We start from the raw sequence: 72,089 nt of genomic DNA, 5'->3' as shown, positions 1-72,089 counted from the left end.
TTTTTAGAATGGATTTATGTACAAAAACTTATAATTCAGACCACGTTCTACTATTTCGAAGTATAAGTAAAATCCTAGTTCAATGCTATAACTTCCCACTCAATTCTTAACTTCCAAGGGTAATTGTAGAGGATAAGGTTGAACATTCTAACTTCTATAGCAGTTGTAAAAGTTAAGTCTAAACCTTCTAATTTTTACACACGTTGAGGAAGTTACCAAACAAGTAACCACTCCAAAGCTCACTATATAAGGACTCATCCACATCAAATGAAGGTAAGTTTCCACTACTCCTAAAATTGGAATTCTTGAGTTCTAGAGAAAAAACTAACTTAAGCATCGAAGGGTTCTTGGCTGGTTCACCCCGGTCACCTTTGATCTTGTTTTTCTTTCTTTTCAGGCCTTCCAAGAAATCACTAGCCCATTGAAGCCCGGAGCATTCAGCCAACTGATTTTCTTTGCATCGTCATTAATAATTTCAGTAACAAGTACAAATTATAACTGGTAACAATCTACCCATTCAAATTTGTTAAATGTACATCACTTGAAAGAGTTTCTCTGACACTAAGGAAGCTGGCTTCCACCAAACTTCCCTTAGGCTGTAGAATTATCACACCTTCTTGATAAGGTTTTTTTAGTTCCTCAAATAACACAGTTATCTGTAGGGCTTGTGGGGTATTTCTTTTGGGGGTTTGTGGGAAACAAAGAGTGTTCTTACTACCTTGTGGTGTTTACATAGTGTAGCTCAATTCTTGTTATGTAATGGAGAGTTTGAAAAAGCATTGGAGTACTCTTTCCCTTAATGACCATGAAGGGGGTAGGGTACATCTGAATAAGGAGAAAAGTAGTTTAGATTTTGTCATTGTTGTGAAGTTTTTGACAAAGCGTGCCTTAAACACTAAGGTGATTGTGAAGACCTTTAGTTTGATATGGAAGTCAGTCAATGGTTTTAAAGTTCGTAATGTGGGAGATCACATTATTTTCTTTACTTTTGATAATGAGCAGGAAGTGGAAAAGATCCTTGATGGTGAGCCATGGAGTTTCGTTAAGCATCTGGTTATGCTACAACGATACGATAAGAGCATGTTGCTGGCATAACGAGCAGTAATGGGTGCGCCTTTTGGGGAGTACGCCTTGGCTGAGTGGACCGGGGTGAACAAAAGGAGTTGCCACCTAGCTTTATGGTCTAGGAAACATTAATATAGCACTCTTACATGGAATGACTAATCTTACTACCAGAGTATGGGTTCAAAGTTTAGGTATGATTTTGGGAAGGTGTTAGGCACCCAAAACCACTCGACCCGTGAGTCGGCTGTCACTCATTGTATGTTACATCTTAATCTCATCAACTGCACATTCAATATTTCTATACTCACATACACGCTAGCATACATCTAAGCACACAACATGGCATTTCATCCCAAACCCTATTATACATCTATCATGCTTCTCATACTATCACAAACTCAATCATACATCTATCATGGTAATCATCTCATCCAAGGCAGCAAACAAATCAAGGCAGAAATGTAGGCATGGCAACAAGGTATCAATCATCAAATATATCCTAAACATCTAGACATAAAATCAAGCATCAAACAAACATACTCATCATTAAAATGCATGTTCATGTGAATGCATGACTTACCTCACTGCATTACAGCACCCATGGCATCAATGCATGATCATGTTATATGCATGTTCATGGTAAAACAAAGAAAACATAATAGAAAAACCTAATCTAGCATTTTAAAGGCAAACAAGTATTTAAACAGAGGAACAAAGACTCAAAAATATACAAGAAGGTCAAAATAGAGGCATATTTTGTAAAAGAAATAAAGAAACAGAAGTAGAAAATTCAAATTAAAGTTTCTGGGCACGAGAATGCATACGCATACATAAGCTTGCATACACAGGCTAGTTGTATGTGTACGCATAGTACGAGCCTGCGTACGCATGCAGGAAGCAGGCACACGTAGACACGCCCTGAAGAACCCTAACCCAGAAAACAAGAACACAGAACAGAGCAGAACTTTAAAACTACAAATCTAACAACCTAACATGCTTTAAAATAGAAAACAACATAACCTAAACTAAACAAACATATTAACATATGAACAAAGCAAGAAAATAGATTAAAACATCATCAAAAAGAAGAAATGAAAAGAAAAAGTTTAGAACTTGATACCTCAAACAAAAAGACCACTTCTCTCAATCAATCTATTCACAATCAAATACAAAAGTGATTAGTAATCTTAAACTCAAAAGATCGAGACCATAAAAGGTCCTAATCAAAAGAAAATTGACTTGAGGATGTTTTGTGAAAAACTCCATCTTTGATTCACTATTTCTAGCGAATCTTAGGTTTTCCCTTAGGATTTTCTATGTGCGTTTTTTAAATGTACCATGTAAGGCTTTGTATAGTTGAAAAATGGGGGTTTGAAACGGCTACCAGACGATGTGGGATTCATTCCAAACCTCAGTCTTTAATGCAAAAAACTTGTCTTTCATAGGTTTTTAAAACTCTAGTTGCGTGCATAGGTCTGTGCCTGCGTACGCATGCATCAGACCTGCGTATGTAGGTCTTTGCCTATGTACATAGGCTGAGGGTTGCCTTTGTTTTCCTAAAAATAGATTCATTTGCTCATAAAAGTCATATTTTCCATTTTAACATTTCTCAAGTCAATTTAGAATCTTATTAGGCCCTGAACCAACTTTGGGGCTTAGAATTTCAGCATCATTGGGGAACGAGGGCCCGAGTTGTAAGTGGTGCAAAATGCGGTGTCTACACACGCCAGTTCGTGACTTAATTTTTTATTATGTTTCGTTGTGGGCTCAAGTGGATATCGCTTATTTTTTAATGGATTAGTTCAGTGTCATACTCAATATTAGTTAATGGGGAGCCAAAAGGGGACAATAAACCATATCGTGGGATTAGACAAAGGGATCCTCTTTCTTTGTATCTTTTTTTGCTTTGTTCCGAAGGCCTCAACAGGATGCTTCAGAAGGTAGCAGAATTTATAAGAATGGTCCTCGCATTTCTTATTTATTTTTTGCTGATGATAGCTTATTATTTTGTTGTGCAAAGTTGGATGAATTGAATGCTATTCAAGGATTGTTATTTTTGAATGGATTAGTTCAGTGTCATACTCAATATTAGTTAATGGGGAGCCAAAAAGGGACAATAAACCATCTCATGGGATCAGACAAGGGAATCCTCTTTCTTTGTATCTTTTTTTGCTTTGTTTCGAATGCCTCAATAGGATGCTTTAGAAGGTAGCAGAAGACGATAAAATTAGATGCTTCTCTCTTTGTAAGAATGGTCCTCTCATTTCTCTTTTTTTTTTTCTTTTTTTGCTGATGATAGCTTATTATTTTGTTGTGCAAACTTGGATGAATTGAATACTATTCAAGGATTGTTAACATTGTACGAAAAAGCTTTAGGGTAACAATTCAATAGAGAAAAGACTACCTTATTTTTTAGTAAGTATGTCTCAAATGGTCAAAAAGAGGAACTATAGAATCTATTGGGGGTTCCAGAAATAAAGAATATGAAAAATACTTGGGTTTACCAGCAGTAGTGGGGAGAAATAAGAAAGCAAGCCTAAACTAAATTAAGGAGCGACTTTGGAATAAATTGTAGGGTTGGAAGGAAAAGTTATTGTCCCAAGCAAGTAGAGAAATTTTACTAAAAGCTATGGTGTAAAGCTATCCCAACTTTTGCGATGAGTTGTTTCGAACACCCCATTGGTCTCTGCCATGAGATAGAGATGTTAATCTAGAAGTTTTGGTAGGGACAATGTGGTGAGTAGAGGAAAATTCATTGGAAGAGCTGGAAATTATTGTGTCAACCAAAAAATGCTGGAGGAATGGGCTTCAAGGATTTGGAAAATTTTAATGAGGCAATGTGTAATACCCTGATTTGATTTTATGATCATCACCATCATCGTCATTATTAATATAGAGTTGAGGTACTTTTTGTGTGTGCATAGTGAGATGGGAGTAGACAATTTTGTGGTGTTACAAAATAGGTGAGAAGATTAAAGTTTTAATGCATACAATTTAGTGCGGTAGTTTAAATAATTAAATAAATAAATAAAAGAGGAAGATGTTTATGGGCCTCTTGGAGACTAAAGAGATAAGTTTAAGTGGGTTTTAAACTACAGCCCACTATCCCACTAAGCCCACATCTTTGATGCGTTAAATATAAGGTGGAGGAAAAATTATATTAGGGTTTTAATAAGAAGGTTTCATCACCAAAGAGGATAAGAGATGTTTTTCCCTTGGAGTTTGGAGCACATTCAAGTGAAGAGGCAATCAGATTTTTCAAGGTATGATTTCTTACCATTAGAAACAAAGAATTAAAAGTTTAGAAGATTATCTTGGAAATCAGTTGTGATGTTAGATTGCTCAGAAGTTGGATTTTGGTCCTAAAACTCTATTTTTACGGATAGATATTGCTGCTGTGTATCTATGAACAAAAGCATCACAGTTTCGTTTTCATTAGGATATATATATATATATATATATATATATATATATATATATATATATATATATATATATATATATATATATATATATATGTAAATATTTAAGATTTTTCTTGGAAAAAAACTCGTTAATATTTTTCTTGGAAAATAAACAACATTTTTCATGAGTTTTAGAAATAGAAAAGGTTTGCTCAACAGTTCTAGCTCTATATTCAGAGAAAATACTTTTTTCAGTCCAATTAAGATCATAAACAGATTTAGTAGAAACCTTAGGAATATTCCATTTTCTAAAATCTGGGTACTCACTTTCTCCAACAGTGAGGTCTTCTTCATTCACAATATCAGGAGAACAACTAGTCCTAGAGCTAACAGAGGAGTCAGATCTCCACATCCTATCAATATCTAGCTTAGTTATAACACTCAATTATCATGTTTTTCTCACAACCTTTGCATTTCGCAACACATACCGGTCATCAACCCTATTCCTCTCACGCCCTCACGCTCTCCTGGCTTCACGGGCCTTACTGTTCGGATCTGGGACTTTTTACAATGGCGGTGGCACCAACGACGGTGAGACCAACATAACAATGAAGTATCACAAGGTCAGGTAGACACGGACAGAATATGAAAGACACAACAACACTATCAGCCAAGGAAAGAATGGCTCTGATACCACCTATTGAAAGAAGGTGATATTCTTACTAGACATTGGTATGTTAAATGGTGGGACAAATTTGGATATGTTTCACAAATATTGGATAATGTTTACCGGAGACCACCTCCCAAGCATCTAATCTCTAGTGCCCAGTCTACTTCCAAGGCTCCCTCTACTTCACAGGCCTCAGATATTGATAATTTAAGTAAAGATGATTTATATGCCCTTCTCAAGAAAAAGATTGAAGAAGAGAAGGAGGCTGAGAACAGAAATTCTGAAGAAGAAGGATCTATTGCTGAAAGCCCTGTTACCGAAAGCCCTTACTACCCTTATCCTCAACCTTATCCAAAAGATTGGTTTGCACATGATGAAGAATATGATGAAAATACTCCTGACCTAGGAGCCTGATTTGTTGGGCCTACATAAAGGCTACTGATGTTACAACATTCACTCAAGAGTAAAAGTATTTACTGAAGCTACCATGATTATATTGTTGACCACTTTTGGCACTACCAGCCAACCTACTTTCGGTCTCAAAAGCCGATTTGATTCCTTCCGGATATTGCGCTCCTAATGCCCCTCACGAGTCCTGATATGAATAGTAAAATGTCACTATTTGTACTATTTACTGCTTTATTCACCTATATAAGGGGGGTTGTCCCTTATTGTTAAACTCAGAATCTTTTCTAGGATTTCCCTTAGAACTCTCTCTAGGACTTCCTTAGATCAAGATATCTCACTGATACACAAAGCTTGTAACTAGGAACCAGGACTAGCTTTCAAGCCTTGTACTGTTTACCCAACCTGTTGATCACTGTAATCTTGTTGCTACTACTACTACTGTAAGTATTTTGATGTATATTCAATAAACACTTATGTTTTCAATACTTTGAATTATTTTGATATACAACTGCTTGGCTGGTTTTACCGCCTTACTTTCAATTATCATTTACTTTGAATTATTCTATATATCTGCTATCTGTTGTGGTTCCGCCTTCTGCGCTGCCGTCTTCCCCCCCCCCTCCCTTTATCTTTTATGCTTTTTATGGGAATAACTTTTGTAAACCTTATCATGTTTACTTTTTCCTTTTTGCCTAGAATGGGCAATAGGAGATAAACCATATTGTTCACAGAAATTACCCATTTCATATGTAGCTTTCTTGTTATCTTTTAACTGATGTTTTAACCATTTTTCATCATTGCACATATTAATTCCAAGTTTTTTAATAGTGCTGAAAATATCACCATAAGTTAAATTATCAAAATCAATAGAATCATTTTTACCAATTAATTCATTTTTTACCTTATGAGCAAAGATAGGAGGGAGACCGTCAATAAACCTCTCTTTCCAATAAGGCTTCGTAGAGTCCTTTCTGAGCATGACTCTGGAAGTAAATACATCTTGGTACCATCTGTAATCAGACATAGTAGGACATCTCAAATTATTCAAATAATCAGAAATTCGAGACGAAATATTGGATGGAGTACCAACAAAATATTTAAGAATGGTGTAAACCAAAGTATTAACACCATCAGGAACGCCACGATTAATATTTTCATCAAAAATAGGCATACCATCAGTATCTCTTTTAATAGCATTTTTAATAGATTCTCTGGATTCTTCTGTGAGATGTGAATCCCACCAGCCTCGAAGGGAACCAGTAAAACCAGAAGCAAGCAAATCAACAATATCAGGATGATCAAGATTGTCATGATTGTTTATGTATGCAATGCCAACCATAGACATGTGAGCCATTTTGTTAATAATTTCTTGTTTAGACAAGCCATCAATATTCCATTCATAAAGTTTATCAGCAGAAACAGAAAATTGAGTTTGAGAAGGTCTTTCTTCAAACTGTAAATCAGGAGGAGTGGGTTTAGAATACCAATTTTTTGTAAAAGACGTGGGATTGAGTTTTCCAACAAATTTTTTAATTTCTGGTAAACTTATACCATCATCAAAAGCATTTTTAGAAGATTTTGAAGATAATGAGTCAGAATTTGTGTCGTCATCAGAAACAATTTCTTTCTCATTTCTTGAAATAGCACAAGCAGAGCTTCTAGAAGTAGAAGTTTGCTCGATATTGACTTTTAAATCAGCAAGCATTTTTTCAATTTTTTCAACAGTTGATCCTTGGGAATTAACTAAATCAAAAGTCTTACTCTGAGAAGTTTTAAAATCAATAGTTTTTCTTTGACTGGGTAAATCAATCAAAGGTTTCTCAGGTTTTGAAACAGCAGGTTTTTCATCAATTTTTTCTTCAATACGGTCAAGCTGTTGACCAATAATATGCAAAGATTCATTAGTGAAATTGTTTTATTCAATAATGGCAAAAACAGGAGTTTTATCATCAGCAATTTTGAAAGAGGAGGCTTTCACCTCAGTGCTTTCTTTATCATTTTTGCAAGTAATCAAAACAGTTTCCAGGGGTGGATGACTGGATTTAACAATAGTTTTATCATGTTTAACAAAAGCAGATTTTTTTATTACGTTCAAGTAATTGGTATGAACCTCATTTCTTGAAACATAATAATTCTCAAGATAATCAAAAAACAAAATATGTTGTTTTAACAAATTCATTTTTTCTCTCCATTTCCTTTTGATTTTGTCTTTTTCAGACTAAGCAAAAGTACTTTGGTAATACTTTCTTTTATCACGATTTGCTTTAGAAAAGAATTCATTACTTAAAGCAACCATATCAATTTGAAAAGCAGGAGTTTCAAAATCCATATCCATCAAATTTATAACACGCAGATGTTTAAAAGGAGGAGGAGTTTCAATAGGTGGAAAATCAAATCCGGAAGGAGCATCAGATTTTGCATCTTCTTCTTATTCTTGATCATATTTTGGAAGAAATTCGGGTTTAGTTGAATAATAAGTATTGCTAACCTGGAAATTGTTGCTAGCAACTCCTTTTAGCCTTAAATCAAGTGGTTCAAAATTCTTTTTCAAAAATTCGTCAACATCAGCATTTCTTTTAACAACACTTTCAGATCCAACAAAGGACTTTCTTCCTTCATTGATTCTTAAAGGTTTGTGAGTAGGAAAACATTTGGTATCATCAAAAAATATTTTAACAGCTCCATCAGTATATTGTGCAATTTTAGTAAGATCAAGTTCATCAAAAACATGTTTAACAGGTGGTGCTACTTGTTCCAAAGTCCATTCTTTGGGAAGAGTAATATCTTGCCATTGAATCATTTTAGGGACTTTGATCTTAGCATCAGGAGTGGAACATTAAATCAACATAGTTTTTCCAGCAGGATCACGTCCTCTAAACCGAGGAGTTAGCTGGGAATCAAGCAATCTATAAAAAATTCGGTAAATAAGAGTAAAAGGCCTACTACCATCATCCATATCATAACCAGATGTTAATATATTCAAAGTTAAAGCTTTAATAATATTAGGATCATCAAAAGCAAGAGCAAGATCAAGATAACAATCAAAGTAAACAGGACCATCATACAAAGAAGCAATAATCATGCCAAGAATGCTGTCATTAAATTTCTTAAATCTAGCATTACGTAAACACATAAGCACAGAAGCATCAATTCCTTTTCTTGTTAAAGGTTTAACAGCAACTTGAACCAAACCAATGTGTAAATATTTAAGATTTTTCTTGGACAAAAACTCATTAATATTTTTCTTGGAAAATAAACAACATTTTTCATGAGTTTTAGAAATAGAAAAGGTTTGCTCAACAGTTCTAGCTCTATATTCAGAGAAAATACTTTTTTCAGTCCAATTAAGATCATAAACAGATTTAGTAGAAACCTTAGTAATATTCCAATTTCGAAAATCTGGGTACTCACTTTCTCCAACAGTGAGGTCTTCTTCATTCACAATATCAGGAGGACAACCAGTCCTAGAGCTAACAGAGGAGTCGGATCTCCACATCCTATCAATATCTATCTTAGTTATAACACTCAATTATCATGTTTTTCTCACAACCGTTGCATTTCGTAACACATACCGGTCATCAACCCTATTCCTCTCACGCTTTCTTGGCTTCACGGGCCTTACTGTTCGGATCTGGGACTTTTTACAATGGCGGTGGCGCCAACGACGGTGAGACCAACACAACAACGAAGTATCACAAGGTCAAGTAGACACGGACAGAATATGAAAGACACAACAACACTATCAGCCAAGGAAAGAATGGCTCTGATACCATAAAGGGGGAAGGACGACAGCGCAGAAGGCGGAAGCACAACAGAAAGAGCCTCAGATTTTGCATCTTCTTCTTCTTCTTGATCATATTTTGGGAGAAATTCAGGTTTAGTTGAATAATAAGTAGTGCTAACCTGGGAATTGTTGTTAGCAACTCCTTTTAGCCTTAAATCAAGTGGTTCAAAATTCTTTTTCAAAAATTCGTCAACATCAGCATTTCTTTTAACAACACTTTCAGATCCAACAAAGGACTTTCTTCCTTCATTGATTCTTAAAGGTTTGTGAGTAGGAAAACATTTGGTATCATCAAAAAATATTTTAACAGTTCCATCAGTATATTGTGCAATTTTAGTAAGATCAAGTTCATCAAAAACAGGTTTAACAGGTGGTGCTACTTATTCCAAAGTCCATTCTTTGGGAAGAGTAATATCTTGCCATTGAATCATTTTAGGGACTTGGATCTTAGCATCACGTAAATGAGACAATGACTCATTCATGGTTTATTAACTTTGATAAAGAGTTTGACAACAATGCTGATTTGCCTCTTTGGTTCATCCGTTGGTGGAATCAATTTGGTTCTGATATTGAGATCTTCCCCAAACGTCTTGTTGATTGTTTCAATTTTTGGAAGCAAGGTTTTAAGGTAAATGCTCATAATGCCAAATTTCCTGCCCTTCTCCACTTTGTTAAACCCAATGATTTTTATGCTAAAAACAAAACTGCTTTTCGAAAACATGATAAACAGAGATCAGGTAAAGGTAAATGCTTTAACTGTGGCAAATTTGGCCATTTCAGTAAAGACTGTAACCAACAACCTGGTAAATTGAAAAAGAAGTTAAACATGTTAAACATTGATAATGATAATCAAAATGAACTACTTCAGATTCTTGAATCTGCTGCTTCAACAGATTCCTTCGAAGAGGATTTTTCCTCCTCATCTGATTCTGATTATCACTCTCGTAGTGATGTTTCTAAATCTCCTAATATTAAACTTGGCTGTAGAGATTGTTGTTGCAATGTGATTAAATCTGTTAAAATGTTAACCAAAAGTAAAGAGAATGATGATCTACTATTAACAATGATAAGTAAAATTGAAGACCCTAATTTACAGAAAGATTATCTTGACAAGTTTTTGAAAAACTTAACAAAAGAAGATAAGGTTAAAAGACCTAATTCTACGATAAGTTTTGAGGAGACTCTGAAAAGATTTAATAAAAATAAATCAAAAGAGGTAACTGTTAACGATCTTCAACATGAAATAAAAACTGTTAAACAAGAAATAATTCAATTAAAAATGATGTTAAAACTATTAAACATGATAATGACCATCTTAAACAAGAATTGTTAATTTTAAAAATTGATAAAACTATGGATAAACACCAATCTAATGATGATGAGCAAAAGGACGGAGATGAATCCGATCAACAAGCTTCTCCTTCTGGTAATGTTTCTGATCGTACCTTAATTAATTTGATTGAGAATCAATTGTCTCTTGCTAAACATATGCTGCCCAAATGGTACACTAAAGTCAAAATTATTGTTGCCCACGATTATGCTTTTGATGTTGTTGCTATGATTGATTCTAGTGCCGATGTTAATTGTATTCAAGAAGGATTGATCCCTTCTAAATATTTTGAAAAATCTACTGAAAGATTAGTTTCTGCTAATGGAACTAAAATGAAAATCAAGTATGAATTAAACAATGCTCATGTTTGCCATGATAATGTTTGCTTTAAAATTCCCTCTGTGCTTGTTGAAAACATGACTGACAAAGTGATTCTTGGTTTACCTTTTATTAATTCTTTGTATCCTTTTCTTACTGAGGATGATGGAATGACTACTGATCCCTTTGGACAAAAAGTAAAATTCAAATTTTGTCCAAAGCATGAAACCCCTAATACTTTTAATTTGATCGATGCTAAAGTCAAACACCTCAACTTCCTTCAACAAGAAGTTAGGTACAAGAAAATTGTTGAACAACTTTCTGATAAACTACCTCAATCCAAAATTGTTAATTTTCAGAAAATATTAATGAGTGATGTTTGTTCTGAAATTCCTAATGCTTTTTGGCACAGAAAGAAACACATTGTTAACTTGCCTTATGCTAAAGATTTTAATGAGAAGAATATTCCTACTAAAGCTCGTCCTATTCAAATGAATGCTGAAACTGTTGAATTTTGTAAAAGTGAGATCAATGATTTTCTCAAGAAAAAACTTATTAGACACAGCAAGTCTCCTTGGTCTTGTGCTGCTTTCTATGTTCAGAAAAATGCTGAGCTTGAGAGAGGTACCCCTCGTCTTGTGTTTAACTACAAACCTTTTAACAAAGTCTTAGAGTGGATCAGGTACCCTATCCCCAATAAAAATGATCTTGTTCATAGGCTAAGTGATGTTGTCATATTTTCCAAATTTGATATGAAATCTGGATTTTGGCAAGTTCAGATTAGCGAGAAGGATAGGTATAAAACTGCTTTTACCACACCTTTTGGTCACTATGAGTGGAATGTTATGCCATTTGGTCTAAAAAATGCTCCTAGTGAATTCCAAAACATTATGAATGATATTTTCAATTCTTTCAGCCATTTCACTATTGTCTACATTGATGATGTTTTGATCTTCTCCAAATCCATTAGTGAACATTGGAAACATTTGTACTTGTTTCTGGACACTATCAAAAGAAATTGTCTTGTTGTCTCTGCTAAGAAAATCAAACTGTTTCAAACCAAAGTCAGATTTCTCGAATATGATATTTTCGAAGGACAGATCCGTCCTATTGATCGAGCCATTCAATTTGCTGATAAATTTCCTGATGAAATTATTGACAAAACTCAACTTCAAAGGTTTCTTGGATCCTTAAATTATGTTGCTGATTTTTACAAGAATCTGAGAAAACAATGCAAACCACTTTTTGATCGGTTACAAAGTAATCCTCCTCCTTGGTCTGATATTCATACTTCTCTTGTTAAACAGATCAAATCCCATGTTAAAACTTTGCCCTGTCTTGGTATCCCAACCGTTAATGCCTTCAAAATTATTGAAACCGATGCCTCGTACATTGGTTATGGGGCATTCTAAAACAAAAAGTTTCACCTGATTCTTCTGAGCAAATTGTTCGCTTCTACTCTGGTGTCTGGAATGCGGCACAGTTAAACTATAGCACTATAAAGAAAGAAATTTTATCTATAGTACTATGCATTTCAAAATTTCAAAGTGATTTGTTAAACCAAAAATTTTTATTAAGAATTGATTGTAAAAGTGCTAAATATGTTATTGAAAAAGATGTTGAGAATATTGCTTCCAAACATATTTTTGCAAGATGGCAAGCTATTTTAAGTGTTTTTGATTTTGATATTGAATATATTAAAGGTTCTCAAAATTCTATTCCTGATTTTCTTACCCGTGAATTCTTGCAGTGCCGCAATGGCAAGTAGAGGATCCAAGGATAAAGGTCCTACGGCCACACACGACCAAATTGTTAAACGAGAACCTATCTCCCCAGGAGACATTGCTAACCGCCTTACCACTTTAGGATCAATCCCTAAGCCTAATTATTCCTCCGTTTTGGATATATATATATATATATATATATATATATATATTATAGGTATATAATAAGTTAAAGATTCGGCCATTGTTTTCATTGCCATCAGGTCTTCTATTGGATTTGTATATATAGGGTCCTTTTAGTTTTGCCACGTTGTTTTTGTGATTATATATGTTAGGATGGATGAACTTTTTGGGGTTTTATATTAAATCTTAGGTCAATGATATTTTTGACTACTGCCTTCCTCATGACAATATGAGTTTTGATTAATGTAAGGGAATATTATTGGTTAGAGCACCATTGGTTAGAGAAACTTTAATTTAGTGTTAAAAGTGTTATTAGTTCAGCAAAGTATAATCCTAGTGAGTCCATTTGTATAGTTCTATAAGCTTTATATTTTGTGGAGGATATTAAGTAATTTTCATGATTGATTATAGGTCCTATTTAAGAGTATTTTGAGACTATTTGGAGGGTGTTTCAGCTGGACTTTCAGAGTGATTCAAGTGCTGTAAGTAATTATGCATAATATGCACAAATTTTATTCTTCAGGTTCTTAGAAGTTAAAGGTTTTCAAAAGTTATATTTTTTTTTTAGCTTACGTTTTAAAAGTTTATCATTTTTACACTATTGAAAGAGAAATTTTAATTAGCTTTTAAATAATGTTTTAAGAGAAATTTCAAATTTTAAATAACGTTTTGAATGTCCAAATCCCATTTAAAAGATGATTTTTAAACTAAACTATTTTTCGAAAATAATTGAGTTTCAAAGTAAGTTTTCTAAAAAGATTCTTGTTCTTTAAATTGTTTCAAATCAAGTGATTTTGAAGTCATATTCTTGTTTTTCAAACGGTATTTAAGACGTTTCTTTTAGTAAATTGGATTTTCAAACTTACTCAAGAATTGTAAAAATATTTATATAAACTCTCCAGTTCCTATTCGTTCCCTAAAAGAGTCAAGCATCTTTTGATTTATGTTTTATTCGATATTGTGATCTTTGATATGCCTCTGTATTTGGAACAATCGTTAATATCAAGCAAATTATTAGATGTTGTATAAACTTTATTTTTGTGATATGTGACTCAAAATGAGTGTTTTTAGAATTGATCAGATATATATGTAAATCCGCTCACAGGATTGTATGTGAGAATATGTGATGTGTATATGTGACACTGTGCTCTAATCAATTATTTGTATGTGTTTTCGAAAGACTTTAAGATTTTATTATATGTGTATTAAATGATTCTTTAAATGTTTGGAAAACTATATTGGATATTTTGAGTGAAATTGTGAAATCAAACTCGTGCTTTGCTTGACTCTATTCCATTGTGTATTCTGTATAATTACTTACTAGATGTGTAGTTCACCCCATCAATTACTATTTTCAGATTAAAGTGTAGTTGGGAATATAGAACCCTTGGATCGCTTTGTGAGGTGCAAGGTAGAGTGTGGAAGTTGTAGATGACTTCAGTGTTACTTGAAGACTCATAGAATTTTAGTTACCTTTGTTTTGTAATTCACGTTTTATATAGTGGAGATTATTTTCAATTTGTGGAGTTTTGAAAATATTATTAGTTATTAGTATTATTTTATTCCGCTTAGACTTCACAATATTTTGGAGATTATTATAAATTGTGGATTTTAGTTATTGTAAGAGATTTATCAGTAGCATTGTTTATTTGGAGTTTTACTGAACTATGTTTAAATAAATTATGCTTATTGAACTAGATAAGGTTAGCAAGTTAGTCATGTATCTAAATTCATGTTCCATGGATTTGGGTCGTGACACAATGCTAGCAAAATAAGTGTGGAGACTTGTTCATGACAAATCCTCTTTGTTTTACCAAGTCTTCAAGGCGAAATTCTTTCCTGCTGGTTCGATCTTTGAGGCCAGGGTCTTAACAGGATCTTATGCATGGCAAAGTATTCTTAAGGCAAGATCAGTGATAGCCGATGGTATGATCTGGAGAATTGGGGATGGAAGATCAGTCCATATCTATAATGAAAATTGGATTCCGGGGAAATCCCCAACAGGAATATAGCCCCTAGGAACAATTTTCTTGCTAACAAATCTGTTTCTTTCTTGTTTGATCTTAATACGGGTCGCTGGCACAATTCCAAAATTGATGAGTTTTTCATACCTTTCAAAGCTCAGAAGATTAAAGCCATACCACTTTGCCGGACAAGCCAAGATGACTGCCTGATTTGGCCGAGAAAAAAGGAAGGGACATACTCAGTAAAAACAGGATATTAGCTACTTTGTGAAAAGGATAATAGAGACAGAGCTTCAACCTCATTTGTTATTGACTCAAGAAATTTCTAGACTCGGTTGTGGAAGCTTAGAATCCCAAACAGGATTAAAAAAATTGTCTGGCATGCTTGTTCTGAGGCGCTGCCAACCCTAGTGAATCTACAACGTAGGAAAAGTCTAGATGTTTCTATATGCTCGCAATGTGGTCAAGCTCAAGAAGATACCCTGCATGCTCTTTGGGGTTGTGAGAAAGTCCATGAAATCTGGAGCCCGATGTTTGATGGAACTCGTCGAGATTATCTTGGCACCAGCACCTTCACAGACCTGGTCAGTCTGATAGGAAGGCAACCCAAAAATCTGGAGTTGTTCGCAGTATTGGCCTGGTACATTTGGACTCGGAGAAATAAACTCAGACACATTGAAAAATTTCTACAGCCCCAGACCATCCTCGGCACTGCAAGCATTGTGTTCTCTGATTTTCATTTGGAGTTGATGAAGTAATTTGGATTCTAAAAAGGAAAAAAAAAAATTGTTACACGTGAATAATATTTTCACACTAAATGTTAAGTGGTATTTTTTTTTTTTTTTTTGCTTTTATATCTTTAGAGCATCCACATCAGTCCCTCTATTTTATACATTCATTTTTACACTAAAAACCTACTTTCTATATTTTACACATTCACTTTTACAAAATACCCACATCAGTTCCTCTATTCTACCCATCTTTTAATTAAATAATCAATACTCTCACAATTTTTTATTATTTCTCCTAACAACTTTTACAAAACGCGCGCTCTCTCTCTCTCCTTTCTCATTTCTGATTTTTTTCTCTCTCTCTCTTCTTTCTCATTTCTGATTCTTTTCTCTCTCGCTCTCTCTTTCTCTCCTTTCTCATCTCAGATTTTTTTTTCTCTCTCTCTCTCTCTACCCGTTTCAGATCATCTCTCTCTCTCTACCCGTTTCAAATCATCTCGTTTCAGATAAACTCTCTCTCTCTCTCTCTCTCTCTCTCTCTCTCTCTCTCTCTCGATTAACTCTCCGATCCACTCGGATCCAAGCTCCGATCAGCTCAGATCCGAGCTCTGATCCATGATTCACCAGCTCTGAGCTCGGATCCGCTCTGATCCATCCGATCCACGAGCTCCGATCTGCTCCGATCCACCAACTCCGATCCGAGCTCCGAGCTCCGATCCGCTCCAATCCACCAGCTCCGATCCGAGTTTCGAGTTCCGATCCACGATCCACCAGCTCGAAGCTCCGATCCACAAGGTCTGATCCACGATCCACCAGCCACGAGCTCCGATCCGAGCTCCAATCCACTATCTGTGTGTGTATTTCTGTTTTTTTTTTTTTTTTAGAAGTGTATCGCTGTGATGATGTCTGTGTGTTTGTGTGTGGGTGTGTTTGTGTGCATCTGAGGAAAACGAAGATGAGCAGTTAACTGGGTTGTTGAGCACAGATAGGAGAGAGAAAAAAAGGAGCCAATGGAAATTAATAAAAAAAAAAAGGGATAAACGAGCTACAGTAACTGTGTTAATATACACAGTTACTGTAGCTCGGGGATGGATTTGCACAATTTTGCATGTTTTTACACCCACTGATGTGTGCATTTTTTGGCTCAAAATGTGTAAAATTTGTAGTTTTTTGTGTTTTAGATAATTTTAACTGGACTGATGTGGATGCTCTTAGGGTATACATTATTAGTAAACCATTTTTAAAAAAAATTTATAGAAAAATGAAAAAGTGATTAACTATTTTCATAGTCCTTTCAATTTCTCATAAATAGTAATATATAAGAGCACATATATAACACTTAAGCACACATTAATTGGACCTTTTTTTTTAAAGGAAGTCATAAGTTGTTAGTAGTTCTAATCTATCCATCTTTGAAATTTTTTTTTTCCCCTGAAATAGCTAATAACAACTTGTCACTTACGATTTGTTGTTAAATTATTGTGACTTAACACTTCTCTTTTTTTCTTTTTTTCTTTTTTCGTTTTTGAGTAACACTATGTGAACAACAAATATTAAGAGTAACACTATGTGAACAACATTTTCATAACAAATATTAAGAAGTAATTGTTTTTATTTTTTTACAAAATAAAAATTCTACTTTAACTTAATCTAAGTGTATATGTGTGTGAAGCTCTCTCCTGGAGACTTAAACATCGGCCCTTGCCTCCCACACCCCACAAGCACTTATACTTATGGAGTAACTGCCGCACCAATGATGCACGGTGGGTAAGTAGTAAATGTTAGTAGTTCTAATATGTCAAATTGACAGCTAGTAACATCCTGCAATCAATCTAGATTATTTGCGTGGCAAACTTCTTTTAAAGTTTATTTTCTTCCTACAGTGTACATCACACTTCCTTCTCTTCAAGACCGTATCTTTACGCAAATACGTTCACATTTAATTAGAATAATATTATCACTTATAGGTTCCAGTTAGCTTAACTGGTAAATTCTCTGATAGTTGTATAAGAGATCTGAGGTTCAATCTCCGCCTACACCAAAAACTGATTAATATCTTGGTCTGATGATAAAGAGGTTATTATCAGTAGTAGTGATTATTTGTTGTACATAATCTTATATGAGATTTTTATACAGAACTTGTACAAATTCTAGGCAAAGAATAATCCAAACATGTATTGTAAACCATTACGTTTAAATTGTAGAGAATATGACCTCTCGTTCAAAGAATAGTCAATTAGAATTTAGAGTTTAATCTTCACACAGCATGACAATTGAGCTGGTGAAATATTTTAGGTAGCTCGATGAAAAGAATGGTAAGATTACGAAAAGAGCTACCCCTAAAAAAGAAAAAGGAAAAAAATAAAAAAACTGAAGAGAGATTTACCAAAAGAGCATTAAACTTCAAGCTTAAAAGGCAATTGGTCAAAAAAAAAAAAAGAGAAAAAAGGATTCGCAAAAGAGAACATAGAAGGTTAAAACTTTTTTTTTTAATTTTTTATTTTTTATTTTAGAAACAAAAAGATAGAAACTTAAAAGCCAATTGGTTCCACCACACACACAAAAAAAAACAAAACAAAAAAACAAAAACAAAAACAAATAACAAAACCAAAAAACAAAAAACAAAAAGGCTTTACCATACATGGATAAACCAGATTTTTTTTTTTTTAAATCCAAACACTATTATTAGTTAGCCAACGTTTGAAACTAATTTGGTTTTTAACAAATCGAGTCCTTTGGACTCGATTTTGGGCTTATAAATCGAGTACATTGTACTCAATTTCTTCATCGTTGCACCAGCTGAGGTGGACAATGTGTCCACGTAGATATGAAACTCGAGTGCATTGGAGTCGTTTTAAGAACTCGAGTCTATTGGACTCAATTTTGTTCAGCCGTCCACGTGTTCCAAATCACTCAAAATCATAGATCACTCTCACCAAAACACTCTCAAACACCTCTCACACTCAGTCTCTCACTCTTACTCTCAAAACCACAAATCACAGTCACTCTCACTCTCAAAACCATAGATCACTCTCAAAATCACTCAAATTCAAACACTCACTCAGTCTCACACCGTCTCTCTCACAGTCTCTCATTCTCACTCTCAAAACACCCAGACGCTCAAACCCACTCAAGCACGAGACTTGTCCTCTCTCTCTCTCTCTCTCTCTCTCTCTCTCTCTCTATCATTCTCCTCTCAACTCATCGGCGGCTCGGCCTCATCGGTGACTCATTCTGATGTCGTTGGCTCCTCTCCTCATCGGACTCTCCCTTTATATTGACCATCTCTCTAACCCACCATCTTTGCGAGCCCAGCATCTTTTCGAGCCTCGTTGGGTCATTCACTGTCTCTCTCTCACTCTCAAGTAATTGATTCTATCACTAAGTTCCTTGCTTTTTTTTATTTTTTTAAGGGTTTTGTACAGATCACTCAAATTCAAACACTCACACCGTCTCACTCTCAATCTCAATCTCACTCTTCCCTCTCACTCTCACTCTCACTCTCACTCTGACCAAGTGATAATTTTTATTCTTTATGAGATAAAGTCCTCTGATAATTATTGTTTCTGCTTTTGTAACAGTTATGCCATGGTTTGATTTGTTTTTTATTTGTGATTATGACCCATATGACTGTTTGTTGTTTTTTAATTTATTTTAATTGATCCCTAAATATCAGTTTGAAACTTGAAACTAATGTACTTATTTTGATTGAGTTATTAATACGAATTATCAATAAAGTGAAAAGGTAAGAAAAATGCAGAACTTGTTTATCACTCTTTTTTGGCCAACCAGGAGGCTAGTTACTAGCTAAAAAGGATAGCACTTTAGTGGGCACTAGCTATGGATCCTGTAATTTTTTAGCTCACTAGTTAAAAGATGTTGGTACTTTGTTCAGCAATAGTTATCCTAGTGACCTGTTTTACCAAAACTTTGGTTTTCCTGATTATACATTGCAATTATATGTTAAATTTTACTGCTTTTGCATGAGAATATTAAAATTTTCAAGTTGCCTTTTTGTGGTCCTTGACATTGTAATGATCTACATATTACCGAGTGAAACTGTCCATGATTTTTAGAAATCAACAATTAAATACCTGTGGCTTATTTTTAACTTATTTGGTTTGGGATGAAAACTCAAATTCAATCACCCTATGGATATCCCCACACAGCTAAGGAGAGAGTAAGGATGGTGGTTTAATAAGTACCTAAATAACCTTGAGAGTTTTTAGGTGAGCTTGGTATCATGCTTGATGGGTCTCATACATTCTTCTCCAAATTGCTTAACAAAAAACGAAAACTTTCGGATTCCATGGCCAAAGGCCCACATTGTTGGAAGGGAGTAAAGATGATTGCTTATTAACTATCAAAGCTATCTCGGGAGTTTCTTGTTGGGTTTGATATTAAGTATGTGTTTTGCATTAGCTTATTTTAGCTTTTTTCTAAAAATGTGCTAAAATATACTTGCACTATGCAATAGCGTTAGAAAGATTGAGGTTTTAAAAAGTTTTACATAAAAGCTAAAATCTAAAAACTGAGGGAAAAAGCTAATGCCAAACGGACACTAAGCTTGCTTAATGGAGTGATGGACCTCATCTATTTCTCTCAGTGATGGACCTCATTTCTCTCCTTCAATTTACTTACTAAAAAATGTACCCTATGAATGACTTCTATGACTTGGTAGGGGTTTCAATTCTATGCATCACATTAGAGGAGAATAACAGAAACTTGGTAAAAGGTTTTGTGTGGGTGAAGCAATTTACTTGATTCTTTTGTGTATCTCTTTTCCATAGGGGTTAGATTTGAAAATAATTATTAATAAACAATACAACAATCAAGTGATCAATTGTTTCAAGTGAGACTTGAGTTGCTACAGTGAAATCGAGTCTAAGAAGCTCGGAATGTTAGTTTGCTAATTACTTTGAAAACGATGTTAACTATGTTTGAAAATGGGTGTTATATGCCAAACTTCTCCTTGTGGCTCTGTTTTTGTTTTAGGGAAATCGAGCGTTAAAGAGTCGAGTTCACATGGAACTCAAGTTTGCGAGACTCGAGTTGCTACAGTGAAATCGAGTCTAAGAAACTCGAGATGTTAGTTTGCTAATTATCTTGAGAATGATGTTAACAAACAAATATGTTTGAAGATGGGTGTTATATGCCAATTTTCTCCTTGCAATGTCACCTGAACTTACCTACTAGTTTTAAGTTGATGTCTTCTATTTAGCTAGTTTTTCTATTCAGTTGATTCTATCTTATTGACGTAAATATTATCTCTTATGGAGCTTTTGTGCATTGTGATATTTGGAGAAATATGTTTGGTTTTGTTTACATTTTATATAGCTCCCTCTAATATGAGTGATACAAGCAACATTGCCTTTGTATACTATTATGGGGGCTATCTTTGATTAAGGATAATCCACAATTTTATGAAACATGTTGAATTACCAATCTAAGCCAAATGCACTTACGACTTACTTCATGAATTGCCATAATTTTGGAGTGATTGTTAGTTGGTTTTTATCACAGTAATTCAAAGTAATTCAAACCCATAAAATTGGCACCTTTGAATTACTTTACAGTTTCTTTTGAATTGCTTTGTATACTTGGTTTTGATCACCAACCCCTTAACATAAAGCTTTGCTTTTACAATTGTTGGTAGTATATTGAATTTTTATATGTATCTTTATTCCCTGTGGTTGATTGTCATACTTATCGTTTGTGCAAGAAATTAGGCTATACATTGAGATCCTTGCCAATTTATCTTGAACATGTGCTTATATTACTCTTGACTCCCTAAACTTCGTGTAGTATGGTTGCCATTGCTGCTGAGGTGGTTGATGAGTTTGGTCCTGGTCCCAGGGATCGTTCGGTGTTAAGGTTTCTAAAAGAACATCGATCATCCGCTGTTTGGGAAGGCAAGGTAAAATTAAAACCGATAACCTGCTAAATTTCTATATTCTCTTCTTATCATTTTACATTATGTTGATTTTTTTTTCATTTCTAAAATTCTAAGTTTGTCAATAGTATTACTAGCTTTGAATGCATAGTCATGCCGATTAGTTGGATTGAGTTAGATTGCTTTTGTTCTTGAAAAATGGTCTCTTAATAATTATCTACCTCTAGTATTTTTCATTTTAGGCTATACTCCTGATTTTGTTGATGTAATTCTTCTTGAGCAGAACCTTAATCTTGATATATAGCTTCTGTATTTTTGGTTCTTGTATAAAAAAAATAAGGAGACTACAAACGCTTCGTTAAATAAGTTGTCATAAACTCACTTCAATTCCAATTAAAGTTTATGGGATATTTTGTGAACAATAGCTACAATCATTTATACAAAGGTTATGGCATATTGCATCTCATCACCTCTATCATGTGCAGGATCCGGGGGTATTGAAATGTCGTGGTCGTAATGAGGAGTTCCGAAAATGAAGCCTAATGGTGGATGATCGCGTCCTCGACATTGTCAAGAGAATTAGAATAGAGGAGCTATATAGGACCCTATCTAGAGAGATTGATCATAACTTGATAACGGCCTTTTTTGAGCGATGGTGGCCTGAAACCCACACCTTCCACCTGCCACATGGTGAGATGACGATCACATTACAAGATGTGGAGGTTCTTTTGGGGATTCCAATCGAAGGTGAGGCAATTGTTGGAACTTGTGACTTGACGTGGGCTGTTGAATGTCAGCATATGCTTGGAATTGTTACTAATTCTGTGGTGCTTCAAGGACAGAGGATCCAAATTAAGAAGCTATGACCAAGGGTTGCCCGATGATGCAGAAGAGGTTGCTATGCATTAGTATGCACGGTGTTATATTCTAGCACTCCTAGGGGACACAATTTTTGCTGACAAGTCTAGCGATAGGCTGCATACGATGTGGTTACAGATGTTGAGGGACCTTCACAATCCACCTCGGTACAGTTGGGGGAGCGCTTGCCTTGCATGGTTGTATAGAGAGTTATGCAGGGCAACTAACAAAAAGGAAATCAGATTGGTGGGGCCTTGATACTTGTTCAGTATTGGGCATGGTTCAGATTCCCTTTTTTGTGCCAAAGGATGTACCTCCCACCAAATGATGCATATGGTCCACCATTACCACCTTTTCCATTGTCCATTAGGTATGTCTCTTCCTTGATTGATTCTTTCTACTGGAAATGGATCCATAATTTTAAACTATATGACACATTGAACTTAGCATTATTCAACTACTTAAGTTTTTGAACTTAGCTTTAAAAAATAATTGAACTTAGCATTATTCAAGTATTATTCTACAACTAAGGATGCTTATGTAGTGTAGTAGTAGTATTTCAAGGAAAAATAAACAATATGGATTTTGCCACTTTCCACAACCACATGTTCTGGCCAATATGTTTATTTCATGACTATGGTGTCCCCCTCCAGAGCTATGGATGTTGTACGCAGTCATTACTTAATAAATACCATGGACATTATTAAACGGTGTTACTTGGTGTGTTTTAGATTTTTTCAGATTTGCATCATAGATTTGAAAGGCATATTTACTCCACACCTTGCCCTCCAAGAGATCATGATTAATTTCTTTGTGTCGATCATGGAAATACGCGACAAATTTGCTCCAAGTGAATTCAACCATTGCAGCAATAGGCAGGCCACGTGCACCCTTGAGTACTCCATTGAAGCACTCCAAGACATTGGTTGTCATAGCCCTATAACGGTATCCACCATCATGTAACTGGGTCCACATATCTAGATCCTCTTTCATTAGATATGTGTATGGCATGATGGATGAGTCAGGTTCACTAACTTCTTGTTCGGTTCTCAGTTTCTTCCTAAGGACCTCGATCTCAGCTTCCTTGATAGGTTGCATGTACAACTCAAATTTAGCTTCCTGAGTAGCATACCCCGCTTTCAAGGCCAATGACTTTAAAGTGGCGTCCTGAAAATGCGTGTTAAAGTTACTAGCAACATGTCGAAGGCAATATTTGTGAAATACTCGTACTCATCCATCATCACCTCTAGGCCAGTTTGCAATTGCATTTTGAATACCCTTATGTCAGTCAGAAATTACGTAGATGTCCTTATTTGCTATCACATCCCCCAGTGAAATCTAGAAGCAATCTAAAAACCACCTCCAACTAGGCCCTAACTCTTTGTCCACAACGGCAAAGGCGAGAGGCAAAACCTTGTTGTTGGCATCGGTGGCCATTGCAATCAACAACACCCCTCGATATTTACCATACAAATGGGTCCCATCAATATTAATCACTGGCTTACAATGTTTGAATCCTTCAATGCATAGAGCAAAAGCCCAAAATACATAGCGCAATATTGTATCACCGAACTCCTTCCTCAGTTCAGTGTGATACCAGTACTGGGTGCCAGTTTCTTGATCCAAGTATGCTAACAACAACTTTCTCAACCTTTGGTAAGACTCTTCCCAATCCCCGAATATCTTTGCAATAGCCTTCTGTTTCGCATCCCATATCTTATAGTAAGAAAGCTTATGTTCATAATACTTCCCTTTGATGAAATCTCTAAGGTGATGAATTGTTGCCATGTGATTTTCTTGCAACGTTGGAACAAATTCTGCTGCAAGAACATTACAATCCATCATTCTACCATCAAGGGTCATGCCAAGGGTCATACAACTCTGAGAACCCCCATAAGATGTGACCATCTATATTCCTTGTTTAGGCTTCATGACTAGGGGTGGCAAAATCCGACACGACCCGCGAACCCGACACGGTTAACCCGTTTATAAACAGGTCATGGGTTGAGGCTAAACGGGTTCAGGTCAAATTCGGGTTGACACGACTAACCCGTTTATTAAACGGGTCGTGTTCGTGTTCAACCTATTGAACCCGTTTAACCCGTTTGACCCGATTAGCTTATAAAGGTAATTTTACAATTTTACCCTTAAAACCCTAGGTATATAAGCTTAGCTATGAACTATGATTTATTCTCCTCCTCAAAACCAGACCTCACGCCTCTCTGTTGAACCTTGTGTCTCTTCGTTTTCATCAAAATTCATTACTGTCTCCTGCGACTCTCCTTCTTCTCCTCAAAACTCCAGCCTCTCCTACAGATACAGATTTTACAATCTATACTATAAAATCAAAACCCTAGCCGCCTCATGTCTCTCAACACTATACTCTCTCTTCCCCTCAAATCCCTAGCCGACCCCTCTAATATCTCTTCCCCTCAAAATCGTGGCTGCCCTCTCTGCTCTCTATTCTCCTTCACGACTTCACAGCTTCACCAGTTCTTTTGCTTCAGCTTTCAACCACCAAATCCGTAGGAAGGTATATATCTTATATATTTTTTCTTTGTTTTGTTTTCTTACTTATGAAATTTTCAGTTGTAGATTTTGTTGTTTATTGTGTTAATCTAAAAAATTAACTCCATTCCCAAAATCTGATTAGGGAAAAGGAGAAAATTTTCGCAAATCGAATCCGATCGGTTCAGCAATCTGAGATCAAATCGATTTTGAAGCATACATCTTTGGATTAAAGTAAGTCAATTTTGATTGAAAATCATTTCGTTTTTGTGTTTGTTGTGGCACTTTGATTTCGTTTTCATTGGAGGTGTATTGTGTTTGTTAGGGTTTTGATTTTGGGCTTTTTTGGGCTTCGATTTGCATATGCTTTAATTGATTACAAGCTTTTTAGGGATTTTGAATACTGGGTTATGAAACAGTAATGAAATTTATCAGTGTTTGTGGTTAGTGATTGGGTATTGCTAAATTTGATTAGTTATTATTGGGTTTTTGGGGTTGATTGGGTTTGTGTTTGAATGATTAAGTGCTTGGAATTATATTCAGATGAATTGGGTGCATAAATTGTATGAAAGTTTTGTTGTTTAGGGTATTCAAACAAATTTGAAGCATAAAAAGATTAAATTTTAATACAATTGAATGGTGTATTTTTGAATGAAAGTAAAAGCTTTTCTTTTTCCTAGATTTAGGGATTTTAATACGATTGATTGTTTAGTACCAATAGTAGACTTGTTTGTATTCTTTTTGTTGATTTTAAAATAACTAGGTCTTGCTCTATGATTTCTTTTCGAGTTTCTTTGTATCTATCATCTTAAAATAAAATAATTGTAGATCCTCTCGTTTATTTTGTTAATCACTATCATGTTGATTGTTTTGTTTTTTTTTTGAGATAAAAGATAGAAATTTTATTAGATACTATATGATAAACAATACGTGTAACATAAAAATAGGGGAAAACCAGATTTATTTTGCAGAAAAATAAATACAGCAGAAAACAAACACAGCAAAAAAATAATATTTTGCAGTGTGCAGAAAAACACTGTAGAAAAATAACATTGTGCGGAAAAACACCAATGTACAGAAAAACTACACCGCAGAAAAATAATAATGTGCAGAAAACACCACTGTGCAGAAAAATATTTGTCACTCTTGTTCACTGTTTAGTATACTAGTAATCACTATATTGTTGATTTTTAGTGCATAATAGGAGATCTTTTTTACTGATATAAAAAATATATATATATATTAGATATGTTTATTTTTTGTTGATTTAAAATAATTTGTCTTACTCTATGATTTAATTTCAAGTGTTTTCTGTTTCTATCATCTTAAAATAAAATAATTGAAGATCCATTTGTTTTTTGTGTTAATCATTGTAATGTTATAGTAGATTTGTTTGTTTGTTTTGTTGATTTTAAATTTATTTGTTGTTCTTTATGATTTCTTTTCAAGTTTATTTGTTTCTGTCATCTTAGAATTACTAAATTTTTGATCAATAATTTTTCTTTAAATTGGTCTAGATGGAAAGTGATGAGCTGATTCCTATTGACATTGAGTATGAAAGAGAAGACCTTGACTTGGAAGATGAACTTGATGAAGTGGCTGAACTTCCTCCACCAAAGAAGGCTAAGACTAAGTCTAAGAATAAGACAAACAACGAAGACAAGAAAAGGAGGACTTCAACCGTTTGGCGTTTCTTTTAGATGCTTCCCACAAAAGATGAAGAAAAGCCTACATGCAAATGCAAGAAGTGTGGAAAGGAATATATTGCTGCCAGAGCATATGGTACTGGAAATTTGAAGTGGCATTTGAAGGTATGTCCAAGAAAAGACACAACGGATGTTGGGCAGCTTATACTTGGCCAAAATGCAATGTCTGTAAGTTCACCTAAATTTGATCCTGCAAAATTTAGGGAGTTGTTATGTGCTGCAATTACAATGCATGAATTGCCTTTCAAGTTTGTTGAGTATGTTGGTATACGGGCAGTATTTTCTTACTTGTGTGTTGATGTCCCTAATATCTCTAGAAATACTGCTAAGAATGATATGGTTAAGATGTATAAGAGGGAAAAAAGAAAGGATGAAATCTGTGTTGGCATCTATTCCTGGTAGAGTTTGTTTGACATCTGATTTGTGGACTTCTATAGCAACTGATGGTTATATGTGTGTTACAGCTCATTTTATTGATGCTAATTGGGTCTTACAGAAAAGAGTGTTGAACTTTTGCTTTATGCCACCGCCACATAATGGTGTGTCTTTGTTTGAAAAAGTCTATAAATTGCTATCTATGTGGGGCATTGAGAATAAGATATTTTGTGTGACGTTGGACAATGCTTCTTCCAATGATATTTCTGTTGACATGCTTAGAACTCAATTGAAAAATAAGAAAGCACTTGTTTGTAATGGTGAATTTTTTCATCTTCGTTGTTGTGCTCATATTCTCAATTTGGTTGTACAAGATGGTTTGAAAGAAATTGATGTTGTTGTTCAAAAAATTCGTGAAAGTATTAAGTATGTAAGAGGCTCACAAGGGAGGAAAAAAAGTTTTTATGAATCTGTTAAGCAAATGGATTTGGATGGTAAGAAAGGTTTAAGGCAAGATGTGCCTACTAGATGGAATTCAACATTTTTAATGCTTCAAAGTGCTCTCTCTTATCGACGTGCTTTTCAACGCCTAGAGTTAACTGATTACAATTTTAAGCACTGTCCTACTGGTGGTGAGTGGGAAAAGGCAGAAAAAATTAAAAAGTTTTTCGCTGTTTTTTATGATGCGACATTGGTCTTTTCTGGCACAAAATATCCCACAGCTAACTTATATTTTCCACAAGTTTTCATTGTTTATTTTACCTTGAAGAAAGAAAGCGATAGTGAGGATGAGTATATGAGAAAAATGGCAGATCAAATGCTTGTGAAATTTGAGAAGTATTGGATAGAATTTAGTGTTGTGTTGGCCATAGCAGTGGTCTTGGACCCTAGGTATAAGCTGCCTTTTATTGATTGGTGCTATCAGAAGCTTTATGGGTATGCTAGTTCACTCCAATATGTGAAGGTTCGTGAAAAATTATTTGCTTTGTTTGGGGAATATGTGAGTAATGTTTCTACACCTTCAATATCTTTTGAAATGGCTGGTCAAGCTACTCAAGAAACTGAAGAACAATATGCTAATGAGGGATCTTTGTTTATGATGCAAGTATGTTTTTTTTCTTATTTGTTTATTTATATTATGTTATTTATATTCTGCCTAAATTAATATCTATTATGCTGTTTTTATATGTAGGAATTTGATTCTTTTCATAGTATGGATATGGGTAGGCAGGCACAAAAAACTCAATTGGAGCTCTACTTGGAGGAACCAAGAGTAGATAGGAATGCAAAATTAGACATTCTTGCTTTTTGGAAAGGAAATGAATTTCGGTATCCAGAACTTACTGCTATGGCTCGTGATGTTTTGAGCATTCCTATTTCTACAGTTGCTTCAGAATCCACTTTTAGTGTTTGGGGACGAGTCATTGATCAATTCAGGAGTGCACTTAAACCTAATGTTGTGGAGGCATTAGTTTGTAGCAAAGATTGGTTATATGCAGATATAGGTAATGTATTTTTTATTTACATGTTGGCTGAATGAGTTATAAGTTTTATGATGATTTTTTAAAAAGAAAATAATATATATATGTCAGATTTCATATATGTCAGATTTCTCATATTATGTCAACTTTAAATGGCAAAAACGTTACTCTATGGACAAAATATAATAGTTTATAGATGTTATTTGGCAAACTTGGTACAGTAGACAACATCTATGATGTGTTATCCTATCTTTCGTTGTCCAACTTAGCTATCAATATCTATATAGATCATGAAATGTCTTCTCCTTTTCTCTTTATGACATTGTGGTAGAAACTAAAACTTTACCTGTGAAATTAGTGTTTTATAGCTATTAATTTATAAAATAGGAACTCTGAATTTTATGAAGCTTTTCTAAAAGTTTCAAATTTCAGTATTTCCTTGTAAAACTCTTTTTAGCTTTAAAAACTCACAGCTTTAGTATTTCAGAACTTCTGCTTCATGCAGAGTTGATATGTATTATTTTTTTAAACTTAAATTTGTCTAGGTACAATTGTATTTTTATCCACATTTATCCAAGTTCATTACTACTAATTACTACTATGTGAATTACTATTATTTACTTAATTGATTCAATTGCTTGATTACCCACAGTTTCTAAATTTTTTATTTATAATGCTTTGATGAGTTTTTAATGTTTCATTAAATTTTTTGATGTAGAACTTGCACAATCAGAGTTGGAAGAGCTCACTGAAGATATAATGACCATGAATATCAATAAGGATGAGCACATAGAAGACACCTCTTCAATGGGACCCTCAATCTCTTCTAATCCAGTTTCTTAATCAGTGATGTCTTTTACTTTTTGATGTGGCACTTGGATGGTTGGACTTGGATTTTTTTGCCATCATGGAAATATTGATCTGCCATGTAATTATTTTGGTTTTTCTTTTAGTTTTTGAGATGGCACTTGGATGCCATGTAATAATCTTGGCTTTTTATTATGGAACATTGACATATTATTGAATTTGAATTTGATTGTTTGGGGGTTGGAACCTTTTGGACTAGTAATTTTAATTTGAAGGAATTAGAGAATTATTTGCTGTTGTTATTATTTGAATTTTTATTACTTGATTTATGGTTGAATTATAAATTTAGATACATGGGAGTTGATAGCAGGTTATTCGGGTTAAGTTTAATTAAACAGGTTGTTTGGGTCATAATCAAACAAGTTATTTGTGTCGATCTTAACTTGACTTACTAATTAAACGGGTTAAACGTGTCGTGTCGGGTTACCCGTTTAATAAACAGGTCGTGTTAGGGTTGAGGAATCCTGACCCGTTTACTAAACAGGTCGTGTTCGGGTTGACTCATATAACATAATACTCACATCCCAACCCGACACGAACCCGACACGCGAACACGAATTGCCACCCCTATTCATGACTACCCCAACATACCACTTGCATGACCTATCCATGCATTTCACATACAGTCTACTTTTGGTCGACCTACTAGTCAGAAAGTCTCTGTTATGCTTTGCGGCATAAATTGTTAATGCACATTTCACCGCTTCTTTATTCGCAAAAATCAACCTTGTACAAAAATTCATGTCCACATTCAACGAAGAAGCAAATTCTTGCTCAATAACTTCAGGATCAACCATATTTTCCCAAGTATTTGCATAAAATGATGAGACGGGAGGTTCATAAACGGGGGTTGTATTTGTAACATGCTGAACTCTAAGAGTAGCATCCGCATCATCTTCATCAAATTCATCCATATCATCAACATGAGGGTTGAGAGTAATTTCATGGTCATCAACACCCCTGTCAAAGTCGCCTCGTTCAATCCTCTCTTCATACTCATCTCTATCGTCAAGATCTTCCCTAACACAGTGTTCGTCTTCATCTTCAACTACTGGAAGTGTAGAGGATTCACCTCGATGAGTACAAAATTGATCTTCATATCTATTGTCAGGTTCGCTCTCAACTGTTGTTAGTGTCTCTTGAAAAGACAGTGTATAGCCTCCCAATGTGGTGCATTGATCATCTAAGACTACAAACTGTAGAGATATAGTTTTTTGTACAATTTCCTCTACGCCAACTTCCGCACGTGGCTCCAAAGTGACGTACAACTCAAAATTTGCTACTTGTTCCCATTTACACATCTTGTTAAACATGATCTTCACATGTTTGTCTTCTGTTATCGCCATATATCTGTAATTAATGCATTAATTGAGGACTTCATGTGGAGAACAGAAAGTAATATGTATGTCATGCAAAGCAGGGTTCAGTTGCAGCTCTTCCATAATTTTTATCTTTAAATCACTCAGGGTCTTTAACTTACGACGTATCATCATATAACAGCACTGGATGCCCGGACCTTTAAATGGAAATCTGTCATAAGGGTTGACATTGCTAAGGGGTCCACTGTAGTATATATTTATATGGATCATTATCAACCTATAGATCATCAAGTGCAATTGTATTAGTGACAAATTTATAACTCTCAATCAACATCAGTCACAAAACTTTGCGTATGACATGCCAATAATACTAACCTCAACCAAATTTGCATATACTCACCTCATGTCACATACAAAAATAGTCATTACCAATTTCATATTCTTTTAAAATTCCATTCAAAATCCATTCAAATAAAATATGGTGAACAAAAATATTATACCAACCAGTTACCCATTGAAATCTCTGTTACAAATCTTGAACAAATATATCTTGAAATAATTTATGCTAAAAAGACTACAAATGGGTGTCTTAGGTATCAAACTCATAATCCATTTCATACCAATGACAAAAACCTAAAAGTACTAAATATTTCCAATATTTAATCACAATATTTAGTACTAAATATTCCCAATATTTAATCACAATATTAATTTTTTTTTTTTACCCAGCATATTATTAACCACAATATTTACACTAACAAAAAAAATATTCCCAATATGTTGTAATAACATAATTAATCACAATATTTGGTACTAAATATTCCCCCAATATTAAATATTCTCAATAATTATTCACAATATTAATTTTTTTTTAAACCTAGCAAATAATTTAATCACAATATTTACACTAACAAAAAATAAACAAATATTCCCAATAATTAATCACAATTTTTTTTTTTAAACTTAGCAAATAATTTAATCACAATATTTACACCAACAAAAAATAAACAAATATTCCCAATAATTAATCACAATATATATATATATATATATTTAAAAACTTAGCAAATAATTTAATCACAATATTTACACTAACAAAAAAAAAATATTCCCAATAATTAATCATAATATTTTTTTTTTTAAAACTAGCAATTAATCACAATATACTAACAAATAAACTAATCACAATATACTAACAAATAAATTAATCACAATATTTCCACTAACAAACAAAAAAACAAAAATTTACCTAATACGTTCTAATTGTTTCTTAAAAAAAAAAACCTAGCAAATAATCATAATATTAACTAACAAAAAAAATTTCCAATATTGTATAAACATTACTTGTGAAAGATTGTTGTTAATGTGACAAATTGTGTGAGACTTAAGGAATGTGAGTGTGAGCTTGAGGAAAGTTGTGTGAGAGCTGAAGAAAGGATGTGAGAGCTAAAGAGTAATCTGTGAGCCGGGTAAAGGGGGGAAAAAGGTCCCAGTTGAGACCTACATGACACGTGGACGGGCTGGGGACCATTCACTAAAATCGAGTCCAGTAGACTCGATTTTCAAAAGCAAAGAAATCGAGTCTAATTTACTCGAGTTACACTACGTGGCCGAAAAGCAGTGGTAGGACCTGACACAAAATCGAGTCCGGTAGACTCGATTTCCTTTAAAGTGATCCACGTGCCTAATCACGTGACCTAAGTGTGAAAAAGGCCCTGGTGGGACAAGGCTAGGAACTCGAGTCCAAAGGACTCAATTTTCATGTCCCAAAACCAAGTTCAATGAACTTGATTTCTAGTCCTACGTGAACACTGTGTCCACCTCAGCTGGAGCCACGATGGGAAAATCAAGTACATTATACTCGATTTATAAGCCCAAAATCAAGTCCTTTGGACTCGATTTGTTAGAAACCAAATTAGTTTCAAACGTTGGCTAACTAATAATATTGTTTGGATTTTATAGTTATTTAAAAAAAAATCCGGATATACCCATTACGTTTCTTGTTTCTTGTTTTTGTTTTTCCTAACAAAATGATACATACGTGCTCAGTATCCAACTACGCAGCATCTTCTGCTCAACTCAACCATTGAATTCTAGATCTCTAGGAGGAAAAAAAAAAAAAAAAACTCAACCAAGAGAAGAAGAACAGGTCAGTAAAGTAACTTTAGACAATCAAGTGAGGATAATGATGAATTCAGCATGGAGAGTAATTTAAGAAAACTGTTTTCCATTAGGGAAGTGTTGATTAGAGACACCAACTTGCACATACTTCCGTTCACACAAATAAAAAACAACTAAAATCATGCATTGAAAATACGATTTTGTGCCACAATCGTTTCCATTAATAACTAAAAAAAAAGTTTAAAAAGAAAATAAATCCAAAAACGAAGTACGCACTGAAAAAAACCCTACGTCAAAAATATATCCATTCTCCCTCAATAACACTGGACTGACTTAAGCATCGAAGCAATGGTGGCCAACACTTGTGTTGTGTGTGCCTTTTAGTTGACTTCATTTGTAAGAATCCACTCTTCGAGTCTTCTGTGAAACCCAACCAAGTCTTAGTTGGCGCCATTTGTGGGAATCAAATATTTTCCAATGATAAAGGTTGTATAGCTCAAACACGTTCAGTGGACACTCACCAAAACACCACCAGCACCAGGCAAAGGGCCAGAATGCTTTAGAACGATCCATTAAGAGTAGCTACACTCGAACAATACGTGACACACTTGATCCAGAGTGTGCAACAACTGGTGCATCAAAATCAAGACTTGATGCAGAGTCTTCTCCCTACTTAGGGAATTCCTCCACGGAAGCCACCATCATGAAGCTAAGAGCCAAACAGAGATTAGGACATACAAGAGGTGCACTAGCTAAAGCCTAGCCACAAAGTCATCGGGCCGAAGAATCATAAATGTCTTCGTATTGGACAAGTTGTCTAAAGAGATGAAAGGCAAGATTGGCGTGATAGTTGAAGCCATGAAAAGGAAGATTTCCACAGCAGTAGATGACTTGGTGCATAACAAAGATTTGCCCTTCAGCTTCAGCCCTGATGTAATGAGGTACCACTTATCTCCAAGATTAACAAATGCCTCAAATGGAGGCATTTGATGGTATTAAAGATGCCTCAAGGTTGTTCCTAACAAAATTACTCTTAAGGGTTCAACAAGCTGAAGCTTGGTAAGTAGGTTCATTCGCCAAGTTGAGAAACTTTTTGTTATTCACTTCATTAGGGTCGAAGACATTGGAGACAAGCCACTTACATTTACAATATCAAGAAGAATATGGGAGAACCTTTACAAGACCATGTGAGTAGCTTTAATAAAGAAATGTTGTAAATGGATGAAGCAAATGAAAAGGTAGCTGTCACCATGTTCATGAGAAGCTTATTACCTACAAAATTCTTATTTTCATGGTCAGAACAAGTGAATGCAGATGAAGCAATGAATACTTAGGACGAAGGGATCAATCATTCATCCTAAAAACACAAAAGAGATTGTGAATCACAGAATACATTCGGGGTACAGAACAAGTGTGTTTCAGATTGACTTTGAGTAGGAGACTTGCAGACTAGAAATCCTGCGCAATAGATTCACTGATTACACACAATGAATACTCTCTTGAGTAGCTCCTCATTTGGTTTATGAGTCTAAGTTCTTTTCTTACAAGCAAAGTAAATTTTTGAAAGTCTGCTTAAGAACCCTAGGTTCAGTTTTGTAAGACACAATCCGAATTAATCATAAATTTCTCATGAAATTCTTCTAATTAGCTAGTACTGACTCCTAGGTTTACTATATTTATTTTTTTTTAATTTTTTCTATTACTTTGTTTTGGTTTGTCCTGCATCAAAGATTAAGATCCAACCTGACTTCCAAAATATCAAACATCATACATGTCTGCATATCAGTTCTATTCTTTTATTTGGATAGACTATAGTTGTTTGACAATAGACATTATATGCATAGGAAAAACAAAATAGACGAATTAATATGTACATCATCTAAATATACAGTAGTTTCATTTAAACAGTAAACATATATAGATGCACTAAGGAAGATTTGAGGGTGACTGGACTTCTAGTGGTATACCAGGAGTAGGCTCTAATACCTGAGCATCTGGTATTTCCTTTGACAATAGCTCCTGCATTAGAAAACAATTCAATTCTCAGTTACTTGTCACATTTGCAGGATAAATATATCTAAGTTTCTAACAGTGTTTAACAAAAAAATGAGAAATAAGCAAAGATGAGAGAAATTCTGCAATAATCAAATTTTGAGACTGTTTTTTTTGGTAAGTAATTTTTTGTGAAAATACTACACAGAAATGCTAGAATTTCGTGTCCCAATATCCCTCAAACATTCATCAATTGAAACAGAGCTAATTACTGCAATAATCAAATTTCAAGATTGATTTTAGAAAAAGTATGGACACAAAAGGCCATAACCAACTCCCCCCTCTGCCTCAAACTGATCTCCAGTTGAAACAAGAGTTTGAGGGATATTGGGATTCAAAAGCAAAGAGAACTTAATTGGATTCATAAATCCACTTTGTATTCCCTTGAAACTCCCATTGAAAACCATACCTGAAAATGAGAGGTGAGACATGGCTCTATTACAATGTTAGACATGTTAGAATTATAAAAACTAAACAACGTTAATTTATGTCTCACTCTCTCCTCTCTTTCTCAGAATCATAACATCAATTCCAATGTGATATCTGATCTCTGTCTCACCTTTCCTAACACAACTCATTTTATTCAACAAAGCAACAAGCTTACCACATGGAAATATTCTTTGTCATCTCCTGAGGTAGTTGTAAAGTAAAATAGTAAAAAGTTCATAAATGCATATAAATTGGGAAAAGACAAATTTGAAACTCAAATAAATGGCATAAACCCTCAACTTTGACGAACTCAACATGGTTATCTAACATTTGGAAAATGTTGAGATAGAGGAGACTCGATACCCATTTGTTGGAAGTGTAGCCAACAAAAGTGGGTTTATGCAAAATAGAATAAACAATAGTGCAAGGAAGACAAATTTCCATGGTTCAGTCTTAGGCTTACGTCCACAGATGGTGTCAAGGAGAAAGTTTCACTAAGAAAATAGAGAGATTACAAAGTGGCACAAATGCACTCTAACAAAACCCAAGCCCCAAAAGTCAGCTAACGTTTTGTGTTGAAAACCCACACCAAGCAGAAAAAAGAATAAACCAGTCTGAAAACAAGTTAATGCTTGCAAACCAACATACTAAGGGAGAACAATCCTATGGGATGCACATCACGTGCGCTGGTGAACCTCATTCTTAAATTCAAATATTCAAGCCACTTTTTAACAGAAAGTATTTGGTACAACCACAAATTAGACTTAGAAAAAGGTTAAAAAGGTTTCCACTGCTATTATGTCTAGAGCAGCAGAAAATTTAATAGAAAAGAAGCAACAATATTGCTCAGAAGCATAAATTATTATACAAGTTAGAAAAATAGTTAAACGAACAAATTCATAATTTCTTAATAGTTTAAGATTTTAGGATAATCAATAATTTACCATGGTATCATAGTAAGTGGTCCAAAGTTCAAACCCTATCTCCACTCTACCTCCCATTTAAAAAGTTCAAAAAATTCCACATGTTGGGCCCCACTTATCAAGGAGGATTATAGGCCCACAAATGAGGGGGAGTGTTAGAATAATGTTTAAGTTATTAAATTCACCATTTCTTAACAGTTTAAATTTTTGGGAGAATTGGTGATCTATCAACACACTACCAAAGCTTGCCTAAGAAAAAAAAAATTAGAGGAAGAAAGACAGACTACCTTTGTACTGAGCAAGACGTGGGCAAGATGTGGAAATGGTAGGGCTATGCTGGTCACATTCAACTTATAATATGAACGTACTTCTATGGCAAAAGAAAAACCACAACCAAACCCCTCTCCCCCAAACAAAAAAAGAAGGGAAAAAAGGATGGAATGCGGTGTTATTTGATATGATATACTAGTGTAGTAAATAAATCATGAAGAAAAAAAACATTATGCAGAGTCATCTAGTCTTTAAAATTGAGTGAAAGAATGGAGACCTTAAATGATTCTATTGTTCCCTCAGCTTGAATTATACTAGCAAGAAGCCCTTTGCTATTGAGGTCCCCATTTTTCATTGGCACAATAAACCTACAAAATGAGGGAAGGAAATCAATAAAAAAGTTAACTACTATAAAATTATGGTGTTTAGCTGCCCAAGAGTATGCAATGGTTCTGTACTTGGCATGCAGAAGCCTTGCAAGTCGAACTGCATCTTCTTGTCCTGAAACCAAAGTAAATTTAGGCAGAAGTTGCTTTATGACTGGTGTGATAACAATGTCAGCCCTTTCCTTTTCCAGCAAATCCTTGTTGTATACACAGTGGGGTTCATAGTAAAGAGTCAGTTGGCCCTGAGTTGAATTTACAAGATATCTGATCACATATTACATCAAAAGGAATAAACTTCAAGTTAAATATCCATTTAGCTAAGATTAGAACATTTTAGCGCATAAGGCATACGTATACAAAGTCTTTATTTCTTGGAAATCAAATCCAGTAGGGTCTAACATTTGAATTCACAACAGCATACAAAAGTGTGATAAAGTTTACCCATTCTCAGGGCGCTGCCATGGAGGACCTAGAACTGGCCCTGCAGTAGCCTGAACTCTGACTTTAGAACCATTTCTTGCTTCAATAACAGAGCTCTGACCAGGTTCTATGTATGTGACCTGAAAATTGAGGAACTAATTTTGAAAATTGAAATGGAAATGCTTCAATGGATCAACACAGTAATGTGTATGATTGCTATGTTATCTCATATGTCAGTGCAACATGTTAAATATAAATACACATTCAGACATTCACAGGAATGGTAATAATATATCTTTCCATTTACCATTAAGAAGCATATTCTGTGGAATAAAATCTACGAATATTACTTAAACTCAAATCTTCCTAATTGCTTATGATTTTGATTGGCTAATGAGGCACCATTGATTTTTTTCTCATGAAAACTGAACTTGCTTGTGAAATTTACAGTAAACAATTTGGAGGAAGATGCAAGCGAATGGACCTTGAAAGTTGTGAAACTTTTATGCCATTCTAGATAAGGGACAATATTAAATGACAAGAAATTTCAACTTTCCTTCACTCTCCAGCATTCTTGTCCCATTTAAATACTGCCTGCAGACAGAAAATTGGCTTCTTTTCATAATTTACACCTTTCAAGCATTATGCAATATACATCTTCAAAAATCCCATGATGAAGATATAATAGGGCACTGTTAAGGTGTCCAGTTGGAACTTGTTTGCAGCCTTTTCCATCATGATCAATCTCAAGTATTCCAGCTGACTACATAAATTAATTTTTTAGATAACTATGTCATCTTCTTCTTCTTCTTCTTCTTCTTCTTCTTCTTCTTCTTCTTCTTCTTCTGCTTCTTCTTTTTCATTTTAAGCTTTAGACGTTTATTTAATTCTTTAGCTTATTTGTGCTATGCTCTTCTTCTAGGGGAAGAATATTAAATAATTTGAAAATACAAAATATGCTTCTTCTAGTAATAATAAATTCCAATATGGTTAAAAATTAAAAATAAAAAACTCTCTTCACATGTTTCACATAAAGAAACGACATCTTTATGGCATGTTAGCTGATCAACGAACACATGAGAATTTAAAATTAATATTGCAATGAAGATCTACAAATTCAATAGCATAGGGAAGTTATTTGATTTCCAGGGATTTAACATAAAATGAGGTTCCAGATAGAGCAGCATGGTTAAGAAGGATTTAAAATCACTGGTTATGAGTTGGTGAGATATAGGCTTTGTTGAAATCGACTGCAATTTCATACAGACTTGTTCTTTTGTATGACCTTTTTAAGATCTAAACCTATCACAAGTGATTCATAGCATCTGGACGTATGCTACACTAAGATGCATAACAATGGTAATGCTAAAGTTTGCACATAAAACAAAGGAAGGCTGACGGATAAGAGTCCGATGATTTAGCAGATTCTACACATATGCAAACAATATTGCAGTAACAGGTTGGAGAGCAAAGTTGTCAGTTTCTTCCTAATTAGCATGAAAAAGGAAATCAAGAAACAAGCCAAAACAATCACACAGGGAACACAAGCTATTAAGATGTTTGGACCTTTCATCAACAATCATGGGCAATGAGCAGCCAGAAATCCACTAACAGATCATGTCATACAATACATAATGCAGTTGCTGCATCTTTCTTGAATATGCTAATGCCGCAAAAAGGATATTATGCAATAACACTAAAAAATGGGAAACAATCTCTATATATACTACCAGGTCTGCTACAGAACAAAGCCAATGAGCCTCAATTGTAGGCCAAGCTCTTCATACCCCACTTAATGAGAGAGGTTTTGCAAAAAAGAGTAGAGTTCAAGACACACCCTAGATACAAACGAGTTCAATGAATTCCAATATGATATAAGTACCAATTAAGTGTAAAATTTTAACCAAGAACCATTATGCCAATGTTGATGTGCTAATTTATCTTTGGGCATCCACGAAGAATGTTTCAATTGTTCATACATGAATTATACAGAATATGAAAATTGAAGACAAAATCAGAATTCAGTCAGCAAAAAGTCCAAGCTACAATATATACGTACATTGCTGAAAAGGGGATCCAGCAGCGGCCTAGCATTTGGAGTTGCTAAGACTCTAAGATTTGGGAACTTTATTGAGAGCGGTCTCAAGGTATTCAAGTGGCAGTGATCATCAAGGCTCTGTGTGATCAGCAAGCAATCGATTTCAGGAAGATCACGAAGCTGCACAAAGTTTCATACCAGTCAGAATAAGCTTGTTAATTCCCACAAAAAACTTACCAAAAAAAGGGGGGGGGGGGGGGGGGCCAACATATTCAAAACCAGAGGTACATGCAAAGTAACAGCTATTAACATCTAAAAGATACCTGGAAATTCTTCAAGTATTTCTTGGCTGCATCATAAAGCCAGGGAATTCCAAAATCCAAATTACCCACCAAGATTGGATCAACCAGTATTTTCAATCCATCCACATCCCACAACCAAGAATTTCCCTAAACAAAGAATAGTTTCTACATGCATGTTAATAAAAAGCTTAAGCAAAATTAAGAAAGACCCAGATGAAAAAAACGAAAACCCACCTCTAAGTAAGTGAGTTTGAACACATCAGTGCCAGAAAAATTCGACCCAACTGCGTTCTCTTCAGAAACCACAGCAGAAACAGTCCTATTCAGTCTGCAAGTGCAAGTAAAGTAAAATATCACTAATACTACTTGCATCTCTCAATATGAACTGTAAAGCTAAACACACATATCAGAGAGAGAGAGACCTGGGAGCGGAGAGCTTCAATGCGTTGGAAGTTGTGCTAACATTTGAGATTGAACGAGTAAGTGAGATTGAGGATAACAAGGGCGTTGAGATTCTACTTGGTTTGCACAAGTGAGGAAGAGAGTTGCACTGAACAATATTGGCCATGTGTAAGTGTAAGTGTGAGTGCGTGATGCTAGCTCCCCGTCTCGTTCCCGCTAATGCTAATTACTATTAGTGATTGCCTCTTTCTTTGGCAAATTTTTAACCACTCAAAATTCCTCAACGTGCATACTTCAAAAATCAAAATAGATTTCATTCTACCACTTGCCAATTTACACAATGCAAACAGGTCAGGTCGGGTCAGGTCAAACACGAGGCAAGTTAAACCGGTCATGAGTTAGATCAGGTTCGGATTAGGAACTTGTAGTCTTAATGAGTTGCAAGTAAGTTAGGTGTACCGGGTTGAAGGTTGACTTGAACCGATTATGGTTGACTTGTATTTTTTCACATGCAAAATAATAATATTGATAAATATGATTATTGTAAATTCACCATTTATATCCGGACCCAAACGCGTGATGTGCTCAGACCCAAAGAGCCTTATGCAATAAAATTTGTAGAGCGTGGGCTTGAAACATAAGTTTTATGGATATTGAACAACAGATAAGCGGACTAGATTGCCACTACCTACACAATCAATGGATGAGAATAATAAAAATTCTCCTCAGATATAAGCCGAGGGTGGCTTGTATTGCCTTTCTTTCTTTTAACAATAAATTACAATTGAAAAATATCGCCCTTCCTTTTTCCTTCTCTTTTTCCTTTTATATCACTCTCCCTCTTCCCTCCACCTTCCACGTGTAACACAAATCAATGATCCAGATCTTTTTCTTTCTCCACCGCCCTCTGGAAGACCTCAAATAACAGCTGTAAGGCTAATTGGTATTATTCAGATGTCATTTCCCCATTAATGCAGCCAGAGAGGTAGGTGCAGGGTCTTTAATGCGGTGGTAGCAGCTTTTTCCCTTGATATTTCTCATACGTTCTTCCTCTCTATAACAGCGTGAAACATATCTTTACCCACCAAACTTTTCAGAATTCTCTCCCCAAACATCATGACGTATCATACAATCTTTATCGGACTCAGCCAAGGAGATGCCTTTCCTCGGACTACATCATCAACCTTTCCAGCAAAAGCTAACTTGTGGGCCTCAAAGGCTTTGCTCGGACAGGCTTACACCACCAATATCAGGCTCAAGGCCCAAATACGTGTTTTGACCATTTTACCTCCAAAATAACCCCTCAAAACTTCATTTTTCTCCACAACCAAGAAGAAAATTGGAGTTTTGAACCAACGCCACAATCTCCACATGCTTTGCAAATTGTCACACGTGAAAGAGTCACTTCGCTTCTTTTAAACCGCTTCTGACACTTCAAAATCCGTAACACCCGTATTAATGGCTGTAAGTTACACCTTGTCCTCCACGTTCAACGGTGAGATGCGCATCTAACCATCCGAATTCTTTCTCAAATTTGGGTGGGATAATTCCCATTCAATGCCGCCTCCCACACACCAAAACACCTAGGAAACCGAAACTCAACCTCTCACTTCAGAAATCAATCAAATCTCAAAATTTCTTATTTTCTTTCCTCTTAAGAAGCTCGCGAAGAAGTATCTGCCTCTTTTCCGTAAGTTCTCAAAAAAAAAAATTAAACTCATTTCTTCTCGGCTATTGTCCTCGGCCATTAATTACATCATTTCCCTCTCTAAATCTCCATTCTTATTCCCACCAAATGGGTAGATTTAAGTGTCTAGTAGATACTGATGCCGATATGGAGGGTTTTCGAGCTAAATATCGCATTCCTCAAAACGTAGGCTTAAGATATTGCCCCCTGAAGCCATAGCTAACGATAGGAAGGAAGGAGAAGTTGTCATTCCCATCATCGCATTCTTAGAAGGTGGGATGACACTTCCCATGAAAAATGTAACAAGTGAATACCTCTGCAACCACAGGTTATGCCCAGACCAATGTACACCCAACATGTTTAGAGTCTTAGGCTGTGTTGACGCTCTAAATGAGCAAATGGGTCTAAACCTCACATGGCACGACATTGTTTACATGTACGAGTGCCATAAGCTTAAAGATGTAGGATACTATCTCAAATCTAAATCTAGTGTCGTTAGGCTCATATCCTGTCTTCCCAAATCCAACAAAGGTATGAAGGACGATTACCTGATTGCTTCTGGAATGTGGCACGACGATCCTCATTGCGCAATCGAATGGGGAACCCCAGGTGTGACTCCATAGGAATTAGATTCCCTAACCCGTGATTTGGTTCTATTAACTTTACCATTTCTAGTTAAATTGTATGTTATTACTTCTTTATTTGGCATTTATTGCTGATCTAACCATGCCTGTCTCCTCAGATGTTTTTGCAAACAAACAACACGTACGACCCTGTCTAAGCTTTTGCAGCGTCGCGAACCTCAATCGCGTTCTACGATCCGAGGTGTTCGTGAGCAAAGACCTGCAAGTAAGGGCAACCCATCTCATATTGGGATACGACCCTCTGTTAGAAGATTTCCAAGACATTGGCAACGCGATCACTGCGGGTGATGAGAGATGTAAAAGGATAAACATTTCGAGACCAGGCTTTCTCAACACACACGAATTACCTGACGATCCCTCGACTATCCTCTACGTACGCCCGATAAAAGCGGTTCCTTTTTTGGTACGTTCTCAGGCAACAGTCATCCGAGAAAATTCAGCGTCTTCGCACCTATCCATTGAAGAGGAAATCAACCAGTTTCGTATCGAGGAGGCAGAGAGACCTACAGAAAGCCACATTGTCGCCATCTCGGACGAAGAAAACGAACCTTCCGAGAGTTCTGGCATAAAGGGCTTAGTAATTGCGTAAGTTGATACCCGTTCCGAGGAAGACGAGATGTCCAGCCTAAGATCGCTGATGACCAAGAGGGGTATGCAAGCTAGCAAAAAGGATACAGTTGGATCTCAACCCCCTCTTAAGCTGCCACCACCTCTTCCTCCTTTCGACCCTAAGATTCCTGTTCCCGACACCAAAAAGAAAAGGAAAAACAAGGCCGAGGAGACAGAAGTGGTGCAACAGAAGAAGCCTAAGCAACAACAACAACAACAGGTTGTCAAGGGTAGAACACGTGCCCCTTCTGTAGAGAGTGGGGAAAGCCACAATCAGGCCGAAGTGCACCGCACACAGGCCAATTGGTCCCCTGCAATGGAATTAGATGGGGCTCCAATTCCTTACCACTCTACCATCAGGGCGTTCCAGCAAGGACATGCCCACCACCTGGCTAACGCTCTAAAGCAACCTATTCTTTTACCAAAGGACATGGAGGCTCTAGACAAGATAAGCAAGCCACACCTTTTCCTCTCCCTGAAAAGGGATTTAGCTTTGGTACATGTCATCCAACCATTACTTCCTCGCTATATTACTTCTTTCTTCTCTTTTTTTTTTTTTTTATCTCTTTGCATAAAAATCTTTCCAATAGTACTGTTCTATTGCTCCTACCATGATGCATCTGTTTGACATCTCCATGCAGGCCATTCAAGAGGTTTTTACTGCTGAGAAATGGGTGGATGATAGTCAGAACCAGGCCCAAGCTGAACTCCAGGTTAGAGTTGAAACTGAAAAGGCTTTAGGCTATGCCGAGGCAGAGAAAGAGGATTTGTCCAAAAAATTGGCAAACAAGAAGAAAGAGAGAAATAGTGCCGAGGCTGAACTCAAAACTACCAAGGCTCAAGTGGAGGGGCAACGCAAACTGCTACGCCAAAAAGGAAAGGATTTTTCCAAAACCCAGCAGGAAAATTTAGACTTAAAGAAGGAGCTTGCTCAAGCCAAAGAAGAGGCTCTCACCCTCAGGGAGACCATGGAGGCTGCCAAGAAGGCTTCTTACGACGAAGGGGTTGAGGCAACAGAAACTCACTTAACCGAGGAGCTGGCAGAACTATGTAGGGAGTACTGTCAACAAGTTTGGGCAGAAGCCCTAAATGTGGCAGGAGTCCCGGCTACTTCTACATAGAGGAAGGCAGAAAACATTTGGATTCCTCAGGACATCTGAGCGATTGAAGACCTTCCTCCGATATCAACTACCTCTGAGACAGTGCCTTTGATAGCGCCATCTCCAATTCAAGAGCCTATTCCATCTCCTAAAGAATTTGTTGATTCTGACAAAGAGAAGGAACAAGGTGACAAGGCTGAGAAGCGCCTAAGTGAACATGCTGAGCCAAATGCTCCTCCACCAGAGGTGAAGGACAAAGGAAAACAAGTCCAAGCCTCGTCTGAAGGTGAGCCTAAGCAGACAGGGGAGGAGGACAAAACGAAAGAAGCTGCAAAGAAGTCTAAACAAGACCCTCCACCTAAACCCAAGGCATAGGCCATCTAGGACTTTATTTTAATCCTTTTATTTGAGAACTTCATTTCCCATGTACCCACTGATAGAATCAATGACAAATTAAAAGGATTGCTCTTTAATTTATTACCGATTTCCTTTACTAAAATGTTTATCTCTTTTACCTTAATGCAAATTACAAGCATAGCATAACTGACTTAGTATCCCAATGTACAGGGAAATCTTTATAATGCCTCAGTCAATACTAGTAATCCGACATGAAACTATGCTCACTTTATCAACTTTAATCATTAGCAGATAACTTATGTGTTGAAATTGTAATATTCGAAGTGCAATAACATATAGTTAAATATGTATGAATATATCTGAACTTAAAACGAGAAAAATACAGTTTAAGACTTGGTTTGATGTCTAATTTGGCCTAAGAGCCCAAGCATATCCAAATTCATGTCTAATATATGAGAGGATAAACTGAAATGTTTGATACTCAGAAAAATGAACTGAAATGTTAATTTCCCCAAAGTAGATGATCTGAGGACCAGACGTAACTAAGGTTCTGTTTAGTACTTAATAAAATATCAATTTCCACTAGGTATGTGGTCCAAGGAGTCAAGCATGACCAAGTTTTTGTTCGATACTTATAAAAAGGAACTGAGATGTTAATTTCCTCAAAGTAGATGATCCGAGGACCAGACGTAACTAAGGTTCTGTTTAACACTTAATAAAATATCAATTTCCACTAGGTATGTGGCCCGAGGAGCCATACATGACCAAGTTTCTGTTTGATACTTATAAAAAAGAACTGAAATGTTAATTTCTCCAAAGTAGATGATCCGAGAACCAGACGTAACTAAGGTTCTATTTAACACTTAATAAAATATCAATTTCCACTAGGTATGTGGTCCGAAGAGCCATACATGACCAAGTTTCTGTTTGATACTTATAAAAAGGAACCAAATCATAACACAATAACAATAGAACAAAAAACGACAAAAGTGTCTTTCATTAATAGTACCTTCGTAGGTTATTTACATTCCATAGACGTTGTACAACTTTTCATCTAAGTCTGCTAGACGATATGCCCTTATGCCCGCTACAGAAATAATTCGATATAGTCCTTCCTAGGTAGGTCCTAGCTTTCCCGATGCTGGGTTCTTGGCTGTACCCAAGACCTTCCTTAATACTAAGTCTCCAGGTGCAAGTGGCCTTAGCTTCACATGAGCATCATACCCTCGTTTGAGCTTATGCTGATAATAAGCTAGCTGAACCATGGCGGCCTCTCGCTGTTCCTCAACTAGATCCAGGCTTTTCTCTAGCAAACCATCATTATTGCTTGGGATGAAAGAGCTTGTCTTCAACGTTGGAAACCCAATTTCCAAAGGGATCACGGCCTCGGCCCCATAAGTCATGGAGAAGGGCGTTTCTCCCGTGGATCTTCGCGGTGTAATCCGATATGTCCACAGAACATGTGGCAACTCTTCCACCCACCTTCCCTTCGCATCATCCAGCCTCTTCTTGAGTCCACTTACTATAACTTTGTTAACTGCCTCAGCCTACCCATTTCTTTGCGGATAAGCTGGAGTAGAGTATCTATTCGTGATACCTAGGTCACAACAGTATTTTCTGAAGACCTTACTATCAAACTGCAGGCCATTATCTGAAATAAGAGTATGAGGTATCCCAAACCTAGTGATAATGTTCTTCCAAACAAACTTTTTTGCATCCACATCTCTAATGTTTGACAAAGGCTCAGCTTCAACCCACTTGGTAAAGTAATCGGTCCCTACGAGCAACCATCTTTTATTTTTCACAGCCTTTGGGAAAGGCCCTACTATATCCAATTCCCATTGAGCGAACGGCCAAGGACTAGACAAAGGATTAAGTACACCACTGGGCTAATGGATATTAGGAGCAAATCTCTGGCATTGGTCACATTTTCTCGCGTAATCTTGAGCCTTTCTCTGCATATTGGGCCACCAATATCCCTGGGTCAGAGCTTTATGAGTTAAAGACCTTCCTCTTGTATGCTTCCACAAATCCCTTCATGTAACTCCTCCAACAATGACTCCTTTGCTTTAGGGTGTATACACAGCAAGTACGGCCCAGAAAAGGAGCGTTTATACAGCTTCTGATCCTCGGACAACCAGAAGCGAGGCGCCTTTCTACGAACTTTATCTGCCTCAGATCTCTCCTCGGGCAGGACATCGTTCTTAAGAAAGGATATTATGAGGTCCATCCAACTAGGTCCGAACCTAACTTGATGAATATGGACAGCACCAGAAGCTGTCCGAGCAGGTTTCAACAAATCTTCAACGAGAATGACTCGGGGCAAACCTTGAGCGGAAGATGTTGCAAGTGTGGCTAATGAATCAGCATGTGTGTTCCCACTCCTAGATATATGCATCAAGGTAAAAGAGTCAAGTTTGGATTGTAAACACCTGACCGAGGTCAAATATTCTTGCATTCTTGGATCCCTAGCCTCTAATGTTCCCATCACTTGGCCCACGACTAATTGAGAATCCAATAACATTTGAACTGACTTTCCCCCTATTTTCTGAACCATATCCATCCCAACCAGTACAGCTTTGTATTCAGCTTCATTATTAGTAGCCGAGAATCCCAATCTCAACAATTTTTCAAAAGTAATTCCTTCAGGGGATACCAAAACTAGCCCCACACCTGATCCCCTTTGGTTCGCCACACCATCGATATACACTTTCCAAACCAGAAGTTCCCTGAACGAAATCATGCCAACTGATTTTCCATCCATGTGCAACCCCTTTGCATTCTCTTCTAATGAAGGTTCAGCAAACTCTGCCACTAAATCAGCAAGGACCTGGACCCTAATAGAAGTGCGAGGCATGTATTTAATATCAAAAGCTCCCAAGATAGTTCCCCACTTAGCTATCCTCCCCGAGTAATCAGCACTTCGCAATACCGACTTAAGAGGGAGTTGAGTCAAAACAACAATTGTATGGGATTGAAAATAGTGAGGAAGCTTACGCGTAGCATGCACTACGGCCAAGATCGCTTTCTCTAATGGTAAATAACGCACTTCAGCTTCATACAGAGATTTGCTCACATAGTAAACTGGTCTTTGTATACCACTATCGTCCCGTATTAAAACCAAGCTGACGGCGTGAATGGCCACTGCTATATACGCAAACAGGATTTCATCCACCTCTGGCCGAGACATGATGGGTGGTTGAGAAAGATACTTCTTAAGTTGTTGAAAAGCTAAGGCACACTCCCTGATCCATTCGAATCCCTTCCATTTATTTAGCAACTGGAAGAAAGTTCTACACCTATCAGCCGATCGAGAAATAAACCTGTTGAGAGTAGTAGTCATCCCCATTAGCTTCTGAACTTCCTTTGGATTCTGAGGAGGTTGCAAGCTATTAATTGCCTTGACTTGTGCCGAATTTACTTCTATTCCTCTATGAGTCACCATGTAGCCCAGGAATTTACCAGAACCTACGCCAAAAGAGCATTTAGAGGCGTTAAAGCGCAATTTGTACTTCCTGAGCGTTTGGAAGGATGTCATCTAAATCACGTGCATGGACACGACCTTGCTTTTCACCACCATGTCATCCACATACACTTCAATAGTCTTTCCTAGTTGCGACTCGAACATCCTGGTCATCATCCTTTGATAGGTAGACCCTGCGTTTTTCAAACCAAAAGACATCACCTTATAATGGTAATTCCCTGTAAGAGTAATGAAGGTTGTCTTCTCCTGATCACCCTGGGCCAAAGGTATTTGGTGATAGCCTTGAAAAGTATCCAAAAAACTTATTCGAGGATGTCCGACCGTAGCATCCACCAACTGATCTATGCAAGGCATCGAAAATGAATCCTTAGGACAAGCCTTATTCAGATCAGTGAAGTCCACACACACTTTCCACTTTTCGTTCTTCTTCTTCACCACCACAGTGTGAGCCATTATTCCGGATAAAAACTTCTTTAATTGCCCCAGCCCTTTTAAGCTTGAGCACCTCTTCCTTGACAATCTCGGCATGTTCTTTAGAAGAACGCCGAGGTGGTTGCCTCTTTGGGACAATAGTAGGATTGACGTTCAAATGATGGCAAATGAAGCTTGGGTCAACCCCAAGGGCCTCATAGGGATCCCAGGCAAATACGTCAATATTGCTTTTCAAAAACATAACCAATTCCACCTTCACTTGATGTGGTAGCCGAACGCCAACCTGAAAGAACTTTTCAAGATCATCACCTATAAGAAATCTTTCTAACTCTTCACATGTTGCTTCCTCTGCTGTCACCGCGCTGGGCGCATCCAAATACGTTAATTGCTATAAGTCCTCCGCAGCCAAGACTGAGGACTCTGGTTTGGCTTGATGCAATATTGTAGCCGATATGCATTGTCTTGCTACTGATTGGCTCCCAAGAATTTCTTCAATCAGTCCCCCCAATGGGAACTTCATCTTGACATGTAGAGTTGAGGAAACAGCACCCAGAGCATGCAGCCAAGGCCTCGCGACAATGGCCGTGTATGGGGAATAAGCGTCAACCACAATGAAATCCACATCAATTGTTTCCAGACCTAACTACACAGGCAAGCTAATCTGTCCCTTTGGTATGACAGTCTTTCCTTCGAAACTTATTAGTGGCGAATCATAAGCTGTAAGATCCTCGAGCTTTAAATTAAGCCACTTGAATAAATCAGTGATGCGAACCTCAATCGACACGCTTTGAGACCCAACAAAAATATTGGAATATTTAATACCAAATGATGCGAACCTCAACCGACACGCTTTGAGACCCAACAAAAATATTGGAATACTTGCCCAAGAAAGCTAAAATTCAGATTTTTGATAGAAACCCTGACCCAATGTTTATAATTAAAACGCGAACCAAAGGTATAAGTTGACCTTGACCCAATGATTATAAAGAATCACGAACCGAAGGTATAAAGTTTGAACGCCACAAGGAAGAATCCCTGATAAGTTCACAGTTCTTGAAGAACCAAAAGAAGAGCAAAGCCTCACTTTTTCTGATTTTTATTCAATAATATTATATGAAAAACGTTTACAGACTTAAGGGCCTATTTAAGAGCTCCATAAAACTTGACAGACAAGAAAATATATTCTAAAATAACTCCTAATTGATACCTTACCATATCTAGAATCAAATTTGACCTAAAAAGTATTAAATGCACTAAAAACAAGGAATTAAATCACCTAAACCTAAAATAACGGTTTTACATAAAAATACCAAAAATAATAAATTACAATAATTAAACAGTAAATTGTGTCCTACCTCAATCAGGGTACATAATATCCGCTCCACTACCCTGATCGACCATCACTCTCTTTACAACATAGCCCCTTATCCTCAGTGTAACCATCAAAGCATCGTCATGGGGTTGAATGGTCCCCACCTTATCTTCACAGAGAAGGCCAAAATAGGTGAAATACTTCCTTTAATTCTCTTCGGCTTCGAACCAGACTCCTCGGCAAGAACATGTGACACAGACATCACCCTAGTAGGACAAGAGCCAGTCCTGCTAAGAGTAGCGAAAATGACATTAATCGTTCCCAAGGGAGGCTGAGATGAGTTGTTCCTTTGATTACTCAGACCTGAATGGATTTCCTATCCATTGGGTTGATACAAGAATTGCTTCAACTTTCCTTCACTAACCAACTGCTCCAAATGGTTCCATAGCGTCCCGCAATTCTCGGTAGTATGACCCATGTCCTGATGATATTGACAAATGAGATTCTGATTCCGCTTCGTAGGGTCTCCAACCATCTTGTTGGGCCATTTGAAGTACGGTTCCTTCCGGATCTTCTCCAACAACTGGTGTACCGGTTCTCGGAATACGGTGTTGACTACTTGAGGAGGGGCTAAACCAGACTGCCCAGCAAAATCTCTCCTCGACCTGTTGTTATTGTATCTATCTGACCTGAAATCCCTTCTCTCTTGTGGGATAACATTCGCCTTCCCCCTACCTTGCTGTTGATCTTCCTCAACTCTTTTGTACTCGTCAATACGATCCATGAGCTGCCATACACTCCGTACAAGCTTTTTGGTCAGATATTTCCTTAAGTCATGATTAGTTGGGAGGCCCACCTTAAAAGTGTTAATCGCCACCTCGTCAAAATCGCCATCAATTTCATTAAACATCTCCCAGTATCTATCAGAATACGTTTTCAAGGTCTCTCCTTCCTTCATGGCCATAGACAATAACGAGTCCAAAGGCTGAGGAACTTTACTGCATGTAATGAACCGAGACCCAAATGTCCTAGTGAGCTCCATGAAGGAATCGATAGAACCCGCCTTCAGGCCGTTAAACCATCTCATAGCAACAGGTCCCAAGCTAGAGGGGAAGACTTTGCACATTAAGGTTTCATTCTTAGAGTGCACCGCCATCCTCTGATTGAAATGACTCACGTGCTCCACTAGATCTATTCTGCCATTATAGATGGTGAACATGGGCTGAGTGAACCGTCGTGGAAGCTTTCCTTTTTCGATCTTGCGTGAGAAAGGTGACTTGGTGATCTGGTACAGCACCTGGCTCATAGCATCGTTTCCCAAGCCCCTGGAGGAAGACTTTTTATCCCTACGACCAAGAAGATCATCTTTCTCGTACGAGAAAGTATCACTAGGAGAAATTTTGGACCTTGGCCTGTAACTACTGCCTTGGGAGCCCTCAAATGAAGGATTAGAAAGATATGGTGTTTGTCTCCGTCTAGCACGACGCAAGCTCTTCTTAAGGTGATCGATCTCCCTTTGCATGGCCTTTGCGTCGTCCTCATGGGGGATTCTGCTTCCATCCCGCGAATAACTCATATCGGTGTGCACCGTATGCACATTGCCCTCTAGATCCCTTTCCCGCTCAAGACGTTGGAAATGATCCTCACACTGGGACCCCTGAGACTTTGCATGATGCGGATCTGAACCTGCCATAGTATTCCAATTCCTTAAACACAAGATTTCCCACAGACGTCGCCAATTGTAAGTTCACAATTTGTACCCGGACCCAAATGTGTGATGGGCTTAGGCCCAAAGAGCCTTATGCAATAAAATTTATAGAGCGTGAGCTTGAAACCTAGGTTTCATAGATATTGGACAACAGATAAGCGGGCTAGATTGCTACTACCTACACAATCAATGGATAAGAATAACAGAAATTCTCCTCGGACATAAGCCGAGGGTGGCTTGTATTGCCTTTCTTTCTTTTAACAATAAATTACAATTGAAGAAGATCCCCCCCTTCCTTTTTCCTTCTCTTTTTCCTTTTATATCACTCTCCCTCTTTCCTTCACCTTCCACGTGTAATACAAATCAATGATCCAGATCTTTTTTTTTCTCCACCGCCCTCTAGAAGACCTCAAATAATAGCTGTAAGGCTAATTGGTACTATTTAGATGTCATTTCTCCATTAATGCGGCCACAGAGGTAGGTGCAGGGTCTTTAATACGGTAGTAGCAGCTTTTTTCCTTGATATTTCTCATACGTTCTTCCTCTCTATAACAGCGTGAAACATATCTTTACCCACCAAACTTTCCAGAATTCTCTCCTCAAACATCATAATGTGTCATACAATCTTTATTGGACTCAGCCAAGGAGATGCCTCTCCTCAAAGTACATCATCAACCTTTCCAGCAAAAGCTGACTTGTAGGCCTCAAAGGCTCTGCTCGGACAGACTTATACCACCAATATCAGGCCCAATGCCCAAATACGTGTTTTGACCATTTTACCCCCACAATTATATTGTTTTATCTTGCATTCAACACAAATAAGGAAATAAATAATAAATTACTCCAAAAACAAACCTAAATGTCGTGAACCATAATATATTTTTAGGTATATGATATATTGTTAAGAATGAATATATTGTTTTGTCCAATTTGAATATGATATGTGAAACCTTATTAAATTTAAAAATAAATAAATAAATTTTTAAAAAAAAACTCACTTTAGAAATGAGTTGGGTGGGTTGGATCTTTTTCTTCAAGTCCAAGTCTTGGTTCGGATCAGATTTTGCGAAGTCTACTTGGCATAATCCTAATTTAATTGTTCCAATATGTAAGGAGTGAAATTCAAATCATAATTTTACTTATAAAAGGGATGAGCTCCAAGGCTCTTAATAATTTCACACATGTTGATAGAATTTTAAATAAAATTTTTTAACTTGGTATGGAATTTTTTATTTTTTATTTTTATTTTTTATCTTTGTTTATTAAGCAAATGAGACAAACGTAAGTCCAAATTTAAGCTCGTTTGTTAAACGAATCAAGTTCAAATATAATAATTTGTTTGTAAATAAGCTCATGATACGAGACTTGATTTAAATATGTAGAATATTATAGTATATATTTATATGTAGATATGTATAAAATAAATATACCTACATAGACTTGATGTTGGATTATATATGTTTGTAAACAATTTTATAAAATATTGAGCTATTATTTAAAATTTTATTTATAATATAAATAATCCATTTCATAATAAAAATAATATAAAAATTTAACAATTGGTGAATCCAATTTTTATAAGTTCATAGTTTCTATCTACACAAATAAATATAATTTCAACTATAAATTAGTTTTTAATTATTAGTATACATTTGTGGTATGATAAAAAATTTTGATCAGGTGTTTATTATATATATTGAAAAAGATTCAATATGCGAGTAGTTCGTGGACAAATTTAAGCTTGTTCAATAAAATATGAACCACGCATGTAATCTTGCTCATTGATGAGCTTGAGCTCAATTTGTGTTCGAGAAAAGTATTAAATGATCGATCACAAACTTTGATTCCCATGTAATTCTTCTTCATTTTTCTTAGAACAGGTGGGGGTGGGGGGGAATTCAAACCTAACTTTTCTCTATATGGATAACTATGCAATATCTCTAAGTTAATAAGCTCTTGGCTGTGGAGCGTGGACTCATTATTTTCAATGTACGTTTCCTTAACATCTTCTTATTCCCAAGAGTAAAGTTGCCTGATTATATAAAAAATAAAAAAAAAAAGATTTAAAGTTGTCTTAACATTATAGTTTTCAAAGTGTTAAAAATTGGGTCGATTTTTGTGCAACCCACCACCTATGGTACGTTCGCGTTGGTCATGTATTTTCATTTAAGTAAATTATTATCTTATAATGCTAAATGGGAGAAGTGGCATAGCCACTATTAGATATGTGGGAGAAGTGGCATAGCCACTATTGAAAATGCTATTGTAAACATCATTTTCTTGTTCTTCTATTTTATTGTGCATCATTTCGGTTTGTCCTGTGTCATAATCATTTCTCTTTTAGAGTCCTACATAAACCTAACTTGGAAAGGGTACTATTACACTATGTTTGGTAGTGTGAGGGGGGGAAATGTAAAATTAAATTGCCCATAATGTCACAGATTTATAATGTGCCTTAACATTTTAAATAGATTCTATTTTTTAAAAGATTACAGTTATAAAGTGTTCCTCTATTACTTTTTATTTATTTATTTATTTATTTATTAATAACGAAAGTTAATTAGTCAAAATACCCAGGTGTAGTGTACCTCTATTACTATTATACAATTGAGAGAGAGAGAGAGAGAGAGAGAGAGAGAGCCTGCTAAATTATGCAATTTACATAGCAATTGTAGTCCATAAAACTCCCGAGACCAACTACCAAGCAAGCCTAAGGACCTCAGCCACTATCTTAATGAACAGAGACCAGATAAAATGTGTTTTAAGAGAATCTTGTATAAAAAATTCCACCCATCAGTCGCCATACTGAAAAGACTTGAGAACACCAAGAAGCTTCTGGAATGAAGACAGGTTTTTTCTATAACACTCCTCTGTACAATTATAGCTTGAAAGCAAGTTCTCTCTCCCATCTTTTGGGATTATATGGTATAATACTCACAATTTTGTTACCTTGGGGTAGTGGCAACTCATCACCGTGAGGGATCTTCTCATGCCAGACAAATTCATTCTCATGCTCGAATTTCCTAAGCATTTCAGAAACATCATCAATTTCCTTTCTGAACACTGATTTCCACGACTCTTCCCCTGGCATCTTCTTTGTAATGTTGCTCAGTGCAAGACGAAGAACTCCAACTGCAACCCCAACTTGGCCAGCATTCTTCAGATCATCAGCCAAAAATTTCTGACTTCTTAACTCATGCAGGGCATTGCAAGAAAATATAAATTCCTGCACAGACCAGAGAGAATCAATGACCATCTATCAACCACATAGTAAAAAGTCTACTATATATACTGCTCTCATCCACAAATGGAGAAAGATCACATGTATTGTGTGCCTGTGTATGTATAAGATTCTCTAAAACTTTTGAGTGCAAAATTAAAGAATATGTGAATTGCACCATCAAAGCCAAGAGGTTGCTGTATGAAAAGCGTAAAGGAACTGCAATAGTTCAATTAGTCTGGTATCAATATTATGAAAATAAAGAACTGCCACTTTCCTATGGATGATTAAAACCACTTTTCATTGGATCCAAGTACGAATCCAGCAATCAATAAACAGTATCAGCATAATTTATAATAATAATCAATAATAAAACCCTCCCTCACTGCATGCAGCTCAGAACTTGTAATATGCCACAAACTAAATGGGGTTCTTAATTATAATAAGTTCATGCAAAGATATCTGTCCCAAAGAGACGGAATAATCACCTAATAAATAAACAAGCTGGTAAGACATTCTCATAAAATGAAATAGATGGGATAATTTGATATGTACTTTGCAGAGGCTTATTTCATGACACTTGGAAAGTGCAGTTTCCTCTACGTTAGGTAAGTATCATAAATTCATCGAGTAGAAAACTCACAGACAAGGACAATCTAGAGATTGTTACAGCATGGTAAATTAGATACCAAGACAATCAACTTCCATGTTGTTCTCAGAATACTGAAAGAGAAACAGAGGAAGATAGTCAAAATGCTCAGCAAAGGAAACCATGCATAAGCATTCTTTTCCCCAATTAAATCAAGCCAGCCTTAACACCAAAACTAATCATTCGGAAGTTCTAAATGTTAGCAATTTAAAACAAAGTAAACTGACACAAACAAGATCCAATATTTTGCTCAACGAAGATTAGGCTCATAAACATATAGATTGGATCCAACTTGTCATTGACATGCAACTCTATGGGTCAGATGCTCAGGCTCAGCTGATAGAGTTTCTGTAGGCTGAACTTAAGTCAATTTGACTTGGAATGATTCAATAATGTGAATGGCCCAAAAGAACCAGCAAACTGTGCCACAAGATTACAAAAGAAAATGTAGATCCAAGCTTGTGAATAATGGTAATAAATGACTATGTAATAGTAAAAGGTTTCCCTACTTTCTATGGTTTTACTACTTTCATACTCCATTATTAACCTTCAAATTTCTCTTATATCCTCCTAAAAAGATGTGGAGAAAAATTATCTCAGTTAAGTTTTAATCCTGGTAGGTGTTGTGTAGCTGGATTCCATATAAAAGCAATACAGGCCACTCAAATACACATTATATTATGACACGAGTAACACCAAATAGCGATGGCAAATTCTGTTTTTACCCACAACATTCAGATCAAACAAGGTCCAAACAAAAAGTTCTCATTAAAAAAGTTCAAGTTTAAACGGTTTGAGCTATTGAACATATAAATCACTTTTCGTTCTGAATCATTCAATTCAAAAAAATCAACCCATCTATCAAATTCTCAATGTACTTTCTTGCCCATTAAAAAGAATAGCACACAGAGAATCCAAATCCAAGGTACATATAGAGCAATGCGAGTTCATATAGTCAATCATTTATTTCTAAATCAAGCACATCACTGGTGGAGTTGGTTTTTTCAGGGACTGAAGGGAGGGGAGGGGGGGTGGGGAAATCAGTAAATTATATATATATATATATATATATATATAGTAGAAAAATTACAGGAGGGAAGGGGGTGTTTTAAAAAGCCAGTGGACCCCCCTCCCTCTCCAGTGAAGCACATGTTTCTGTGCATACTGTATAGTTTGTGTCTTTATAACTGAGCTAAGATTTAGGGTGGAAACACAGTTGAATGGTGGGTTTACGCAAGTGAAAGCTATATTTATCACTAATAACTTGGCAGATCATATAACTTTCAACTAGCCATAGTTACCCATATATATAATGGGTACAGTTAATAAAACATCTCAGATTACCTCAAAGGTGCCTGTCTTTTTTGGGGTAATTCAGCTTTTGTTTATTGAAACAAACACAGATTACAAAGGGAAATCTCAAAATAAACCAGCATAGGAAAACCTCCCTGCTACAGCAACCAAAAAACAAAACTAACTATAAAACCAAAGCAAGCCAAAACAAATGGCAAAGAAAAACAAACTAACAACTGCACTAACAACTAAACAAAACATCTATAAGGCATCCAAACCAGCACCTTTAGCACAGTAGCACATAGACTAGCACTTTGGCAAAACACAACAGCACAGAATTCCAAAGATCAAACTAAAATACTACTTGGATCAATCCCCCAATTACAACAGGTGGTAGCATTCAAAACTGACTTCTTGAACATGGTTTTGTGATGCAGATGTGGAGCAAATTTTTCATATTCAGTTGTTGTTACTTTGTTTTTAGGCTGTGACAGGTTTGAAGGTCAATGTGCAGAAGAGTTAAATAGTTCCAATAGGGGAGGTAGATGATGTGCATGCCCTGGCTGAAATTTTGGGCTGCAGAGTTGGAACTTTGTCTATGTCTTATCTTGGCATGCCGTTGGGGGCTTTGCATAATTCTCCTTCAATTTGGAATCCTATCTTGGAAAAAATTGAGCGGAAGTTGGCCGGGTGGAAGAAGTTGTATTTGTCTAAGGGAGGTAGATTGACGCTACTTAAGAGTACGTTATCTAGTCTTCCTACTTAGTTTCTATCGCTATTCACCATTCCTACCTATGTGGCTAATAGAACTGAAAAGTTGCAAAGGGATTTTCTATGGGGTGATAGCAAGACTCATCTGATAGGATGAGATAAAGTTTGGGCGCCTATAGCCAACGGTGGTTTAGGTATAAGGAAACTTACTAGTTTCAATAAGGCCTTATTGGGGAAATGGCTGTGGCGGTTTGGGAAAGAGGAGAATCGGCTATGAAGGAGGGTCATAGCTTCAAAGTTTGGGAAAGAGTGGGGGGGATGGACTAAGTTAGGTAGGGGAGTTCATGGGTGTGGTTTGTGGAGAGGTATTCGTATGGACTAGGAGGATTTTAGCAAAAATGCTAATTTTGTTGTTAGGTTGGGGAATAGAGTGAGATTTTGGCAGGATGGGTGGTATGGGGATCAACATTTCCAATTGGCTTTCCCAAGGTCATATGGTATAGCTATTGACAGGGAAGCCTCTGTAGAAGCTTCTTTGTCAAGGCAGGAGACGGAGGATAGAAGAATTTGGGATGTTCATTTTATTCGGGAATTTAATGATTGGCAGATGGATGAAGGGCTACATTTTCTTCGTATCTTGGGAGCCAATAATCCTTCAATGGATGTTATAGACTGGTTGAGATGGAAGTTGAAGCCTAATGGGGATTTTGACATCCAGTCGTATTATAACAAGTTGCGGGATTCTCCCTCAGTTGTTTTTCCTTGGAAAGGTATATGGAGAGTTAAGGCCCCTAGGCATGTTTCTTTCTTCGTTTAGTGTGTAGCTTGGAATAAGATCCTAACAAGTGATAACATGAGATTGAAGGGCTTGGATTTTGTTAACAGGTGCATTATGTGTTGACACTGTGGGGAGACGATGGACCACTTACTTCTTCATTGCGAGATGGCTTATTGGTTGTGAAGCTTTATTTTTATAACTTTTGGAGTGTCGTGGGTCATACCTAGATCGATTCCAGATTTGCTTTTTGGCTGGTGGAATTAGTTGGGGATGCATTCGTCTCAAATCTGGAATTTATTTCCGTTATGCATACTATGGTGTCTTTGGAAGGAATGGAATCGACAGACTTTTAAGGATTTGGATAGTTCCGGTGATCAGATGCTTGCTTCTTTAGTGGAACTCTCTTTGATTGGTCTCGGGCTTGGGGACTCACAACTAGTAATTCTCTCCCTTCTTTTCTTAGCTCACTTTCTCTTTTGTAAATAATCTGTTGCTTGCTTTTCTTCTATGTATTTTCTGTTTTTTTTTTTTCTTGTAATTTTCTGGTTTGCTCTGTGCTTTTCATGCATAGAGTAGCCTTTCGTATATCATTCTTACTTATCAAAAAAAATAAACTTGGTTTTAAACCCCAGCCCAGCTTTGACATCCTTAATGACACTTCTCTTTAGGTACTCTTTAGCCAAAATTCTTTCTTCATGAACTATGGCATTCCTTTGCAACCAAATGTGGTAGACCATTGCCCACCAAGCAAGAGCAAGTTTGCAAGCTATTACTCTTAGCCCCTTCCTTTTTAACTCTCTAGCCCCCCAAGCAATCAAGTCCTCCCATAAACTCAGCATTTGAAACTAGATGCAACTTCATCATGTCATCCCAAATTCTTCTAGTGAAAGAACATTCAAAGAAGAGATGATCTCTACTTTCAAGACAATTTCTACAAAAATACACATAGGCTATCATCCAAGTATCCCCACTTGGCCATTCTATCTCATGTAGACAGCTTGTTGATTACAACTAACCAACCAATAAACGAATGCTTCGGGATAGTTAAATGGAACCAAAGCAGCTTCCACCACTCAACTTCACTATATTTATCTCTAATCTCAGCATAACTTGCAGCACAAGAAAACTTCCCAGATTTAGTAGCTTGCCAAAGGGCTTTATCCTCATCTCTAAGCTCAACAAGGAATAGTTGACTCTGAATGGTTACAAGGGCATCAGATCTAGCAAGCCTCCAATTCCATGTCTTATCTTTCAACACAGAATCCACTTTAGCTTCAGGATTACTTGTAGCATCATAAATGACACGAAAGCCATATCTTTGAACCAATACCCCAGCAGGATGCCAAAGGTCATGCCAAAGAAATATAGTTTTTCCATCCCCCACCTCAAACCTGATAAACTTCCTTACTTCATCCCTCAAATTAAGAATTGCTCTCCAACTCCAGGTACATTCTTGTGGAATTTTTACAGTCCAAAAACACTTACCTTTGAGAAGATTTGCATGAATCCAAGCCACCCAAAGAGATCCAGCATTAGTAAACACGCTCCAAATGTGTTTCGTTATAGCAACTCTTTGCAATCCCAGCCCTTCCTCTCTTTTAGGTAAACAAACTTTTTCCCATGCTACTTTAGTTTTCCCTTTGCTAGTACCCGGCCCTTGCCACAAGAAATGATTGAAATTTGTCTCTAGAGTCTTGATGACCTTCTTAGGGAGAATAAAGTTACTTGATTAAAATCTTTGTATACAATATGGAACAGAGTAAAGGAGTTGTAACCTGCCAGCAAAAGATAGTTTCCTTCAAGAGCATGATTTGATTCTACCTTGAATTTTATCAATAAGTGGCTGACAGTCCTTCAACCTTAATCTACCAGAGATAAGAGATAATCCCAAGTATCTAACTGGAAGAGTACCCTACTTAAATTGCAACACATCCAGAATTTGCACTTTTACATCTTGAGGCACAGCTAAGAAAAAAATTCACTCTTGCTTGGATTTATATCCAAACTAGAGGCTACTTATAAATTCTTCAAGGCCCTCTATTACTAGATTTATTGTGGGAAGATCAGCAACAGTAAATTTGAGGTCATCAGACATACATCCATTACACCATTAAGCCATGCCCTCTAGGACCTCTACTAAATCACAGGCCACCATATCTTTTTTAACTTCCTCAATCAACCCTTTGGGCCTTCCTTGCAAAGCCTCACTTAACATCTAGGAAGCACGGACACAGACACAGACATGGGTACAACACAATGACGAGCGATTTCTAAAAAATTATAACATGAAATAGCCGGTACGACACTGGTATTATACAAGTACAACCCGAATACGAAACGAGTACGGCACCCTAAATGAAGTGCATGCTTCCAAGCTTAGCATTGCCCATAGTCAACCCATATTAGGTGACCATTCCTCTACGTGTCCCCAAATTGCACTACTAACATTTTGCAAATGCATTCATTTATTATTTTTAATAAATTACTATTCTATCCCTTATTGTTTTGAAACTTGTTATTTCGGCTCATGCTCAAACGGTAGACCTTCTTCTTCTTCTTCTTTTTTTTTTTGTTTTTTTTACTACCTACCATTTCGGACCACAAAGCACAGCTAACCATAGAGACATCTTATCATATATTGCTCGTAGTTTCTTGAGCAAATTTTTTTTAATGGACGTAATAGTTAGTTTGGCATTGCCTTTCCGCCACAATTCCTTCTGATAGAATCACAATGTAAGATCACTAGCATTGGGGGTGTAAAAGCCCCTCAATTGCTATTTTAGCAACCAAGACCCAGAAATAGAGCTTCATCCAGGTGTGGGAATGCAAAATTTTTTAACATCCGTAAACAGTAAGGTTGTGTATATACAACCTTACTGTTAATCAGATGTTAACCAAAAATAATATATTTTATTCCTTTTTTTTCTCTCTCTTCTCAATCTGCGTTCTCTTTCTCCCTTCTCCCTCCTCCCTCCTCCCTCAGCCCCTCTCATTCTCTGCAGCCCCGGAATCCTTCTTTCTTTGATTCCTTCTTCCTTTGTTTTCTTCACTTGTAGATTATAGTTTGCTCACTGTAATAGAAATAGATAGTTGTGGTTGTCGTTTGGTGGGTTTGGGTCGAAGTTTAGTTGGCGTTTGGGTAGGATTTGGGTGGTGTTTGGGTCGGCATTTGGGGTGGCGACTGGGTGGTGTTTGGATCGGCATTTAGGGTGGCGATTGGGTGGTGTTTGGATCGGCGTTTAGGGTGGCGATTGGGTGGTTTTTGGGTTGGCGTTTGGGTGGAGATTGGGTCGGAGTTTGGGTCAGCGTTTGGGGTGTTGGATTTAGGTCCGATGGTTGTGATTTGTTCCAATGGGTTTGTGGTGGATGGGTCATGATGAAAGCAATTGCTTGGTGGAGAGGAGCAAAGGTCGGTAATAGTGTTGTTAAAAGCGCGCTTAAAGCGTGCTTAAGCGCAAAGCATAAAGCACACAGCCCTTGGGGCTTTTTCCCTCTAAAGCGAGGCGCCCTCACAAAAGCGAGCCTTTAGAGCTTTTTTATTAAGCGCAAAGCGCGCTTTTTTGAGCTTTTTGTAATATATTTATTTTTAAATCCTAATTTGATTTTTAGTCATTAGATCTAAATATGTTTGATATAAGCCACTAATTTAATATATAAAAACTAATAGTGTGGTGTGCTACCATACACCTAATAGATGATAGCAATGAGTGGTTGACTAGAAGAGTAGGAGAAGATGAACTTGATGAATTTGCTAAAGAAGATCTTGTGTTTGGTAATGATAATTTGACATGGGGTAGTGTTGCTAGAGCTTCTGGAGTTGAAGAAGAAATATTCAACTTGAGATCAAAAATGGGGCCACTAGGGCTAGCAACAGGTTGAAGTTCTAGTTCACAACATGCTCCTCATGATGGAGATGAAGATGATGAGGAAAATGATGTGGGCTACAAATCTTGTGATGACAATGATGATGGTCCCTTGCTTAATAAGGATGATGATGATTATGTAGATTAGGATTGCATTGCATATTTGCATTGATTGTCCACCTTACTACACTGCTCTGATACCAAAACTAAAGTAGGACAACCACACTATTTCAATGAAGCAATTAAACAACAATAGAACAAAGGATAAACCTTCGGAGTCAGCACCTAAGGGTTGCTTAGAGTCAGCACCCAGCAAAACTGGAGTCGGCACTAGTATAAAAGAAACACACGTCTTTAATAATTCTCAAAAGCTGTCTTACAATAATAATAAAAAGTGCTTAAATAGCTACAATAAAATGCATAAAGAAACCCTAATTATTAAATGCTTGGATTTACTTCATCTCAAGCCCAATAACTAACAGGCTCCATCCATAAGGCCACAGATTGGGCAATCTTCTTTTTGCCCTTCCTCCCAGGATTCAGATCCTCTAGAGTTCCTAGGGTACTCTACCAAGTAGAGTTCATTAAATCCTAACCACTCTTTAATGATTTAATGGTCTAGATTCTGCCATGTCAGCATTTCATTAACAATCATCTTAATTGTTTTGTTTACAACATTATTTTATTATTTTAGGAATATTGTTAATAAAATGCTGACATGGCAGAATCTAGACCATTAAATCATTAAAAAGTGGTTAGGATTTAATGAACTCTACTTGGTAGAGTACCTAGGAACTCTAGAGGATCTGAATCCTTCCTCCCATATATGTGTATAATTGGGGGCTTGTACCTTGTGTTCGAACCTTGGGGAGAGAGAGAAAAAGGAAGAGAGGAAAGAGAAGTGAATTGTAAATATTATTTAATGTTGTAGTTTATATTATTTCAATGAATTATATGTAAAAATAGAAACTGAAGGTGAGTTGTAAAATGAGATGGTAAAATAGATAAAGTAGGTTTTGAGGATGTAAATCGGATGCTAGTGCTCTAAGAAAGCTAATTCTACTTTGATCACCTTATGTTATTTTCAGCTGGGAATGAAAGACCATTTGACCAATTTAGCTAAGTAAGAACTTCAATTGCGAGACAAAAAGCACAAAATTAATTTATGCTAAACCAAGAATCAGATATATCCAAAAAAATTTACCAATAACCTTACGTACCGCAAACCGTGAAGAAATGTCTTTGCACTCTCTAGTCTCTTTATATAAAATGTCATAGGCCTCATCAAGTAACTGTGTAACACCGTAGTGTAACTTTGCCAAGAGCCCTACAGTAGTCCTTTTTTCTTCAGCCTTCCTGATAGTTACTGCCTATTACATTTGCATGATAACATCAATTATCACAAAAAGGCACCTGATCATAACACTTTATTATGAGAAAATAAACACCTCCCCTTTTTAAGTATTAATATTTCAAAAATGGTTCAACAAATTTCCAAGCCATGATTCTCTGATGAATATCCAAAAAGGAAAACAAAAATTGACATCCAAATCACTAACCTGGGCCTCTGCCATACAAATGAGGCTCATGACAGTGGACACAGATGAGATCGCTTCTGGTGGTCTTTCTGCAGGCAATGCAGGCTCTAACATGGGAAGAACCTCATGAGCCAGATGATGATAAACTCCAGCAGCTTCTCTGAATAAGGTGGCAGACTGCACCAAATCTATGACAATGCAAAGGAATTAATTAAAACTATAGCCACTGCACACGTTTAAGTGTGATAAGAAGGTGATGGATTACTGCATACCTGTTGGCAGAACTTCCAGAGCCCTCTCTCGAAGGATTGCACCATAAAGAAAAAGGGTCATACCAAGCTCAAACCGTAAGCTATCAATTTGAAAAAATCTTGGACCCCTAAGGTTAAAGAAAGAAGATGAACTCAGAGAACTAGCCCATCGTATCTTCAGATCTGAAGTCCATTGAAACATCTTCCAATTGCTACTAACCAAATCTGCATGGAAAATCAAATTTTCCAGTAACGGCAGATACTCTTCAAGCTTGTGAAGGTCCTGATGCATTTAAAAATAAAATAAAGAATAGAATAAGCATGACACACTTAATTCTACCAAAGACTGATAACTTTTTTTTATAGGTAAGAACAATAATATTATAAAAAAGACTACTTCACGCTAAAACAAACACGAAGCAGACAAAAGGAATATAGCAAAGACAAAATACTTATGTACAAAAAGAAAGAGACTATAAAAAAGGGAATGGATTCACAAGATGTGACTCCCCACACACAGGACTAATCGAACAAAGTGCCTACAAACGAGGGAAGAAGCCGATCAGCCGTGCACTCCAATCCCTCAAAAGTGTGCCTATTATGCTCCCTCCAAATGGTCCACATGAAGCACAAAGAAAACAAGTTCCAAATTTCGAGGAGTGTTTCCCCACCCAAAAAACAAATTAACCACAGTCCCTGGTAAGATCCAATAGAGCCCAAGAGTGTTGAAAACCCTACACTGAAAAGGGATCCACTACAACGGCACATACAACACAAATCCACTAAAAGAACACCGCTTACTTCTGCCAGAGACTGATTAGTCTTACTAATGGCATGCAAACCAAACAAATGAATCATCGAGTAACATTACTACATTGTCAGAAGTTACACGAATGTTTTAACATATCACCAAGTGGACTTAAATAAACATATATTTGTTTTAGGGAAAAAAAAGACTGCTTCATGTACAAAGAAAACAAAATTGAAAATTACAGAGAAAAAGCAGTATGCACAAAAAGAAAGAAAACGAGTCTATACTATACTATGGACTCGAATAAAGAAGTAGTAACTGTTACTGTTGTTGCTGCTGCTGTTGCTATGAATTGAGTCCCTGTAAACCGACAGACAGAGGTTGGATAAAATGAATGACAGTTGGGGATACCTGCTGAAGGGGAGATGTGAAGCCACCATACATTTCTCTGGCAATAGCCTCCGTAACAAAACTGCTCTCATTGATAGACTCTTCAATCACTCTCCGCTTTGAGCTCACTTCTTTCAATTGCTCCAGCGTTGCAGAGTCACGCGCAGCATATACATCCTCAAACACCATCTGATTTTAATTAAACACTTTCAATTCAATTCATATAAAAACCCTAATTTTATTATTCAATTTTTTAATTTTTACCTTCTTAGTTTTCATCTTGACCAGGTCGGGAAACTGGAGCATCATCTTTTCACACTCTGATCTGATTATTGTTTCTCCGAGCACAGATACGAAGAACAAGCACTATTATTATTATTATTATTATTGAATATGCGGAAGCATTGTTATTCTGAGATGGGATAAAAGTTTTGTGAGCAGCAGTAGGAATATAATATGATCATAAATCCAACTCTGGCTTTGTGTTTGTGTTTGTGTTTGTGGTGTGGAGGAGGAGTGAGAGGAAGAAGTGAACCACTTTTGTTTTTCTTTAATTATTATCGTGTCCTGTCGTGTCGTTTTCAACTATTCTATAATTCAGTATTCACTGTTTCTTTCTTCTCTCGATTTCAGATTACTTCGTCGCCAAGTTTATCTCGACGTGAAAGTGGGCCTCCCGCAGTTTTTCATCAGACTCTTCCTTCGCTCCCTCATATAGTCATAGGGCCCACTCCATATCAACCATTTTTCTTTTTTCTTTTCCTGATGTTATCCCCATAGAAGTCAGAACAATAACAAACTGACTTCTTCTTCTGCTTCTTCTTTTTTTTACTTTTTAAGATTATTCTGGCACTACATAAAAATAAAAATGAAAAATAGAAAACCAAAACAACGACTTTTTGATTTTGTTGTCACTTTTATATGGTTCTAAAATTTCCAAGCTAACCATAATTTGGTTATGTTGATGCACATTTTTGCAAATTCGTATCCCAAAGTTCATGAGGAGTTGCCCAATAAAAAATAAGGCCTAAAGACCTACCAAATAAAAGAAATAAAAGTTTAAACTTACATTTAGGCTAAAAAAGAAATGCAAGTGAAAGACCTAGAGCAAAATTTAGATATTTTACAAAATATAGACTTTTTGCAGTATTCAGGTTTTTCGGTAGAATGACTTTGGCAAATTAAGGCAATTTGGGCCCAAAACCTTTTTGACCCAACAAAGGGTAGCAAGCCCATGAAGCCTATAATAACCTTATAAAAAGAAGAAGAGAAGCCAAATTTATCTTCAGTAAGAGACACGATGAAATAAAACCAAAGTAGCAACAGTAAACAGCACATGAAGGAGAAAGAAAACAAAATCAGAGGAAATACAAAAATAGCAAGGCAGGGGAGTAAGGCCCACGATCAATGAGGTGCAAAGGATGTGGTTTGGTGGAGAGGAAAGGACCTAGATTTGGTATCCCACCGTGACTAATTTTGGGAATATACTTTGTTAGGAAGGCATTTTTATCAAAAATGGGAAGAAGGTAAGTAGGAACCATCTTATGCATGCTAGAGAGTGAAGACAAAAAGAATTAATGAGAGCTTGGAAAGAGAGAAAGGTAATGGTGTATGACAAATTCTCCTTTACCAAAAAGATAAGTAGTGGGATTGAACCCGTATGCACACGACTAGAACGATACATTGTGGGTGTTGGCTAAATGCCTATAGCAAACAAAATAGTTGATTAGAATAATGGTAAAGAAGAAAACCACCTAGGCTTGATCTTGGGTATAAAAGGAACAATACCCATAAATATGGGAACAATAGGGAAGAAGAACAACACAATAACCAAGGAAATCTGAATAGTGAGTTGAAAGTGAAAAAAGAGAGAAAAGAGAAAGAAAGTGATATTTGAGAGAAGAGAAAAAGTAGAGTATATATGGCAAAATTAGCATACATCACTAGGAATCCTTTCCCTTCCTCAAAAAACACTAAAACACACCCTTTGCAATCTCCAAAAGATGATTACATAACTTTATAGCCTTATTTGGTAATAAGGTTATGTGAGTTGGGATTGAGATCTTTTTAGTCAACATCCTACTATGAATACTCTTTACCTAGGATTATTTCTATTAAAACTTTTATTATTTCTTTGTTATTACATGCATTACTTTTAATACGAACTAATCATTATTCTACCATACACACACACACACACACACACACACACACATATTGTTGTTCATATTCTGTAGAGTATATTTTGTATATTTATATGTGAATACGTATAAGTATATATACAACATATGTATGTATATATTTCAGAATATGCCAACCCATGTATACTAACATTTGCTTGATGGGTATTTTTTTTTAGGTTTTAGAGTTTATGTGTAGAAAGTGGAGAAATATTTTTGCAGTAGAAAATGGAGAATGGTCACTAACATTGCAGAAAAGTGTAGAAACTTTATTGCACAGTATAAAGTTAAGAAAAGTCAGTTCCGCGACAAAAGCATGAGAAATGTTCCTTCTGCAGTAGAAACGGAGAATAAACCTAGTTTTCAGTGTCGTCCCCTGGATTTTGAACATAATGTTTGTGCACAAACTAGCAGCAACAAAATAGGACCTTGGAGCCCATTCCATGGGAGTTTCAAACCCAACCTCATTCCTAGAAAAATCCTAGACTAAACGTTGTCTAATAACATTAAGACATGTGTCTAAGGTACAAGAAGTAAAGAAACCACCCTCAATAGGTTCAATATCTCAAAAGATGTATTGAATATATTTTCCTCTTAATAAAGGGTCATTATGGCTCAAAATGTATTGAATTTATTTTCATCCTAATAAAGTTTCAGTATTTCTCACTAAAAAAGAAAACTATCCTACATGGTAGAATGTGTAATTTGCTATTTGTCACTTTTACATGAAGCTACCACTTTTTCTCCATCACTTACACATTACTACATGGATAATTGGGGACAAATTGTGGATTTTTGTTTACTCTTAGATTTTTTTTTAGTACTCATTATTTATTTTATCTATATATAATAAATACTATATAATCAAAACCTTTAACTTTTTATTGACTTTCTATGAACCTGCCACCTCAACTTTGCAACCTCCACAATTTCGCACCTCATCTTGAAAACAATATATTTTTAATTTTTGAATTAATTACACATGAAACCTTTGAAAAACAAAAACAAAAACAAAAACCAAACTACTACCAATTGAAAGCCCGCACATTAAATTTCCTTTCTCTCCCACTTCAGTATTTATCTCCAATGATGCATAAAATCCAATCGTTGCTTTGAGGTACGCTTCCTTTTCTCTTAATTTAAGTTTTTTTGTTTTGTTTTTCTTTGCAGAGTTTCCACATCTTCTTCTTCTTCTTCTTCTTCTTCTTTTGCATTGGATTTTTGGTATTGGACTTTATTAATCCCTTTGTTTTGTATGCAATTTTTATTGGATTTTTGCTTTCCTGTGATTCTTCTCTTTGGTTTCAATTCTAGGTTTGTTTTGGTTTGATATATAATGTTTCTGTCATCTTCATTTTACAATGGTGTTCTCTTTCTATAAATTATTATAATATTTTGGTGTTTTTATATTATCGTCTACATAATGTTATGTTGGAGTTGCTACTATTTTGGATTTCGTGGGCATTTTATTTTTGTTTTGAAGGTTAGGGTTGGTTAGTATAGTTGCTTAAGATTGCTAAACATGTGTTTGATAGAATGCCAGTGAACTTTACTCTTGGGTGTTTGTTCTCTTTAGTGTTGGTAGTAATGGTTGTAATACATGCATTTTTTTTCCATGCGACATTAGTCTCCATGAAACCAAGGGTGGTTGTCTCTCTTACACGTACACAAGCTATTTGATAAAATTCCTATGTGATTTTTTTGTTGTTGCTATTCTAGGAGTGATAATGCGTGGAGGTTGGTAAGGAAGAAGGTAAGTAAAGAATGTGATATTGTTTTGTTAATTTAATCAGGTTGAGATGTGTTTGTTGGACTTCTTTTTCAATGTCATTTTTTGTGCGATGTAAATACATGACTGGTTAGGTTGCTTATGCCTTTAGACAATTAAAAAATTTTGAACAAAAATAACCCAAACTCATGATTTGGAATTGGCTGCTATGGTTTTTGTTTAGAAAATATTATGAAGTGAATAAGAAATTAATTCCTAATGTGTCCACTTGAACATGGTATTGAAGTGGTGAAAATCATTGAGTCCTACATAAGAAATGATAGAGAATACGAGTTTATATGCTCATGGATTGGACATTGGATTGGGCTTTAGGCATGTGTGGATTGGGCCCTCTTGTTCAAATAATAATAATATTTTATTATTTTATTTTTTGAGTCAATAAGTTTGTATACAGCAGTTATTTTCTGAAATAGTGTGTCTATTCAGTAACATATATATTCATAGTTACTCATTCATGAATTTTTTTTAAAAGAAAAACTCTCCCAGAGAGAAAATATTTTGTGCATTAGCATTTGAGTCAAAGAGAGATAAAAAGACATAGATTAGTTCGCAGAGCACGGACCTTGTATGCTTTTTCTCTATGTTGTAGATCATTTTATCTCGAAAGGTAGACGTCTGTGAGTATCAAAGCATCATAAATTGTGTGAGGGGCGAAATCTGCTTTAAGGAGATTGTGTCAAACACAAGATTTGTATCGTTCATCCTTCATACATTTGATCAGTGAGTTTTTAATTATTTTGCAGATTTCTTATATATACAATATTTTTTTATTGTTTTTGTATATCACATCTATTTGTGTTTTTGCTTATAATTAGATCTATATGTTGTTCCTTTTTGCTCAATCACATAAGTAAATTGTAAGTAGATTTTTTAATTTATTTTTGTGATTGCTACTAAAGGAATTATGTGGTTTTATAGATAACAATTTTCTGCAAAACAAACCTATAGTGCGAATTGTATTGTTTCATTTTGAAACTTTGTTTTTCTTTGAAACTATTCTACAATTTTTGGTTCTTATTATTAGTAGACGTTGTGTGCCAACATATGAATCTAATTATTCTTAATTTGTGTGCCTTTGTTAATTTCTAGGCATTTATTGTTTTGAGAAAGTAATATTATACAATATATGTAAACATTATATTGGATTTAGTAACGTTATATCTATGCTTCAAAGAACTAGATTTGATTTATTTAAGTTTCAATCTAGTTTATGTTTTCTATTGGAGTTTAGTCGATTAAACTATAATTATTTAAAAATTATAGTTGCTTTTGGTTGATTGTAATATGACGTAAACTTGATTCGTTCTACTGTGTAACATTTACGTACTATGTTTGCAATGGCCTGCAAGAAGAAGCATTAAACCCTCGGCAAAATGGCTTTTATAATATGATATCGTGTCTTTGATATTCATAAAATGCTTTCTTGATGAGAAAACATGTCAAGAAGGAATCCATTTTTTTGTGGTGATGACCTAAGCCTCTGTACCGCTTTGGGTTGACGGGGGAAAAGAAAGAAACAAAATCATTAAAAGGTATGATTCTAGACTTATGCTGGTGTATCAACTTTGATAGTCATGGTAACAAAGTTAATGTTTGACCATTGATTTTTTGTGCAAGATAGTAATAACACTAGTTCATGGCATGTACTCTATGAGTAGTACACACATATGGACACAATGGTTTATATCATTTGCTAATATGTTGTGTATTTGGGAATACATGAATATGTAATGAAAGTTCACATGGATGTTGATGGGGGATAAACTCCAATAATCGTCCACGGAGGTCGTCCAGGGCAAGACCAAGCAATCGAAGGCTGTAAGAACCTCGTCCATGAAGCTCGTCCATTCAGGGAGATGTTTGGATGAGGTCTTGCGTGGTCAAGTTTCGCAAGAACCCCGCCATGTCGTCCAGGGTCATCATGAACCTCGTCCATGGAAAAGGTCGTCCATAAAGAAAGGACCTCCCTTAGATGCAAGGTACGTTTGGCTGGAGGTCCTTAGGACGAGGATCCTTGGACGAACCCTAGACACTTAGGAAAATTCCTGAGCATGTAGTACAACTCCTTATTACATGCATAACTTCCAATAACAGTTAGGTGAGAAATATGTAACTCCCGAGCAGTTGTGGAAGTTATCTCTGAACCCTCACACCTCCTCAAATTCAGGGGAGGTTACAAGGTTGATAACTGTTCTTAGGACACTATATAAACATTCATTTAGACGAAACAAAGGTACGCTTTACATTTCCTAAAAAGTTGGAACTCCAAAACTATTGAGAGAAAACTAACTTTGCCATCGGAGGGTTCTTGGCCGGCAACCTCGATCACCTTTGATTGTTTTTCTTTCTTTTTCAGACCACCAAGACAACAAGTAGTCCTTTCGAGTCCGAAGCATCCAGCCTACTGATTTTCTTCGCATCATCAGTTGGCGCCATCTGTGGGAAAAAGGAGTTCTTTTCGTTCGATTATAGGTTCTGTTTTCAACGATTAGCCTTTCTCAGACAAAAGGTTGAATGGTTCGAACAAGATCAAGGGCTACCAGCCCAGGCCACTAGGAGAGTAGGGGTGCTTCTAGTAATCCCCTTAGCAGTCGTCAATCAACGCCTGTCATGCAACCGCCTTCTGTTCAACATATACAATCCATAGTTGCCACTATGGCAAAATTGACCCGTCAGAATCAGGAGTTGACAGGGAGATCAATCTAAGGAGGCAGCGCCACGATGGGCACGCAAAAGGACGAGCCCAGAGTCAGGAAGGTGGGGGAGAAAATGTCGAGTCTGAAAATCAGACAAGGGGTACTGCTTTGAGAAGAGTGTCGCACATGGAGAGGGAGATGGACCAGATGAGAAAAGCAATGCATGAAATGAGGGAGAATATGAGGCGGGCAAACCCAGTGGATGATTTAGTTCACAGAACGGACTCCCCTTTCACGGCTTCCATCAACAGTCACCCCCTACCTCCAAAATTCAGAATGCCTTCCTTGGATTCGTATGATGGAAATCGTGACCCATGTGATCACATTGCTACTTTCAAGATGACTATGCACCTTCAAGGGGTCCCGAACGAGATTATGTGCAGAGCTTTCCCTACCACACTTAAGGGACCAACGCGGGTGTGGTTCAGTAAAATGCCTCCAAATTTTGTGGGCTCATTCGAGGAGTTAAGTAAGTTGTTCATTAATAATTTTATTGGAGGGCAACTCCACAAGCGTTCCTCTTCCAGTTTGCTGACTATAGAGCAAGGGGAAAACGAAAGTTTGCGATCTTTCATTACCCGATTCAATAGAGAAGCCTTCACAGTGGATGAAATGGACGACAAGTTGTTATTGGCCGCCTTTCACAATGGGGTTAACTCTGACTTGTTCATCTAGAAAATTTACGAGCAGGAACCACAGATTATGGCCGAACTCGT

General features: G+C 36.3%; 4 protein-coding genes across 5 annotated transcripts; 1 reads left to right on the top strand and 3 right to left on the bottom strand.

Annotated features, from left to right (window-relative positions):
* The first annotated feature begins 26,913 nt into the window (after positions 1 to 26,913).
* Positions 26,914 to 29,474, top strand: LOC142608402 (zinc finger BED domain-containing protein RICESLEEPER 2-like). The gene is made up of 3 exons (XM_075780176.1): positions 26,914 to 28,026; positions 28,114 to 28,426; positions 29,121 to 29,474. The coding sequence occupies exons 1-3, from the start codon at positions 26,917 to 26,919 to the stop codon at positions 29,243 to 29,245; spliced, it is 1,548 nt and encodes a 515-aa protein (XP_075636291.1). The 5' UTR covers positions 26,914 to 26,916; the 3' UTR covers positions 29,246 to 29,474.
* A 5,007-nt stretch (positions 29,475 to 34,481) lies between these two features.
* On the bottom strand, positions 34,482 to 40,231 carry LOC142606722 (uncharacterized). Of its 2 annotated transcripts, none has more exons than XM_075778058.1 (8): positions 39,952 to 40,231; positions 39,764 to 39,857; positions 39,551 to 39,676; positions 39,249 to 39,407; positions 37,211 to 37,329; positions 36,842 to 37,033; positions 36,661 to 36,751; positions 34,482 to 34,728 (listed from the first exon to the last, which is right to left on the bottom strand). In XM_075778058.1, the coding sequence occupies exons 1-8, from the start codon at positions 40,095 to 40,097 to the stop codon at positions 34,636 to 34,638; spliced, it is 1,020 nt and encodes a 339-aa protein (XP_075634173.1). In that variant the 5' UTR covers positions 40,098 to 40,231; the 3' UTR covers positions 34,482 to 34,635. The 2 variants fall into 2 exon arrangements, with proteins under 2 accessions (XP_075634173.1, XP_075634174.1); XM_075778059.1 differs by lacking the exon at positions 34,482 to 34,728 and adding an exon at positions 36,424 to 36,483.
* A 6,096-nt stretch (positions 40,232 to 46,327) lies between these two features.
* On the bottom strand, positions 46,328 to 51,249 carry LOC142605859 (uncharacterized). The gene is made up of 5 exons (XM_075777287.1): positions 50,734 to 51,249; positions 49,981 to 50,221; positions 47,261 to 47,796; positions 46,985 to 47,158; positions 46,328 to 46,876 (listed from the first exon to the last, which is right to left on the bottom strand). The coding sequence occupies exons 1-5, from the start codon at positions 51,247 to 51,249 to the stop codon at positions 46,328 to 46,330; spliced, it is 2,016 nt and encodes a 671-aa protein (XP_075633402.1).
* Positions 51,250 to 53,906: 2,657 nt separating this feature from the next.
* LOC142607661 (uncharacterized) lies at positions 53,907 to 65,366 on the bottom strand. Its single transcript, XM_075779229.1, has 6 exons — positions 64,973 to 65,366; positions 64,730 to 64,897; positions 63,589 to 63,850; positions 63,338 to 63,504; positions 62,999 to 63,148; positions 53,907 to 54,490 (listed from the first exon to the last, which is right to left on the bottom strand). The coding sequence occupies exons 1-6, from the start codon at positions 65,015 to 65,017 to the stop codon at positions 54,143 to 54,145; spliced, it is 1,140 nt and encodes a 379-aa protein (XP_075635344.1). The 5' UTR covers positions 65,018 to 65,366; the 3' UTR covers positions 53,907 to 54,142.
* Between the last annotated feature and the right edge of the window lie 6,723 nt (positions 65,367 to 72,089).

Source organism: Castanea sativa, chromosome 8 (genome assembly GCF_040712315.1).
Source record: "Castanea sativa cultivar Marrone di Chiusa Pesio chromosome 8, ASM4071231v1".
NCBI classification, from domain to species: Eukaryota; Viridiplantae; Streptophyta; class Magnoliopsida; order Fagales; family Fagaceae; genus Castanea; species Castanea sativa.
Note: the sequence above shows the minus strand (reverse complement) of the source record. Positions and strands in the feature narration are given on the sequence as shown.

What these genes read in the sequence shown, in the direction of transcription:
- LOC142608402 (XM_075780176.1), top strand. Translation starts at nt 26,917, where the DNA reads ATGAAATCTGTGTTGGCATCTATTCCTGGTAGAGTTTGTTTGACATCT. An exon ending in GATCTTTGTTTATGATGCAA is followed by an intron (nt 28,027 to 28,113) that starts GTATGTTTTTTT and finishes TTTTATATGTAG; the next exon opens with GAATTTGATTCTTTTCATAG. An exon ending in TTGGTTATATGCAGATATAG is followed by an intron (nt 28,427 to 29,120) that starts GTAATGTATTTT and finishes TTTTTGATGTAG; the next exon opens with AACTTGCACAATCAGAGTTG.
- LOC142606722 (XM_075778058.1), bottom strand. Translation starts at nt 40,097, where the DNA reads ATGGCCAATATTGTTCAGTGCAACTCTCTTCCTCACTTGTGCAAACCA. An exon ending in TGGATCCCCTTTTCAGCAAT is followed by an intron (nt 37,330 to 39,248) that starts GTACGTATATAT and finishes CTCAATTTTCAG; the next exon opens with GTCACATACATAGAACCTGG. An exon ending in TGGCAGCGCCCTGAGAATGG is followed by an intron (nt 37,034 to 37,210) that starts GTAAACTTTATC and finishes ATATGTGATCAG; the next exon opens with ATATCTTGTAAATTCAACTC.
- LOC142605859 (XM_075777287.1), bottom strand. Translation starts at nt 51,249, where the DNA reads ATGGCAGGTTCAGATCCGCATCATGCAAAGTCTCAGGGGTCCCAGTGT. An exon ending in GAATAGATCTAGTGGAGCAC is followed by an intron (nt 50,222 to 50,733) that starts GTGAGTCATTTC and finishes CAATAACAACAG; the next exon opens with GTCGAGGAGAGATTTTGCTG. An exon ending in CAGGTGTGGGGCTAGTTTTG is followed by an intron (nt 46,877 to 46,984) that starts GTATCCCCTGAA and finishes GATATGGTTCAG; the next exon opens with AAAATAGGGGGAAAGTCAGT.
- LOC142607661 (XM_075779229.1), bottom strand. Translation starts at nt 65,017, where the DNA reads ATGATGCTCCAGTTTCCCGACCTGGTCAAGATGAAAACTAAGAAG. An exon ending in TCTGGAAGTTCTGCCAACAG is followed by an intron (nt 63,505 to 63,588) that starts GTATGCAGTAAT and finishes GCATTGTCATAG; the next exon opens with ATTTGGTGCAGTCTGCCACC. An exon ending in ACATTTCTTCACGGTTTGCG is followed by an intron (nt 54,491 to 62,998) that starts GTACGTAAGGTT and finishes TGGTCTGTGCAG; the next exon opens with GAATTTATATTTTCTTGCAA.